General features: G+C 42.9%; 1 protein-coding gene and 2 pseudogenes across 1 annotated transcript; 1 reads left to right on the forward strand and 2 right to left on the reverse strand.

Moving 5' to 3' along the window:
* The first annotated feature begins 14,866 nt into the window (after nucleotides 1–14,866).
* Nucleotides 14,867–27,741, forward strand: LOC104862501 (annotated as a pseudogene).
* Nucleotides 27,742–29,811: 2,070 nt separating this feature from the next.
* On the reverse strand, nucleotides 29,812–30,589 carry LOC104862502 (annotated as a pseudogene).
* Nucleotides 30,590–56,740: 26,151 nt separating this feature from the next.
* Nucleotides 56,741–59,856, reverse strand: LOC104862328 (transmembrane epididymal protein 1A-like). Its single transcript, XM_010624241.2, is given in 2 exon segments — nucleotides 56,741–59,400; nucleotides 59,402–59,856. Coding segments are annotated over 2 exon segments (888 nt in total). The 5' UTR covers nucleotides 59,777–59,856; the 3' UTR covers nucleotides 56,741–58,887.
* Between the last annotated feature and the right edge of the window lie 12,233 nt (nucleotides 59,857–72,089).

Below are 72,089 nucleotides of genomic sequence, written 5' to 3' on the forward strand. Positions count from 1 at the left end.
AGTGCTCTACTAACTGAACTACATCCTTATCTCCTCAGCACTTGGTGGGATGCTGGGGATTCAACCCAGGGCTTTTTTACTGAGCTACATCCTAACCCTTCAATCTCTCTCTCTCTTTTTTTTTTTTTTTTTTTTTTTTTTTGACAGGGTTTCCCTAAGTCACTGGTTTGCATAGGCGGGGTTCAAATTTGTGATCCTTCTGATGTATTCCCCCAAATAGCTGGGATTACAGGCACCCCCACACCTGACTCCCTTGACAGCATTTTGTTTTTTTCCAGTACTAGAGATCGAATTCAGGACATTGCACTTGTGAGGCAGGCACGGTGCCACTGAGCTAAATCCCCTGCCCCTTGACACCATTTATTGATTGTTTTATTTTTGTATTTTTTGAGACAGGGTCTCACTATGTAGTTGAGACTGACCTGGAACTCACTGTGTAGCCCAGGCTGGACTCAAACTCACAGCGATCCTCCTGCCGCAGCCTCCCAAATGCTGGGATTACAAGTGTGCGCCACCACGCCCAGCTTGACACCATTTATTGAAAAGTCTGTTCATTTTTTTTTTCATTAAGTTTATTGGTATGTTTTAGGTACACAATATGATGACATTCATCATTGGGAGCAGCCTCCCAAATGCTGGGATTACAAGTGTGCGCCACCACACCCAGCTTGACACCATTTATTGAAAAGTCTGTTCATTTTTTTTTCATTAAGTTTATTGGTATGTTTTAGGTACACAATATGATGACATTCATCATTGGGAATTTGTACTTTTATATGATGTATCTTGGTTCTTTTTTTCCCCCCATTTGCCTGCCCTCACTTCAACCCCTCTACCCCTCCCTATTTACAAAGATTTTGTTTCCATTTTTTTCCTTTTCTCATATTTTTCCTTTCCCTTCTTTCCTTTCCCCTACCCCTCCCAGTTCCCCTTCTGCTTTAGATCTTTTCTTCCTATTTCATATTATCTATTAAACATTATGATCCTTATTTACACTTTCAGTTTCTCATACCAGAGAAACTATTCAGTATTTACATGTGTGTCCTATTTGTTTCACTGAAGAGTATGGCCTCAGTGTGCATCCATTAAACTATAGATGTCTTGGGGCCCAGGATTTAGCTCAGTGGTTCTGCTGTCTGCCTTGCAAGTACAAAGTCCTGAGTTCAATCCCTGATACAAAAAAAAAAGGTAGCTATAAATGTCTCTAGTTTCTAATTCTTTATGGCTGAGTAGTACTCCATTTTTATTAAACACACACACACACACACACACACACACACACACACACACATCTTCTTTATCCAGTCTCCAGTTGATGGGCAATTGTTTCCAAGTTTTAGCTATTACAAACTATGCTGCTGTAAATGATGAGTGCACATATATCGCTGTGTTATGACTCTTTTAATTCTTTTGGGAAGATATTCAGCAGGTGGATAGTTAGGACAAATGGGCACTCTGGTCCTAGTTTTTTGAGCTATGTGCATATTGATTTCCACAGTGGTTGTACCAGTCTGCACTCCACCAACAATAGAGAAGGGTTCCTTTCTCCCCACAACCCTGCCAGCATTTGTTTTTGGTTGATTTCTTGATAGCAGCCATTCTTTCTGGAGTGAGGTAGAATCTCAGTGTTGTTTTCATCTGCATCTCTTGAATGACCAGTGATGTTGACCATTTTTTTCATATACTTATTTGCTGCTTTTACTTGTTTGTCTGAGAAATGTCTGTTCATTTCAGATGCCCATTTTTGAATTGGATCTTTAAATTTGGGGGGGGTCTGATTTTTCTGAGTTCTTTGTGTATTCTAGATAGTAGTCCTTTGTCTGAGGAACAGCTGTATGTTTTCCCCACACTGTATGTTGTTTCTTAGCTCTGTGGGTGATTTCTCTTGCAGTGCAGAGGCTTCTTAATAAAAAGAGATCCCAGTTGTTGATTCTTTGTGCTAGTTCATGTGCTGCTGAGGTTCTGTTCATAAAGTCTTTTCCTATTCCAATGTCTTCAAGAGTTCTACCTAACTTGTCTTCCACAAGTTTAGTGTTTCTGTTTTAATATTTAGATCTTTGATCCACTTTGTGAGTTTAGTGCATGGTGAAAGATATGGGTCTAGTTTAATCTTTGGCAGGTTGAAATCCAGTTTGAAAAGTCTGTTCTTTATCAATATATGTTCTTAGAGTCTTGGTTTTTAAAAGGGGGGGGTCAATTGACTATAAATACATAGGGTTCTGGATTCTCTCTTCTGTTCCATTGATTTATGTGTCTATTTTTATGCCAGCACTGTGCTCTGTTGCTAGAGCTTTGGAGTCAGATAGTGTGATGCCTCTAGCTTAGCCCTTTTTGTTCAGGACTGCTTTGGCTGTTACAAGTCTTCTGTGGTTCCATATATATTTTTTAAGAATGTTTTTTGTGAAGAATACCATTGGTATTTTAATAGGATTGCATTGAATCTGTAGATCACTTTGGGTAGTACAAACATTTTAACAATATTTCTTCTAATCCATGAACATGGAATATCTTTCTGGTTTTTGTATTCTCCTCAATTCTTTTACTAGTGTTTTATAGTTTTCATTATAGATATCTTTCACTTCCTTGGTTAAATTTATTCCCAGATTTTTGTTTTGTTTTTTTGTTTGTTTGTTTTTTTGGAAGCTCTTGAAAAATGGGATTGCTGCTGGGCTTGGTAGCACATGCCTGTAATCCCAGCATTTGGGAGGCTGAGGCAGAAGGATTGCTGTGAGTTCAAGGCCAGCCTGGGCTACATAGTGAGTTCAAGGCAAGCCTAAACTACACAAAGAGACCTTGTCAAAAAAAAAAAAAAAAAAAAAAAAAAAAAAAAAAAAAAAAAAAAAAAAAAAAGGAAGAAAGAAAGAAAAAAAAAAAGGAAACTTTCTTGAGTTTGGCTAATTTATTATTAATGTATTAATGTATAGAAACTCTAGTTGATCTTCTACCCTGCAACTCTATTGAATTTATTTATCAGTTCTAACATTTTTTATTGAGCCTTTAGGTATTTTTATATATAAGATTATATCACCTGTAAACAGAAATAGTTTAACTTTTTTCTTCCCAGGTCAGATACTATCTCTCTCTCTTTCTTTCTTTCTTTTCTTTTTTTCTTTTTTTTTTTTTTTTTGGCTCATTGCTCTGGCTAGGACTTCCTGAAGGACTGTTAAGGACAGAAACAGCTAGTACTTAATATGCGATTTTTGTTTTGGCATGATGTATGACCTAATCATTACTCTTAACCTTAAAACAAAGTTGCTGTGCAAACAAATGCCTTTTGTAAATGGTTTGGTTTGGTTTTCCAGATGGTAGGGGTGAACTGAATGGAAAAAGGCTGTATTCTGGGTCAGTGCGAAAATGGAGCAAACAGAGATTGGGTAAAATGTGCTTGTAAATGAGGAACCACTGAGGCACACTCAGACACCCTCAAGCCAAGTGGGAGGGGAAACTCCAAGGCCATGGTGTGTTCAGAAACATAGGACAGAGTATTTGGACTTTCCTCAGCATGTGGGGCTGGGGCTGAGACCACTACATGTACTTTCATAATCTTTTTTTTTTGTACTGGGGGTTGAACTCAGGACCTTGCACTTGTGAGGTAGGCGGCAGAACCATTGAGCTAAATCCCCAGCTGAACTGCACATACTTTCAAGAAATGGGGTGACCTCTGCTAATGTCTGATTACAAAGCAGATAAGCATATGATTTCACTAAAGAAGATCAAAGAACTGGCCATCCCCATGGACATGTGGTCACCCTTATTTGATGTTAACTGGCTGGTCATTGCTGCGTGATTTATGCCTTTGTGAGTCAGATTTGGGGACTGAATTCATGGAGCCTGTATACCTGACAGGAAAGAAAGAGAAAGGAGAGAGAGGGCTCCAGCCATGCCTGTCAGTAGGGAGCAGTGGGTAAAATCTCTTCCGGCAGCCTTTGTCCTTCAGCCACCTATGCTGAAATGTTGCTGCCAGATGCAGGGCTGCTGCAAGAGAGCATGGAGACAGTTTTCGGAACGGATCCCGGGGAGGACACAGGTAAATCTTGAAGAAAAAAATCATCTGCTTTGCTCCCCAGTAGCAACAAAAGCTGCAACAAGCGGGCCGGGGATTTAGCTCAGTGGTTCTGCCGCCTGCCTCACAAGTGCAAGGACCCGAGTTCCATCACGGTACCAAAAAAAAAAAAAAACAAACCTGCAACAAGAACAACACCCAGCTGAGCTTTCCAGGGGAGTAGGGAGCCGGCTCAAACTAGAGGGTGGGGCCCCTCCCTCCCAACACCAGCTGAGCTACCGGAAGGGGATTCTCAACGCAGCGGCCCGTTAGAGTCACGGCGGGGGAGGGGATTCCCTTTTTTACTGTGGTAAATACACATATGCAACGTGAAGTATACTGGGACGGAACCCAGCGCCACGACGCTGATCTACATCCCCAACCCTTTTCTTACTTTTTATTTTGCAGCAGTCTCATCAGGTTGCTAAATTGCCCAGGCCAAACCCCTTGGGAAGGGAGCCTCATCGCTTGCCCAAGGGAGATTTCATGGCCCGAACACCGTAAATGCTATCACTGGGAATAAAACCCAGAGCTAAGCTAAGCACTGAGCTAAGTACTAGCCCTTTATTTATTTACTTTTTATTTCAAGACAGGATTTCACTAAGTCATGAAGTTGCCTGGACTGGTCTCGAACTCATAATTGTCCTATTTCAGCTTCCCAAACTGCTAGGATTACAGTATGTGCTACCATGCTGGGTATGATTAGTAATATTTGTAATTGGAAACTCTCTCAAAACTTGTAATCAATTATACAGTCATTTAATGTATGGAAAAAAGGCTTGAATATACCAAGACATCAAAATGTAATGATTTTATGGAAAACGTTAGTTTGTGTCTTCATATTTTAGTGTTTTTTCGAATATCCTATGCTCATTTTGCTTCATGGTAAAAGTATTAACATGAAACACTCTGTAAGGTCTCTCCTCAGAATTTCTTTGTACGTGTATATTTATGTATTATTTATATACCTATGTAGATGATATTGACAATTTTTAAAGATGCCAAAAAGCACAAAGACAAGCGAAAAGGGTAATAATACACAGAAAATGCCAATTAAGAATGAACAAGTGTTAATATTTTGATCTGCTTGTTTCTAGAGTTCAAAAAAAAAGAAGCATTCAATTTTTTTCAATCCATTCCCCTTCTTCCATGGAGTAAGCCAATCATGGTTGAGTGTGAAGCCCATATATGTATATGCATGTAATCTATCACCTACCTGTCTGTATAACATCTATCTGCCTACCTGTCCATCCAGTCACTTGTATTTGTTGCTTCTGAAGAGACAAGGACCCAAAGGAGGTCTTCCTTGAGTGAGGCATTGGTTATGCCTCAGTTAGAGCCCATGCTAGTGAAGTTCCTTTGGAGTGAAGTCAGTGTAGTTAAATAAAAAAGGGGGGGATTCAAGAACCCTACAAAAATACAGTTGATGGGAACCATATGTCTGAGTGGCCATGTTCCAATAAACTAGGCAAGTGCACAGATGTTCTGGCCTTAAATTCCTAACTCCTTTTTTTTTTTTCATAGAGTAACTAAAGGTAAACAGGATTAACTTTCTTCAGTCTCCAAAAAAAGTGATCATGGGTCCCTACTGTGTCTCTCCCCATGTCCCAAATGGGCAATTCATTGGTCACTAGTTATCTTCTGGCTCTCAAAAGGAGATCCTGTCTGATAGTAATCACTTGTGTCTGATAATAACTTACATTTGTTGACTGATGGATTAATCTTTAGCAGATGACTTTCAGTCAGTTTGATATTTCAATCAGTCATTGTAAGGCTTTCATCTCTAGTTAAAGAAGAAAAGCCTTAGCTTTACCCATGAACAAAGGAATTTTATGTATTAGCCAGGAGATGCTCAGGAGTGTTTGTTATGGGGAGGGATTCCTCCGAGTAAATCTGTATAGACCATCTATCTAATCCAGTTGTTTCTAAAGCTGCCTATTATAATCACTGGGAACTTTTAAAATACCAGTTGTTTCTAAAGCTGCCTATTATAATCACTGGGAACTTTTAAAAGTAGTGCCATTATGTGGGCCTTGCCCTCCAAAATTCTGATTTAATCAGAGGCTGAGGCAGAAGGATCACAATTAATTACAGGCTCTCAACATAAGAATATAAATAAAAAACTGACAAACTATAAATGAAAAATTGACAGAAGCCGGGCATGGTGGCACACGCCTGTAATCCCAGCACTTGGGAGGCTGAGGCAGGAGGATCGCTGTGAGTTCGAGACCAGCCATTTTCATAGAGTAACTAAAGGTAAACAGGATTAACTTTTTTCAGTCTCCAAAAAAAGTGATCATGGGTCCCTACTGTGTCTCTCCCCATGTCCCAAATGGGCAATTCATTGGTCACTAGTTATCTTCTGGCTCTCAAAAGGAGATCCTGTCTGATAGTAATCACTTGTGTCTGATAATAACTTACATTTGTTGACTGATGGATTAATCTTTAGCAGATGACTTTCAGTCAGTTTGATATTTCAATCAGTCATTGTAAGGCTTTCATCTCTAGTTAAAGAAGAAAAGCCTTAGCTTTACCCATGAACAAAGGAATTTTATGTATCAGCCAGGAGATGCTCAGGAGTGTTTGTTATGGGGAGGGATTCCTCCGAGTAAATCTATATAGACCATCTATCTAATCCAGTTGTTTCTAAAGCTGCCTATTATAATCACTGGGAACTTTTAAAAGTAGTGCCATTATGTGGGCCTTGCCCTCCAAAATTCTGATTTAATCAGAGGCTGAGGCAGAAGGATCACAATTAATTACAGGCTCTCAACATAAGAATATAAATAAAAAACTGACAAACTATAAATGAAAAATTGACAGAAGCCGGGCATGGTGGCACACGCCTGTAATCCCAGCACTTGGGAGGCTGAGGCAGGAGGATCGCTGTGAGTTCGAGACCAGCCTGGGCTACATAGTGAGTTCCAGGTCAGTTTCAACTACATAGTGAGACCCTGTCTCAAAACAAAACAAAGCAAAGCAAAAAAAAAACAAATTGACAGAAGTAAAAAGAGAAATAGTTCTACAATAATAGTTGGAGACTTCAATATCCTACTCTCAATAATGGATAGAACAACCAGACAGAAGGTAAGTAAGAAAATAGAAGACTCAACACAACAAAACAACTAGATCCTGCAGACATGTAGAACATTAGCCAACAAGAACAGAATACTTTCAAGTGTATGTAGCTCACTCTCCAGGACAGATCACATGTTAGGACTCCAAATACTTTAAAAGATCAATGTCATCCATGTCCTCTCTAACTACGAGGAAATGAAATTAGAAACCAATAACAGAAGGAAAACTGGAAAATTCACAAATTTGTGGAAATTAAGTTACATACTCTTAATTGATGGGTCAATGTATTTGTCACCTCAGGCTGCCGTAACTAAATACTCATAGACTTGATGGCTTAAGCAACAAATATTTATTTATTTCTCATTTCTAACAGTTCTGGAGGCTGCAAAATCCAAAATCAAGTTGCTGACAGAGTTGGTTGCTGGTGAGGGCCCTCTCCCTGGCTTGGAGACAGCTGTCTTCCCACTGTGCCCACACGGAGTGAGCCCTGGTCTCTCCTCTTCTAATAAAGATACTAGTGGTAGAATGGGGCTACATCCTGGTGACCTTATCTAACACAATGACTTCTCACAAGCCTCACCCTCCAGATACATTCATATTCGAGGACAGAGAGCTTCAACATATGAATGGGGTGGGGGGATAGGACCCAAGCATTCCATTCATAACAGTTCAGCCTTGGCCCCTCTAACCCAGTTAAGATAGCTCACATCCCTCTCATGAGAAAAATGCATTCATTCCACTCCAACAGCCAGCAAAGTCTTAATCATTTCAGCATCAACTCTAAAATCAGGACAGGAATGGTGCCACTCCCCAGTCTCCAAGTGGCCACATCCCCATGGCTCTTTTCTCTGGCCTGTTAAATCTGAGGTGAGGTGAGGTGAAGGCCTTCCCCTCTGAAATCAAGAAGACAACACTGATGATTTTTTGAGTCACCTAGTGGAGTCATTCTGCCCTTGCCTTAAAAAATAGTTCTCACTTGCACTTCTCAGGAGATGTAGTACAGTTAGAAACAAAGAAACTGTGAACCACTCCCTCCGCTCAACTGATTACACATGCTTTCATAATCCCAAAAGAAGTAGTACAATTAGAAGCAGTGAAGTTGAGTGGGTCACTCCCTTCCCTCCAGTCAACTGTAAAATGCCATCCTGATGATTAACTGCATTTCCATTGTCCTAAAAGAGGGACAAAATAAAATAACAATAGCCTAGGAGGTCACCTTCCCAAAGCAACAGTGGCCATTGTGTCTGACTCTAAATATTGGAAGTATAAGTTACTGACCCCTCTTTATCCTTTTCCTTTCCCTGATTCTTGCTGCTATCATCCTGCAATCGTTAACAATTGTAGCTCCTTACTATATACTACAAGGTGTACACTTGACAATTCTTTCCTCATAGTGCCCAAGAACCTGGTCTATTGTTGGCCCATTTGAATGTGACATCTGGTGAGCCAGCCAAAAGAACTTTACCAAACCTCTGGAAACCTCGCCAGACAAGGAACCAAGGGACTTATTGCACAGCAGCCTGGAGACCTCATCAGACATTGAAGGTGTCAGCAACCTAGAGATCTTTGGAGACCTCAGCAGAAGTGGGCAACCAAGAAAGGTAGCTCCCTACTCCATCCAGAGAGTCTTTCTCTTACCCCTCTTCTAGATGATAAAATAGTTTCTTTGGAGGAGAGGCAGGCCAATCACTGAATGCAAAAAAATAGACTGGGACAAAGTGCCATTAGGGGCAAAATAAGCCTTCAAGGTCTCCAGAGTCACAGTTGGGCTACACACAGCATGGAAAGGGGAGTTACTCGATCATAACAAGTCACCAGGTAGGCTGCATTTCCATAAACCTCAACAGTTGTCAAGGGGGGCTTCAGAGAGGTGCACACTAAGGCAGTACTTAAGGCTTTGATTGGGCCCAACGCTCCCATGCCCACATTAATAAGGAGGCTTTGCTTTTAGACAGAGCTAGGACTGGTTGAGTTAGGTTTAACAAACATAGTATGGATGTCTCCCAGCATGGTGAATACGGAGAGAGGCAGTATGTGTGAGTGGTCTGCTTTATTGGTAGCTAAGAGAGGACACTTTGAGGGAAAGATAATAGGGTGAGGCTCAAGTGAAGGGTCCTTTACTGTAATTAAGAGTCCTATTGGCTTGGTGCCTGGCTTAGCAACTGGGTCTGAAAGATAATGATTTCCACTGGGTCAGGAATTAGTCCTCCGGGGAGCCAGAAGCAGAATCCCCAGTTCCATCCTGTGGCCCATTTAGAGTCCTGGGGCCTTTGTATCAGAATCATGACTCAGCACCCTTGTTTCCAAACTATGACATTAGTAACATTTGGTCCCCCACTATAGAAGGCAATCTTTACAAGCCCCAATTAGGGCCGTAGAAATCAGTAGGGACAAAATCAGTTGTGTCCCTCAAAACCCTGCTGTCCAAATTTTGACTCCTGGACACGCATAAAAGTCACGGCTTCCCAGGTTTACGAACTGATAATAGTAGCTTCCCCAGTCTCTCCTAATTTAGACCTTGGGCAATCTGAGAGGTTACCAGGGGCAGATGGTACTAAAAGTAACATTACCTCCTGAGCTAAAGGAGGTGAGGAGAAAAGAGTACAATTCACCTCATTGCATTCCCCAGAGTTCAGCTTTGTCAGCCCAAAGACAGTAAGTAAAAGTGTCACAATCATGATCGGACTAGCCTTAGCTTCAAAGGATCAGGTCCCAGCTCAGCAGTCCACTGTTTTGCATGACTGACTCTCGAATGGTGAACCCACACTGAGATTCCGTCAACCTTGAGAGCCAAGGGCATCGTGAGGACAACAGTGTAGGGTCCCTTCCAGGCTGAAGTCAGTCCTTTGGTCCAAGCTTTGGGGTTAGTAGGCACAGTGAAGTTTCTAATTTATACCCAGTACACTACTGACTAACTGAGTTACAGAGGATACACAGGCAGGGCCATTGTCAGATCCAGTGGAAACCAGTAGTTTGAATCTTGGAATTAATTCCTGAAGAAGTTTCTTTGCCACCACAGTGGCAGTCTCCCACCGAGTAAGTAGCATAGGCCTCTGTCCAACCTGAGAAGGCATCTGTGAAAACCAGGAGGTACTGATAGCCACCAGGAGGGAGTGTTAGTGGTTTGATCTCCGTGAAATCTACTTCCCAGTGTTCTCCAGGATTCCTACCCCGGAATCTGACTTCAAGGGGTGCATTGGTGGGGATTTACTTGTACTCAGGTTGGGCACCTAAGAGAGGCCTGGTGGGCCAACTCCTGCAGCTTTGTAAAATAGTATCTTGGAGCTAGAAGCTCAGCCATCTTGGGACCTTCCAGGTACATGACCAAATGCAACTGCTGGATGAGCTGTCGTCCTAATGCCTGGGGGAGGTGGATGGGACCATCTGGACATTTCCACTATCCTTGGGGATCTTTCTTTGCTTGTACCCAGCTTGTTTCTTTATCTTCCTCTTCATTGTAAGTGGGGCTAGTGGGGAGCAAAGGGGGAGGAGGACTCACAGTAGGCAGGATGAGGAGGTTCAGCTGGCCTCAGGGTTGCCCCTCTGGCTGCGGGGTCTGCAAGATGATTTCCTTTAGCCTCGGGTGTATTGTCCTTTCGGTGACCCTGAACATGAATGGCAGCCACCTTTTTGGGAAGCCATACCACCTCTAGGAGAGACAATATATCTTCTTTGTTTTTGACAGTCTTTCAGAAGCACTCACTCCTTGTAGATACACATGTGGATGTGTAGAGTAGCAAAGGCATACCCACTGTCAGTACATACATTTATCTTCTTTTCCTTTCCTCATCTCAAGGCCTGGGCCAAGGCAATCAGTTCTGCCTTTTGGGCCAAGGTCCCATTGAGCAGAAGCTGGGCCCAAATGACTTGATTGACTGTAATCACTGCAGCCCCTGTGCTCCACAGCGCACTGACCACCATGCTGCTTCGATCTGTGAAGAGGGTGGCATCTGCCTCAGCCAAGAGAGTGTCTGTTAAGTCCGATTGGCCCCCCGGGTCTGGCCCAGCACCTCCCTGCAGTTGTGAATTGGGATGTCAGGGTCATCATCTGGCCTCAGTGGAGCCGGACTGAGAATCTGTCCTGCTGAGACTATGCAAGGCTGGTCGAGCAAGAGGCTTTGATTCTGAGTGAGGCGGACATTTAACATCCGTTCATTAATAGCCCCCTGAGCAGAGTCTTTACTGAGTGAGGGGCAGTTAGGACTCGGTCCTGTCAAGGACCTCGTTGACCAATAAAGCTGTGGTAGCCACCGCCCAAAGACATGAAGGCCATCCTGAGGCCACAGGATCTAATTTTTTAGAGAGATAGGCCACAGGGCACTTCCAGGGTCCCAAGGACTGCATTAGGTCCCCCATAGCAGTCCTTCTTACCTCATGGATGAACAGATGAAAGGACTTAATAACATCAGGAAGGCCAGAGCCAGAGCTCTTTTCAGATTCTGTAAGGCTTTTTTTTTTTTTTTTTTCATCTATTCCTCGCGCTAGGGGTTGATTTCCTCCCGTGGCAGAATGGAGGGGCCACACTATCTCAGCAAACCCAGGTATCCACAGGCAACAGTATCCAGCCAAACCTAGGAATTCTTGTACCTGTTTCTTGGTAGTTGGTGTGGGTATCTGGAGGATGGACCCTTTTCCTGGCCTGGGATAAAGCTCTTCTTCCTTCTGAGATTTTATGCCCCAGGTGCAATATTTTAGGGGCACAGAGTTGTGCCTTCTTGGCCAAGATGTAGTAGCCCAACTCCTCTACTAGCTGAAGTAGCTCTCGTGTCCCTGCAGGCATTCTGAACAGCCAGTAGCAGCTAATAACAAACTATCCACATATTGAAGAAGGGTGAGTTCAGGGTGGTGGGATCAAAAACTCACCAGATCCTTCTGGAGGGCCTCACCAAACAGGGTGGGTGCATTTTTGAATCCTTGAGGCAGCTGGGTCCAGGCCAGTTTGCAGGAGTTTCTGGAAACTGGATCAGTCCACTCTAATGTGAAGATAGGCTGGCTAGCTGGGGCAAGGGGCACACTGAAAAAAGCATCCTTTAAATATAGCACAATATACAATTGGTGCTCAGGAGACAGCAAACTCAAGAGGGTATACAGGTTGGGGACAGTAGGACACAGAGTTACTACTCACTGGTTAACTTCTCTCAAGTCCTGAACCAGCCTGTAGTCTGATGTCCCTGGTTTCTGTACCTGCCAGAACGGGGTGTTCTATGGAGACTTGCAGTGAGTTAATATTCCAAAGTCCAGCAACCTCTTGATATAAGGGGCTATCCCCGGCCTGGCCTTCTGAGAGCTGGGGTATTGTCCAGCTCACATAGGTGTAGCTGAAAACAAGAGCTCAACTGTGACTGCGGCATGGTGGGCAGCCAAGCCCAGTGGGTTAATTTTTGCCCACACCTTTGGGAACTCTGCCTGAAGTCCGTCTAGTAAGCCCCTGGGGCTTGTTTCCTCCGGCTCTTCCTCCTACCCCTTACTCCTCAGGCGGGGCAGTGGTCAAAGACAGTTGGTATGAAGGGAGTAGCATCTGAGCCTCGGTCGGAGTGAAAGAAATGGTGGCCTTTAGCTTCTGAAGAAGATCTCACCCCAGCAAGGGGAATGGGCAGTCTGGTATTATCAGAAAAGAGTGAGTACCTTGTTCTGAGCCCGGGCTCACCAGTAGCTCATTCATGAGTGGGCAGTTTTGGAGTCCAAATTCCCCATGATGAATGATATCTCCGTGTATATCTAAAATGTACCAATAAAATTAATTTTTAAGAAATGCCTAGGAAGTCGCCGTGCCTGAGGCTACAGATCACTGTTTCTGACCCTGTGAATACTGAAAGGCTGTATTATGGAACCCTCTTTTCTTTTTTCCTTTCCCTGTTCCTGCTGCTGCTGTCCTGTGCTCTTCAGTAAACACAGTTACTTACTACATACTGTAAGGTGTACGCTTAGCGATTCTTTCCTCATCTTACACAAGAACCTGGACTGCATTTGTCCCATTCAACTGTAACACAAGTACAAAGGGCCAATGAATACACGAAAACATGTTCAACATCACTGACCATCACAGAAATATAAATTAAAACAACACTGAGATCCCATCTCACTCTAGAAAAAATGGCCAGTGTCAAGAAATCAAATAATAACAAATGTTGGTGAGACTTTGGAGATAAAGGAATCCTTCTATATTGTGGGTGAGAATATAAACTAGTTAAACCACTATGAAAGCCGAATAGATTACTTAAAAACTAAAAGACCATTTAATGTGGTTACTCCCCTTCCAGGTATGTTCCAGAGAGAGCTAAAGATATTCATTTACGGTGATCTGAGCACACTCATGTTTGTAGCAGCACAATTCATAATAGCTACATCTTCGAAGTGGCCTATAGGCCTAGCAATAGATGAATGGATAAAGAAAATGTGGTAGTTATACATAGTGGACTACTATTCTGCCATAAAGAAGGATAAACTTGAGTCATTTTAGAAAAACAAATGCAACTTCAGATCAATATGTTAAGTGAAATAAATCAGACACAAGCTTGAATAGTGCATGGTTTCTGTTATATAAGAATCCCAAAGTATAAGTAAATTCAATAGGAAAATTAAAGATAGATAATAGGAAACAGGAAGCTAGAACTTTTGCAGTGGGGAAAGAGGCCAGGAGAAGGAGCAGGGAGGGAAGACAGGAAGAAGAGAGGATACAAAGGAATTAAGATGTGTTATGTACACATGTCAACTTCCCACAAGGAAAGTAATCTTTACGCTCAGGAGAACAGCTTGAAACTGCACTGCGCAGGCTTTAAATGCCATTGAATTGGCTTATAAATCGGCTATTGGTTAAAGTATGAGTCAACCCAAGGGCTGTGTGTGATTTTCCAGATGAGCCTCTGGCCAGCATGTGGAAACAGGATTCCCTACGCCATCGGCCACAGTGGAGGCCTTGATGGCCGTTGATACTGTAACACCTCTGAAAGCAAGATTACACCAAAGCTGAGGGTTTATGACTTTTATGAAGCTGCTCTCACACATCAAATGTTAGCCAAAGGTGACACGGGTGGCTTGCTAACTGCAACCTGTCCTTCAGATGAATGTGGTGGCTCCTCCCTTTGACAAGTCTGGTTCCTTACAGTCTTAGTCCACTGTTCCCTGCATCCGCCCTTGCACCTCCTGCTACGCTCTATAAACAATAAGTGCTGACAAATCCAGAAATCATGATCCTAGACCAGAAGATCAGTTCGTGGCCTCCCAAAGAATTAAGTATTTATTCTTTGTCTATAATTCTTTCATCCTGCACTCAAACCCTCAGTCCAGTGGTCAGGCGTCCCCCAATAATTATGAGCTGCCAATATGTACTGGTAAAAAAAGAAAACAACTTTTAAAATAAAAAATGAAATCAAAGCCCATGAAGACAAAGCTGCTTGCCTGTAGTCACGTGGTGGCCACGCCCTAGAAGTGGCTCCTTCCTTTGTGTGGGAGATGGGGCGCAGCTCCCGGGACAATCTCTCTGGAGCTCAGAAGCTTGGGAAGACAGTCAACTATAGCTCTGCTCATCTGCCGGTTCCCTCCAATCCTGCCAGTCTCGAAACAAACCCCAACCGTGGAAACCATGAGGGATACTTGCTACCAGCAATAGGTTTTCTTCTCTTTTCACTGTACTATGCAGTGTTGCTGTCTCTGGCCCTACTGTGGGGCCACAGGGTTCTCAAACCCCCTCTGCAATCAAGAGAGAGGCGAGGACGCAGTCTGTGGCACTGGGTACCACTGGAGGGAATGTTGAAGGTGTTTTTCACTTTTACTGGCATCTTAGGTGAGCTCTTCTACCCCCCAGGGGCAAACCGGACGAGGCTGGTAGACTGGGGCGACCCTCAGCGGCCGTTTTTGTTCAAGGACAGCTGGCAGCACATCACCATGTACTCCTTCTTTATGTTCAGTGGGGTGGTGGACATCGTCAGCCAGAGGTTATCTGGCCCGGCAGAATGTGAAGTTGGAGCGGGCAGCCGAGGCCCTGGCCTTCTACGTGGTGGTGCTGCTGATGGCTGCCCACGTTGAGAACAGGAGCACCCTGGAGATCCGAGTGCACGTCCTGTTCATGGTGCCCACCTTCCTGGTAGCCCTGAAGCTCAACATCGAAGTCTGGGTGTTCAAGACCTGTTTCCCAAACAAACCTCCCAGGTGCAAGGACGCCTTTTACCTGTCACTCTGTTGTCCTTGCCTGTTTCATCGCTCGCAGGGTTCCTGGCCACGCGCGTGCGGGAAGGCAGAGCAAGGAGGAATGCTGTGGGGGCCCAGAGGAAGGAGTGAGGGGATGGAGGAGGAAGTGGGCGGGCACCCAGGAGGACTGGATCTGCTCCGGGTCAGTGCGTGCCTGAGCCTGCGGTGGGAGTGGTGCGAGCTGGGAAAGACAAAGGGCTCCTTGGTGCACAGTGGTGAGAGCCTCTCTTCCTCTCTTTATTTTAGATCCGCATCAAGCGTAGCAGGATCACTTCTCTGGCTTTTTTTCTTTTTAGAAAACGGAGACAACAAGGTTCTGGGTTCAATCCCCAGTACAAAGCAAAACAACCAAAACAGAAGGAAGCTACTTCCGTCTCTGAGAAAATAAGAGGTTGCTGGTGGGGTGGGAGGCAGGATGGGGCCATCGGTCTCACCAGGGCTTAAGTCCAGAGGAAAAGGGCCAGGGAGGAGTTCCCAAGGTAGTTGTGAGACGCGAACATTACTGAAATATGACTTTCAGGGGTCTGGGTTTTGCTGTGGTGACAACCACTGCATCCTTCCACTCCTGTGGTGACATCCACTGCATCGATGACGTCCTGTGTGCACGATTCTCTCAGGAACCAAGGCCGAGGTGCACATCTTCGTCGGGGGCCGCAGGGGAGCAACTGCCACGAAATCGGTGGTAGCTGGGAGAGGTGCCAGTGACTCCTCTATTCGCTTTTATTTTGCTTTTCCTCACTGGGACGGGACCTGGTGCCTCACACGTGCTATGCAAGGTATGGACCACTGAGTTACATCCCCAGCCCTTGTTTCTCTCTGTGCTTGGTCAGTGCTGGGGTCGAAGGCGGTGCCTGGGGCGTGCTGGGCAAATGCGCTACCACTGAGCCTCCCCAGCCCTGCACGCTTCTGGAGACTGGAGCCCTCAGTGAGAGAGGACCCGAGGGCGTCAGAGACCCAGCCATCTGCAAGAGCTGTGAGCCAGTCAATGTCAGAGACCCAGCCATCTGCAAGAGCTGTCAGCCAGTCAGAAAGCCGTTTCTTCTGAGGGCAGGAGCAGGCTGAAGCGAGATGGAGACACCAGCGTTTGGAAGGGTAAAGAGGCAGCAGAAGGGAGCCCACGCTGGCCAGGGACGTAGACAGAGAGCCCCGGAGAGAGGATCCCACCACGAAGCTGTTGCACTCACACTGCTCCCCGGGCAGCCGGAAACCCTCTCCTTGGAGAAGGGAAAGTTTCGGGGAGCACAGAGGTGGACAGGGTGGCCGGTGAGACGGCTGCACACTGTAGTCTGAGGATGCCACTGACGCCCTGTGGACAAACACACAGGGCACAGCCTTGGGCAAGGGGTCCCTGAGAGAAGGGGCCGAGGGGTGAGAAAGAAGGGCTGGGGTCTGGCGCCTCACTCTGACCAGCTTAACACGGGGAACTCGGGATCTCAAAGGAGGCGAAAGGTGTCTCCTCATCAGCTGGAACCGGGCCAGTGCCAGCTTCCCTCCCCAGAAGAGCAGGAAGCAACTCAGGGAGAGGCCGTGCTCTTCCTCTGTCCCCACCCCAGACCCACCCTGAGATTAAGAAAGCGTGTGCTTCTAGGAACCTCACTTTATGTGTCCTGTTCAGGGCCCTGGAAGGTTCCCACGATCACATCTCACTGCAAGTTGGCGTCTCACCGAAGATCTGCAGAAGTGAGGCTTTTGTCGTTGTTGTATTCATTGTCCTAAAGGGGGTCCTCCAAAATCTGTCAGCTTTAGGCTCCACAAAACCTGGCTTTGGGACCAATACTATCCTAACACATTATGGTTAACACAGAGCTTTGCTTGTTGGTGGAAGGTCCTCCTTGGGAAACAATGTTAGGCCTCTACCTCCTCAGACCTTAGAACTAGCTAAAACGTTAATGGCATTGTTGTTTGGAATGTCAACTAGTACAACCACTATAGAAATCAGCATGCAAAAAAAAAAAAAAAAACTGCCAGGGATTTAGCTCAGTGGTTCTGCTGCCTGCCTTGCAAGCACAAGGTCCCAAGTTTGATCCTGGTACAAAAAAAATAAAATCAGTATGAAGATTCTTCAATAAATTAAAAATTAGAAATTCCCTTTGATCCAGCTTTCCCCTTGTAGTGTCTTCCAGAAAGAATGAAAGACATTATATTACAGTGATCCACGCATACCCATGTTTATAGCAGGTCAACTCACTGGCTAAATTTTGCACTTGGCTCATATGTTCATCAACAGGTGAATGGAAAGGAAAATGTGGTATTTATATAGAGTGGAGTACTACTTGGCCGTAAAGGAGGATAAGTTTAAATCATTTATAGGAAAACAGGTGTTCCTTGAGACCATGGTGTTAAATGAAATAAATCAGACTCATAAACCTAAATATCACATGGTTTCTCTTATATGAGAAATCTAAATTAGAAAGAAAGAAGAAGGAAAGAAAGAAAGAAGAAAGAAAGGAAGGAAGGACAACAGGAAGTAGGGAGATAGATCTTGCTCAAATGGTCAGGGAATCAAGAGATGGAGGAATGAGGAGAGGGAAAGGGGAGAAAAAAAGACTTAGGAGTGTTTGTACGTGTGCCAACTCTGCACTAGGAACGTAAATACCATGTTCTGCAAACATGTACTAATAAAATTAATGACGTCACAGCATTCAGGGCTGCAAACCACTGGCTAAAGCATAATCCTTCTGTCACAAATGTAAATGAAGTGCTGGGGTGTAGCTCAGTCACAAAGGCCCTGCGTGGGTGCCACACCCAGAACCAGGCCCTGGGTCCCACTCACAGCACTACAAAAACCAACAAATGGGCCGGGGATGTAGCTCAGGAGCACCCTATAAATGAGCGTTCACAGGTCCTAGTCCAATTTTGAGAAAGAGGACTTAGAGGCACAGAACACTGGTGGCTCAGGGAGGAGGTGGCAGTGATTTACATGGGTAGCCCCTCCTGTTTCCTTCTCTCAAGCAGTGGGCAGAGGTTGTCATCTGGACACCTAGCTCTTGCTTAGCGTATTAGTCAGGGTTCTCCAGAGAAAATAAAATGTCTGGATGGATGGATGGATGGGTGGGTAGATGGATGTGTCATCAGGTAGCTTGTTTCCAAAAAAGTGACTCACCGGGGCCAGGGATTTAGCTCAGCGGTTCGGTGGCCTGCCTTGCAAGCACAAGGACCCGAGTTCAATCCTCGGTAACAAAAAAAAAACAAAAGACAAAAAAGTGACTCACCAACTACACATTACTAGATTCCATACCAGAGAACTTGCCTCTCCTGGAATTAGATTCCAGGTTCTTCTCATCTTGAACATTGGACGAAACAGGTAAAAAGCAGTGGCAAATTTTACTCCAGAAAGTAAAAGTGAAGAGTGGGAGAGAAACTGGCTCTGCAGAGCAAGCTTGTGCCAAGGAAAGAGAAAAAGAGGGTAAGAGCAAAGATAAAAGTACAGGCTGTGTCTGGGAAACAGTGTGATTTGTCATGAGAAGTTATGACAGCAAAGTCTTCGTGGCATGGATGTGTCCTTTAATGCTATCTAAATCTTGAGGAAACCTGCAAGACCTCCTACATGCAGGTCTGGAGAGGCAGTGTTTGGACCCCACACTTCAGGCTGAAGTCAAGTCTAGGCCATCCTATTGAAATCCTGCTTGAGTTCTCAGGAGAAGTCCATGAGCAGGGCGTTGGGAACTTTCCTGCACATGTGTCCTGGATCTTGTAATTAACAGGTCAAGCCTACTTTCCCAGCCAGCTTTTGCCAAGCCATATTCTCCTATCTCAGATGGATAGATAGATGGATGGAGGCAGATTCTTAAGAACTGTCTCATGAGATTGTAAAAGGTAGCACATCTAAAATCTGCAGAGCAGGCTCAGAGGACATAACATTGGGTTACAACAACCCACCACCATACTTTTCTACTATAAATTTGTACTTTAGCATAAAGATGGGCATGCATCTCAGTAGCTGTGGCTTGAGGGTACAAGAAGCAATCTTTCTGTTTACCCACTTTGTATGATGCATGGCAAGGTGTGTGCATGTGTGCAAGTGTCAAACTGGGATTTTTACCCATACAACGTTCCATCTAACAAGTTCCGCCTTACATATGTTTACCAGAGTGTCTCAGGGAGTAAAATACACCCACACCACTCTTCAGTTATGAAAACATGTATTTTATCAAGTGGAATATCGGTGTGACTTACAGTAGCTGCACCTGGAGAAAACAAAAACCCATCTGTGCATTCACTCACTTGGCAGACAAATGGCAAGGTGTGTGTAGGAGTTCTGAATCAGCCATAAGTGTGTTTTACCAATGAAATGCTCATTGTTAAATTTCTGTACGTTTAGGATTTGTTTGGTTTTTTTTTAAGTTTTCTTTTTATTTTTGTGGTAGAAGTAACCCAATTCAGTATAATGGCACACGAAAAAACAGATTGCAAGTTTTAGAGGTCAAAAGTAACCATCAGATTACTCATTCATGAATGATGATAATGACTTTGGTGTTGGTCATGTGAGCCAAATCCTGACAGTGAAATGGAGCAAGAATCAACTGATACAGATACCGGGAATGCAGACAAAAGAGGTGACAAGAGTGGCCTGCCACACAGGGAAGGAAAGCTAAACATTACGTGCTGTCAAGGTGAGATGTGTGCATGGAACATGCAGTTGTCATTTGTGAACACTGCCTCAGGTCCAAAAATTGAAGCAAAGATTATTTTGTTACAGAGTTCTATTGGTATTTTCATTGTAGATCATACAGAAATTTATTTCTGCTATTTTTTTTTTAGAGTTTGTAAGCAAGTACGCAGCTAACGTGAAAAGTTCAGTCCAAATGCTCAATATATATTGAGCATTCTTAATACTTTATTTTATTGATATTTTATGTTCCTTGTATATATTATATAATGTATTACACTGTATAATATAATAAGAACTCCCTGACAAAACAGCAAGACCAATGAGAAGTCAAGTATGTCCTACAAAAAAGCCAGGAAACCAAGACGCATGTGCTGTCAGTGTTAGCAAACACGTATATGGACTGTGTTGTCAGGAGTAAAGACTGCGTTAGGTGTTGTTATGGTTTATGTTTAGATGTCCCCCCAGAGCCTCCTGTGGGTGAAGTGGGGCTTTCTTTTTCAGAGGTGCATGAATCTAGAGTGTATGATGCTGGAATTAAACTCATGTGATTACTAAACCACTGCACAGGAGTGACTGGTTTGGCACTGTCCTAATCCCAGTAGGCTGGATGGGATGAAAGGCACAGAAAGATGCTGTTAAGGCCCCTCCTGTTGCTTTTGCTACTGTGTGGGCAGCATGAACTCTTTCTCCCCTGTGCCTCCCTGCCTTGGAGCCAGCTGGATGTAGACTGAAACATTCATAAATAGTGAGCTAAATAAACCTTTCCCTTTTTAACTTTAAGTGTTGGGTATTTTGTCTCAGCAACAAGAGAAAAGTCACTAAGACAGGTGTGATAACTGAAGTAAAGATTCTTCTGGTAGAGTTCTATTGGTACTTTCATTATAGTTCACATAGGAATGTATTTCTGTTATTTTTTAGACTTTGTGCACCAAAAAATAGTTGATGTTGAAAATTTTGATGCTTTTTTATGAACACAATAGATATTAAAAATTCAATACTTTATATTTTTAATTTTTTCCTGTTAAGTACCCATTGTTTAATTTAATAAAACTCATACAGTTAAAATTAATAATTCAATAGAAATATTCTAAATAATAGACGTGGATATTACACACCCACATTTCTTTCTTTCTTTTTTTTTTTTTTTTTTTTTAATACCAGGGATCAAACTCAGTACCTTGCACTTGCCAGGCAGGCAGGGCACCACTGAGCTAAACCTTGGCCCTACACCCACATTTCTGCACCTTTATGACAAAATTGGCCTTATGCCTAGTGTAGATTTGAGTCCCAAAATATTCTGGAAGCAGAAATCTTTCCTTAGGAAACTCCAGTCTTTTAAGACCTTCACCTGCCTGTATGAAGTTCATGAACAGGAACCAATTTAAATGTTAATTGATTTAAATGTTAGCAGTCACCAATTTAAATGTTAATGGCTTCTAAATAAATATTTTCACATCGACATCTAGACTGATGTGGGGCCCAAGAACTGGTAACCAAACGTAGAGAAGCTGACATAAAATTACCCACCATACCCTGCGTACAGGAACGTGGCCACTCAGACAGGAATGACTGATTGATTGGGTATCAGGGATCAAACTTGGGTCCCTGCGCTTGTGAGGCAGGCAGTGGAACCACTGAGCTAAATCCCCGGCCCAAGACATGGTTTACATCAACTGCATTTGTTGTGATCTTTGGACACTTTCCAAAACAACAATAATAATTTTATATTTAAAAAATTTCATCAAGGCACTGCTTGCCATCTGACTACATAATCCTAGCTGGACTTCTCCCTTTCCATGTTCTATCTGGAGGGACAGAGTGGTGGGTGTATAGGTAGGTGACAGTTCTTATTGATTTTTGTGGTGCTGGACCTTCAGTTGAATCTTGTGCACACCTGTAGTCTCAGAACTCTGGCAAGCTGGAGCAGGAAGATGGCAAGTTTGAGCCCAGCCTGAGCAACTGAATGACTTTGAGAGACCCTGTCTCAAAATAAAAAGCAAAAAATGGCTAGAGATACAGCTCAGTAAAAAGGCCCTGGGCTCAATTCCCAGAATGACAAAAACAAAACAACTGGGATCTTGTACATGCTAAGTAATTGTTCCACCATTAAGCTCCATCTCCCACAGAAGTTATTTTTCAAAATTAAAAAAATGTTTTCAGGAATTTCACAGTTGTTATTATTAATGTTTCATCTTTATTGTTATTATTAATGCCTTTTTGGCACCTTGAAAAATATTGGAAAGTGTTTAAAATCCACCAAATGCTGCCATCCAGAACTAATTACTGTCTGGGAAAGCTGAAGAAGCAGGGAATGATTTCAATCACAGAGTTGATGATAAGCTTTATATCTCAAAGGTGAGGCCTGTGCTGGCAGTGACAAGCCCAGGATGTACTTGGTGACTAAGGAGTGGATGAGTCAAGAGGTTTAAAGGTGAAAATCCTGGAGATAAAGAAATCAAGAACTGGGAGTCTAATGCTGTGGGAAAAGACAGAGGAAGCACAATCACATGCCAGGAAGATGATGACCTTTGACTACAGGAAAACCTAAGAGGCCCAGGGTTCGTGAAGTTTCAGAAGTAACCTAAAGCCATCAGAAAGGGCCAGATGACGGAACCACTTGACTCTCAAAGTTGGAAATGGTCGGGGTTAAGCAGGACTTTTTTTCTTTACTGTTAAAAAACAGAAACCAGTTAAACATAACAAACTTTACTTGAGAAAGAAAAAGAGGTTCTAGAATCAGGCAGCACCCCAGATCAAAGAGGGTTCAAAATTCCCCCCTCCCTCCCTGCAGGCACACACACAGAGCATGTGCGGGTGATAGGTACAGACAGAGAAAAGGAAGTGAATAGAAATGACTTGATCAGCTACAGCTGGCATTTGTCTTATGTTCTGGCAGTTTGCTGCCTCTGATTGGCTGAAGTTCAGCTGCTATTATGGTCTAGTTACGTATTAAGACTCAGTTACATTTTTCAAGGGTGCACTGTTACCGTACTGCCATGATCGGCACAGCCTAGTGTCCGAAGCCAGGCAGAGCAGTGGGAGACGAAGAAAAGTGGAAAACACCAATATTATGCTTGAAAGCTGGGTCCAGGGGGAACGATAGCCTGTTGGGAGCTACTGGCTGCCTGGAGTCCAGCGCACTCTTTATTTACAGTGTAAGACAAACAGGAAGAGAAAGCGGGTAACGAGTGCTACCTGGCCTAGGCTGAATGTGGCGTGATTATCTCATGATCGCGGCATGTACGGAAAAGGAACAAGGAAGAAGGACACATAAATAACTGTCTCTTGGGGCTGTGCCATCAGGGTCTACAGTCTTAGTCACAGACTCTCTAGTCTTTGGAGGAGAAAGGGAATAGGGAGTAAGCGAAAGGCCATCTTCAGGCTCAGCCCGCGGCAATTATAATTTATTTGCACATCAAGCTAAATTATAGTTCACATGGGAGGTGATTTTATAACAAATGTATCATTCAAGTACAAAAGCTTGCTTTGTTTTTCTTTGAGACACAGTTTCACTATATAGTTCGGGCTGGCCTTGAACTCACTAGGTGGCCCAGACTGGCCTCAAACTTGTGGCAATCCTCCTGCCTCAGCCTTCCAAGTGCTGGAATTACAGGTATGTGCCAAAGGCTTGCTTATGATACCTTTATTTTCATGCATCAACACCTACTTCATGAGGTATCATGACATATAAATGAAGTACAGCATGTACAGCACTTGATACTGAGCATAATGTACAGTAAGATGTTCAATAAATAATAGGTTAAAAGGCTGAATATATAGACAATAGCCAGATCCTATATAAAACTCTGACCCACAATTTACAGCCATCAACCAGAAAACCTCCCACTATGTACGGTAGCCTGTCCAGGAAGCCAGCCTACTATCTAAAACTAATACATACACAAATTATAGACCTGTACAAAGTCAGTTAGCTGGCGGCCTGTGCCTGTAATCCTCTCTGGGAGGCTGAAGCAGGAAGATAGCAAGATTGAACCCAATCTGGGCAATGTAGAAACTTAGCAGGACTCCAAAATTTTAAAAAAGGATGGGGATATTGCTCAATGTGAAGGTCTTAGATTCACTCCCCAGTACCATCATCAAAAAAAAAAGAGCAGCGGAAAGAGAGAGAGGATAAGAATGAGGAGGAGAAGGAGGAGGAGGAGGAGGAGGAGGAAGAGGAGAAAGTGAATCATTTAGCAACCAGTCCTGGAAGCCAAACAATAATCTCTGCAATAATTTGCCCAAAATAACAAGGACTTGATTAATAATAACTAACAGCTTCTCTAATTTTTGTCCTATTTCCAACTTAGGACCAACCAAACACACACCCTAACTAAACACACAAGATGCCCATCCTAGTTAGCATGTGTATTACTTCCCCATGTCACGAGCCTCCAGTCAGGATGTAATGGGGTTCTTGAGACAGGAGAGGGTTCTATTAGGCGAAAGGAGATGGCCCCAAAATGGAGTCTTCTGAGTTAGGACCTTCCAGGGATCTTACAAATATCTTCCAGGTGTCCTTTTGCTGCCTGGAACCTCGCCAGAGCGTGATCAGGCAGGGCACTGGCTCAAGGGAACAACGGACTCTGCATAGACACTGTGTGAACACTACATAGATTAGACCCTGAAAGATATGCAGTTTCCTACAGGGTAGAGATTATATTGCTCATACAACAGCCTGAGCTCCCTGCTAAATCCGTTAACAACCTTTAGACAAAGAGCCCTCAAGGACATACTGCGCAGAACCCCTTCCTGGCTAGTGGGAGCTTCACCTCCTTGCCTTTATATCTGTTACTAATGCCTTTACATCTTTTAATCAATTTGTTTGGACCCTCCATCCTCAGTTCCATTCTTTGTCACCCAGCATTCGGGTAACATATTCTGGTAACATTTGGGATTCCAAGAGACAATAAACAGAGTCGATGCTTTTTTGCACCCTTTTCTTTCACTTCGCAGCTTTTCTGCTCAAAACAGTGTCAGGACCCCATCGATAAGAATCATTTAAAGGTGATTACCATGGTTACCAACCTTAAAGGCTCGGGGGACAGATGTGGCTGAGCTGATCCCCCTCTAACATGAGTTGAGGGAATGTTGGCCCAGTCTCACCTCAGTTTTATTTTCTGATTTGATCACGAGGGAATGATCTCTGCCCTAGGTGCTCTCGGCTCACAGTGGTCAATACTTTTTGGATCTATCACTCCTGTAACTCACTGCAGAACTAAGAATGAATCACCTTTCTCTCTCATGACTCCCTTTCTTGGCAAGCTGAGCAGGGACATACAAAGGACTCCGTATCTTCTTGTTTCATCTTAACTGTTGTACTCTTGCAGGAATGGGTCAGATAGCTAAAAGCCATTAGGGCATTTGCCGTTTCCAAAGACTCCCATGAAGGATAACTTGGTCACGGGGTGGAGCATTGTAGGCTCCACTGAGCTCGAGACAACTCTTAAACATCTTCTAGGTTTATGTTTCATGTTTATACAACATAAAGATAAAATGTCTTTGTCATATCATCTTTTCTTGTACCCTAAATGTTTTGCCCTGATTGCTTCTGAGTTCTGGGGCTCTCGCCATACTTCTTTGTCATGGGACAATCACTTCTCAGATATCTAGGAGGCCTGTGTGGACTATTCTGAGCTGACAGAGAAAGACTTTACACAAAGACTTTACAAAAGACCTTACAATAGTTTTTTTTGGCAAATCACATTTGGTGTTTGCACACAAGAGAGTTCTAGAACCTGAAAAACAAGTCCTTGTTATGTAAAATAAATATAGGGAAGAATATAGGAAGGGTGCAGGTTATATGGACGGCTTATTGGGGTTTCTCAACATCCACTATACTAAAAGGAATAAGTTGACTGAAGCTGACATTCAGTACGCTGACGGTGGTGTAGATAGGAACAAGCCACTCATGGAAATAGGAGAGCTGGCACTAGATTTGTGGAGGGAATTGGTGGTGCAGATCATCCTTATCTGAACGCTGCTCTGAGAAGTCAAAAATGGTCGTGACGAAGACCCAAACCAGAAAGTAATCCATGAGATTATTAATGTATTTGTTCATATAAGAAAAAATTCCCTCGAAAGTTTTATTAAGAAATCTTTGAGTCTCCCTTCCTGACTGAAACAGGACAGTCTTACAAAGAAGAAGCTTCAAATTTATTACAAGAGCCGGGGATTTAGCTCAGTGGTTCTGGCGAGCACAAGGACCAGAGTTCGATCCCCAGTACCAAAAAAAAAAAAAAAATTATTACAAGAATCAAATGGCTCCCAGTATATGGAAAAGGTTCTAGGTAGATTAAAAGATGAAGAAATTTGATGTCAAACATACTTTCGTCCAAGTTCATATAGTAAAGTAGTTCGTGAATGTCAGTAACAAATGGTAGCAGGCCATTTACAATTCTTACATGCAAAATGTCTATTACTATTTGACAAGAGAAAAAAAATGACATGGCTAATAGGTATGTCTTAGTCTTCATATGATTCAGGAGCTACAAAATCATATCCACAACGAGGGCCTTGGAGCAGCCAGTAACCTTACTCAGGAAAACACGCCAACACCATTTGTGGAGTCAGTTTCGGAAGAAAATGGAAAACCTGTTCGGCTTATCAGCACTGTTTTGAAGGGTGATCGGTACTTTATGAGCACACCCTTCCGTCGGTGGTAAATCACAGAGAACCCCAGTCTGTCTGCAAAGTGCCTGAACTGCTTGCTAAGCACTGTGCGGCCTCGCTGAAGCAGTCTGCAAAAGGGGTGACAGACAAGGAAGTAAAAGACAAGTTGATGAGCTTTATTGCCGTTTTTCAAAAATTCGATGCGAGAATGTTGGCAAAACGCTTAATGCATGGATTATCTACGTCTGGGGATTCTGCAGTAGCTGTGATCAATAAAGCAAGCCTGTGCTTTCGCGTTTACCAGCAAGCTTCGTCGGATGCCCACGGATAGGAACGTCAGCCCTGATCCCAGCAACAAGGTTCAACAATTTATCAGAAACCAGGACACAGTAATAGATTCGGGAATTCGTTTTCAAATACATGTTCCACAGGCTGGAGCGCGGCCTCTCGCTCAGGCCCCTCCCTCTATGTTCCCAAGTCCCTAGGACTTAGAAAAGAAGTGTCTAGATGGTTAATTACTTTAAAGCCAGCATTTTAGTGGACAGAAACCGACATGGTTACATTATCTTTACACAGATGAAGTTAAAATGAACAATACGGGCAAACCATCGGTAACCAAGGTCGCGACGTACCCAGTGGCAGTTCTTCTTGCCTTTAACAACAGTGAAAAGGTCGGCTATAAAGAGCTTCAAGATAGCACTCAGATGAATGAAAAGGAACCGACAAAAACAATCAAATCATTATTCGATGTGAAAATGATTAACCACGATTCAGAAAAGGAAGACATTGATGCATTTTCAATAAATATGAACTTCAGCGGTAAAAGAATAAAATTTAAAATTACTACATCTATGCAAAAAAACACACCACAGGGAATGGAGCAGACTACAGGTGCTGTAGATGAGAACCAGAAAATACATCTGCAAGCTACCATAGTTGGTGTCAGGAAAGCATGAAAACTGCTTTGGCACAACGCTCTTATTCAAGAGGTGATCAACCAGTGAGATTTAATCTCAGCATCAGCATAATGGACGAGCAGTACATTGAGTGCAGCCAAACGGCTGCGGAAGAGGTCGCCACATCACATGACTTCACCTGTCCCGGGCGGTGCGAGATCTTTGCGTCACTTCCGGTGTGTGGCTGTGGGGAGAAGCCCGCTTGTGCCTCCGTGATTGAGTCATTTGGCAGTGCCTGCTTTTCTGCTGTTTAGAGTATCACCAGTGCCGTGTCATGAGCGTCAAAGAAAATATCTAGAGATACTTTAAGCTCATGTCATCATGATATTTCTTAAGCCTTATCAGAAAGTGAATGAAGTATTTCTGGAATCTGGAAATTCAGTTGAGTACCATGCTTTTCTCCCGTTCATGTTTGCAGTTGATGTGTGCGCGCGCGCTCACGTGTGTGTGTGTGTGTGTGTGTGTGTGTGTGTGTGTGTGTGTTAATGTACTATCTTAAAGGACATAAAATTAAAACTTAAATACTGCAAGTAAATAAATACTATAGCGGTTGATACCCTTCTGTCCTCAGGCTGCCTTTTCTTTCAGGTGGCAGTTACACATTGCAGAGGCCGCAAGAAGGGAACAAAGGAGATCCCTCAAGAGAACCAACTGGCTGATAAGCAGCGAAAGCAGCAGCTCAAAAACCCTTCCACCTGGAGCCTGCACAGGCACCCTTATTCTGGGAAGATCCTCTTGGAAATGCCAGACCTGTTTACAACAAAGCAGAGACAGAGCAGGCCCTGCACAAGGATGTCAGCTTGTCCCTTCCACGTGGTTCTAGGAAGGGGGTAAACTGCTAATATCCACAGCCAATCAATGGAAAATCCTTAAAAACCTCCACCAAGTCTTTCACATATCAAATGACCCTGAGGCTATTTAAAAGGGTTTAGTCAAACAGTTCATCAAGTTGGAAGTGTACATGAGCTTTACTAACAGTGTAACTCTCCTGCCAGGCACGGTGGCACAGGCTTGTAATCCTAGCCATCAGGAGACTGAGACAGGAGGATCACCATGAATTTGAGGCCAGCCTGGGCCTTATAGTGAGCTCAAGACCAACCTGAACTACATAGGAACACCTTGCCTCAAAAAAAACTCTAAACAAAAAAGATTTCACCCCTGAAAACTAATGAAATGGGGCATACCTTGGAAAAGATTGACAGATTTCCCCATACATCCCAGATTGGGGAACCCAGCTATTCTTAGGATGAGTAGACACTTTCCCTGATTGGGTAGAGGCCTTCCCATCTAAGACAGAGATGACTGTAGAGGTGATAAAGACTTTTATCCTCAGAAATTATTTCAAGGTTTGGGCTCCCTCAAAGCTTTCCTGTAAGGCTGCTGTCACCCAGGAAATATCTCAATCCCTGGGAATTCAATACTATCTACATTGTGCCTGGAGGCCACAGTCCTCAGAAAAAGTAAAAAAAAAATGACATCTGAGAAAGCTCACCCAGGAGATTCACTTTCCTTGGCCTAGCCTACTTCCTTTGGCCCTGATACGTATCAGAATCCTGGGACTCAATCACTTTAAAATGTTGTATGGGTCCCCCTTTCTCATCAACAATTTCTTAGTAGATCAAAAAATTATAGCTCGCATCAGAGACATACAGTGACAGCCCTAGCTAAGTTTCAGTATATTCTCCAACAACTGTCTAAGGCCTGTCCTGGGAAACCAGAACCCCTTACGGTCTATCCCAGAGATCTAGTCCTGGTGAAGTCTCCCCCAATTTGTCTCCTTCTCTAGAGCCAACCTGGGAGGAATTACAAACAGTGATGCTATCCACCCCAACAGCTGTCAAGGTGACAAGAATCAAGTCCTAGATATACCATTCTCGACTCAAAGCCCGGATGTCATCACCACCCAGAGATGAACAGACTGACCGTTACACCAGGAGCAACTTCAAGACCTCAAACTCCTCCTCAAGAACAAAAAAAAGTCACCTGACTCTGTAAAAGATAAGGAGGTATTTATATCATACTCTGCCTTTCTCAGAGAGGGCAAGATGCACCTTCACCAGTGCCCTCTCTGACATCCAATTCTTGAACCAATCCATCGTCCCAATGCATAGAACCAGCTCTAATCTGGGCCCCTTCCTAGAATAGTCTCTCATTCTAGGTTCAAGAGCTCCTCCTAAATCCCTTTGGCAGTGGGTTTGTAAGACCCTTCCTACCAATACTGATACTTGCTATTCCTTTACAGATTTGGGCCCTGCTTAAAAGCCCCTTAAAAACTCCTAGACAGAGTCCTGTGGGTGTCCAACCCCCACCTGGCTAGCAGGAGCTTAACTTTTGCAACACTGACTCCTGGTTGGTTGTGTAGGTTCAGTGAGGTCTGCTCCTCTTCCTCTAGCAGACTTTGCTCCTGGATTCTGTGGTTCATTCTTTGGCAGTTTTTCAGCTGTTGCCATGAATATTTCATTTACATTCGTTAATGTTTTAGCTGATGTTTCCGTGAATAATAAGCTGTTGTCATCTGCATAGGCCTGTGCTTCCTGGAAATCTACAGCTCTTGTGTTTGCTAGATCAGCCTTGTTTCCTGATAAAGCTATTACAGAATTAGGACTTGCTTGCCTCTGAAGTTCTTTAACCCAGCTTTTTGCTCTTTCATAAGATTTCTCATTTGTGATATCATTTCATATACAACTATGGCTGCTTGTGCTCTTCTGTAGTACATTGGTGCTAGGCTATGGTGTCGTTCTTTTTTGTTGTTGGTGGCAGTGGTGTTTTTGCTTGTTTGTTTTTTGGTACCAGAGATCGAACTCGGGACCTTGTGCTTGCGAGGCAGGCGGCGGAACCACTGAGCTAAATCTATGGTATTGTTCTTGACCAGATGCATCCTGTATTTCAAACTTAACTGTTGTGTCATCAAGACCACACAATCTGGGTTAGAAAAGCAGCCCCCACAGTACTCTCTGGAAATTCACAAAGCTGGCCTTTCACAAAACGAGGCACTAGGCTTGATTTGCCAACAGCAGACCCTCCCAGAAGCGCTAGTTTAAACTGGCGTATTTTATTTCCAGTATCTGGCCCATTAGGTCTTGTTGCTCCTCGATTAGCCATATCCAAATTTGAAAATAGTACCTTAATTTCAGGCTCCCAGACAAACTTCCAGGATGCAAGGTGTCAATTCCCGCCCCCGCTTTCTGGAAGTATAGAAATCTGAGTCCACACCACACCAAATTGCAGGCCGTAGCTTCCAGGCAGCAAGGCCCAGGTGTGGTCGGAAGGAGCCAGGCCTGCAGCTGTGGCGGGGTCTCCTCCTCCCACTGCTCCCCTCACCCTGGACACAAATTAATTAAAGCTTTGTCTCAGAGGCCCCTGGTGTGCTTTCCATCCTCTCCCACTAGCAGTAACGAGCTAATTCAACTGAACAGAGTTTTACTGTTTTAGTCTGACGGTGTATGCCTATAATCCAGGGCTCTGGGAGACTGAGGCAGGAGAACCCCAAGTTCCAGCCCAGGAAGGACAAATTATTAACTTGGTGAGACCCTGACTCAAAAATAAAAAATTAAAAATGGCTGGGTACGTAGCTAAGTACATAGGCCCCGGGCTCAATCCCCAGTACCACAAAAAAAATAAATAAATAGATTGTAGTTCAATGGGAAGAGAAAGGCCAACAACAGTGAACTAAATGTTAGGGACCTGACGCTGCCATCACAGGCTGCATTTTCCTGGTGCTTCTCGGCTCTTAAAAGATCTCAGGCTCTTATCTTTAGTTTCCCTTTCCCTCAAGGCCACAGCAGTCCGGAGAGGTTAAACCTGTTTCTCCAGGACCAAACCCATCAAGGGCAACCTGGCCTGTGATAGGTTAAAGGTAGCCCACTCCTCATAAATAAGCAATAGCCCAGCCCAAAATCAAGAAAAGGGCCTTCCTTTCTTTGTTCCTCTCTCTCCTTCCTTCTCTCCTTCTCTCTCCTGCCTCTCTCTCCTGTCTCTCTTCTCTCTCTTCCCTCTCTCCTCTCTCCCTAACCTGCCTTCTGTAATAAAATCTCCTGTTGGACCTCCAGGTGTGTGGCCTAGTTGTTGAGCGTTGCTGTGCCTCTATACTAAGTCCAACCACAAAGAACTATAATGGCAGGTAGCAAAGCCAGAGGATCAGGGAAAGCTTCCAGAGATGTTTTCTCAGGGACTAAAGAGAAAGAGGGATGAAGAAATGTTCAGATGACATGAAAGAGAAATCTCCCAGCCATAGAATGTGTCATCATTCAAGGAACTGAACCAGGGTGAAATAACTGGGCTTATGTTTCAGCCGGACGTTGCAGGCCACAAAGCAGAAAGGCAGACAATGGTCACGTCCTTCTCTGCTACTGAAGAAAGGAGCCTTTGTATTAAGGTAATTGCCACGTGTTTGGACTGTGGCTCCTTGGAGCAGCAAGGTCAGGGAGGACACTCACAGGCAACGGAGTCTAGGTTGGGGGAAGAAGGAAGGTGTGCAGACCGGAAAGCCAATGCACTTGGCTCCCGACAGGGCCTGTGGCTCCAGACCAGTAGGGTGAACAGGCAGGAAAAGGAGCCAAAGCTTGGGCAAGCTGGGAGGAAAGTGGGCACCGCTGCAGAGATCATGAGAAGCAGAGAGGAAGAGATAAGTTCTGCATGGAGAGAGGACAGTGACATGTTCCAGAAGCAGCCAGCTGTGCACATCTGGAGCTCAAGAGAAGGGGGCAAGAGGTAGGCCTGGGGGTCCTGAGCAAGTACATGGTCCTCAAAGCCAGGAACATAGGTAAAGTCCCACGGCAGAGGGTGGCGCAAAACAAGGCTCCGAACAGCACTCTGGGAAAAGGAAGAGAGGCACATGTAAAGCAGAACAAAAAGAGCAGCCAGGGAGGAGGAAGGGGACCCGGGAGCAGGTCTTAATGCAGACCTAAACATTGCCCTTGTTCCGAGAAAGGGAGTAGCCAATAAAGCCTCCTGTCCTCCGTCCTCCAGTTCCTTCCCCTCCCAGAGAAAGGTGTCCCTAGGAAGGAGTAGCTCTCGGGACTAGTAGAACTGGTCCTGTGTTGCTCCACCGTGTCCCCACCGCTGCACCAACGAGGCCACAGAGTAGACTGGATGATGAAAGCGAAGGGAAATCCCGGCGTGGTGGCGCAAGTCTGTGATCCCACCTACTCTGGAGGCTGAGGCACAAGGACTGCAAGTTTGAGGCCAGGCTGTGCAACATAGCAAGACCCTGTCTCAAAATAAAATTTTAAAAGGGCTGGCATATGGCTCAGTGCTCTCTGAGTTCTAACCCAGGACTGCAAAAGTAAAATTACAACTGCCAGGCCTGGCCTAAACCAACAGAACAAAGCAAACAGGCTGCTTTCAGTGAACAACAGCAGCTTCTCAGCAAATAGGACAAATGGACTCAAAACAAAGTGTACAACGCCCCTGGCAAGGAGAAGTCCAGCGATTACCTGCACAATTGAGTGGACCGTCCTTGGGCATCCAAGTCATAAACACTCCTTATGATTACAGCCTCTTCCCCAAAATCTATACACATATACTCTTCCTTCCAGCTAAAAGTCTCCCTCAGTATAGTCCCTGTTCCCTGGAATAAACTTCGCTTTTTCTCACAACAAAAAAGCCTATTTTGACAAGTGGATCCATGTGCACCACCTGTAACAACAAGAAATGGAGAAATGAGCCTTCTGTGGACAAAGACTTTCACTAAGGACTTTCTCAATACCTTAAAAGGGCAGGAGTGAAAGTGAATCCCCAGGCCACACGGAGCAACACTTCTGTCTGAGTGTACATTAGATAGCTAGCTATTTAACTCGTTAGCCCCGGTCACCAAGGACATCCTTACACCAGGAGGGGAGCCAAAATCACATTCTCTCTCCTCTCTGGCCTGTGCATGCAGAAGGGGACACAGACAGAATTGCCCATCCATACCCATGGCCCTCCGCCCCTCAAACCCTCACCAGGCACCTGTCTAAATCCCTCGGGTCTCCCTCATCGCCCCCTTTCTCCCTTCTTCTCCTGCCCCTCCTCTCTCCTTCCCCTGCTACCTCCAAGCTGTGGACCCTGCAGAGGTCACCTCCTCCCCTTTCACTGCAGCAGGCATTCTAAGTAACCAGCCTGCCTTTTCCTAAACTTGCAGCTCTTTGATGACAAGGAACCAGGCACCAGTGCCAGGAAGAACACCCTTCTCACAGCCCAACCTGTAAACCTCATCTTCAAGGACACAGAACCCAGGGTAAATCTGTAATCCTAACACTCTGGGAGCCTGAGGCAGGAGGATCATAATTTATAGCCCAGCCTGTGCCATTTAGGGAGACCCTGTCTTAAAATGAGCAGCCACAACAACAACAAAGCCACCTCTGGGAACCCAAGCAGTCTCAGAGAAATACTCTCCACATTGCAGCAAATCATCCAGTCTGGGTGCCCAACAGACCCCAGTGGAAGAGCAAAGGGTCCACAGGGACTGTGAGACTTAAGTGGGAAATGCTTGGCTTTCACCTTTTCAATAAGAGTGGAAAAGACCTCAGTTCCACCAGCTGTCCCAGGTTACATCCCTATGCTCCACAGTGGTCTTCTCCGTAAAATGGGCTTCTGGCCTGAGGCTGCCCTGGTGATATAGGGCAGATGGCCTATGGATGATATAGGACCTGCAAATAATATAAGGGAAATAAACTCCCAACCTGCTAGATGTCCGGACATGCCAAGTTCATGTTCTCTAAAATCAAAGAATGAATTTTAGGAAACAATAGAGGCTAAATGTAGGAAGAATTCATTGAGAGAAAGATAGCTTTTATCTAAGTGAGAGAGAAAGGGGTCTGAAAAGTGGGTAACCCACCCACTACGCCTCTCAAAGGTGTTTTGTTGAGCAAAACAATGAGGTGAGGAGCGTTCAAGGTCAACTAAGAAGTGTCAAATTTAGTCGCTTAGGTAATATCGGTCCAATGGGAAACCACAAAGTGGGTATGAGGTAGCACAAAACTATGGTCAACAGGTATAAGTCGCTTAGGTAACATTGATTAAATGGGGATAAAATGGAGAAGCTAGTCACGTAGCAAGTGTACAAGGAAAGGAATGGGCTAGGCAGGTTTTGGTCCCCACCCAAAGTGATGATATCTGTTTAGAATATCAGTCACTGCTGCTCATCCCTGGGGAAAGTATTCGAGAGGCTGGCCTGCAGGGAATGAGCTTCTGGCCACCGTGGTCATTTGTGCTGAGGGCCCTGCCTTGCCTAACTGCCTTAGGGTATTTTCTAATGAGCTTAGCTCTCTACAGTTCGGGACCTGCCAGGCCTGACCCTTGCCAGCCCCACTCTGTGCAAGCGTCCACCGCCCTGACTGCTCTGCCCAGGACGTGCTGAGCCCTGTGTTCACCCACTGTCCCCGCACCTAGGAGTGGGACAGCCCTTCCTTGGTCCACACCTGCAGCCCCGGGGAAGGCGCCAGGGCCCTTCGAAGAGCAAAGGTTCACACCCTGTGAGGATGAGGATGAAAGTCTCACTGATTCCATCAGCAGAGATTTATCTCCTAAATTCTGGGGAGGCTTCAGCGAACAAAACAGGTCCCCTGCCCTCCAGGACCTGGAGCTGGGGAATGGTTGGACATAAAATGCAGAATGCATTTATTAAATCGTATATTGATGTTTATCTCTAAGTAACCTAGACTACTTCCTCCCAGCTGTTACAAGCAAAGTTTGACAGATTGCTTTTTACCCATCTCAGGTGACAGCAAGTGGTAGAGTGACGTGGAACTAGGAGGATAAGAATGGGAAGACTAAGCTGCTGGGAAACAACACCCACACAAGCAACTTCATTGTTTTCATTCATCAAGCATCATTTATCTTAATCATTGAGACGTCTCAGAATTTCCTGAGTGCCCCATCTCTCCAGGTTAGCAAAGTTTTGAAAAGTAAGAAAAGATAGCAATTTCATTCTGCAAGATCATAAACCACTTCTGTCTTTTTTTTTTTTTTTCTTTTAACCGAAGAGTGAACCCAGGGTCTTCTCACTGAGCTAACTCCCCAGCCCCTTTTTTGATTTTGAGGCAGCACCTAGCTAAGGCACAAAGTTGCCCAGACCAGGTTCAAATCTACAATCCTCTGCCTCAGCCTCCACCTGGCTCCACTCATTTAATTCAACAGCTCCTAGCAGCGTGGTTGAGGCGTAGTTGAGCCAGAGCACTGGCAGAAAGTGCACATCTGAGAAGCAAATCCATAGTGACAGGTGAGTGTCCTAAAAGAACAATACGATTTAATACCCAGATAACACTGCCCGGTGTGACAAAAGGGATCAAGTAGCGGGCCCTGCCACACACTTGTCTTAACCTGAAAAGTAGTTTATTCTGCAGTTTGTGGTCAATTTTTTTTTGGGGGGTGGGGGTAGTGGATAATGGACACTAAGCAATCATTTAAATGATACCCACATGCGAATCCTATATTCCCATGTGGAATTTATATGCAAACGTGGCAACACAGCATAACTGACCCATCGTCAGGGCTGGAGGTAGCTCAGTGGTGGAGAGCTTGCCTGGTCTACAGAAGGCTCTGGGTTCTATCCTTGGAATTGTTGGAGGGGGTACCCTTCGGCTGCCTCATGATCAGAAAATTTTTATCAATGATCCTAACCAACTTAATACTTCCTTTTTATGACCAATACTCTGGTAAGCCAATTCGCTCTCTTTTGCAGGTAGGGGGTGATGGTACAGCCTGGCCTTGAACTCATTCTGTAGCCCAAACTGGCCTCAAACTCGCAGTGACCCTCCTGTCTCAGCCTCTCTGCAAGTGCTGGGTTTATAGGCATGCGCCGGCACATCCAGCCAATTTACTATGTAGAAATGGACTTCATACACACTGTAACCCACTCGCACGCATAACCACAGAAACACTACTCTATCTGGGTCAATAACTCCCAGCCAAAGACGCTCAGGAACACCCTTCTAGTTGAAAAGTTCGTTGTTCGTTGCAAGGAGGGAGCGTGCGCACCATAGGGAAATGTGGGGTATGCGGGTATTAGGAAAGAGCAATTATGGGATTTAGAGTTTCATTAGCCAATTTTCAGAAGGTTCATGTAAACAGTGCTTTGGATTAGACTGATGTCTGGGTATCCTCATACATTTTATCTAGACAGGAGATAAGAGGGAGGCTGAAGCAACCGTGGGGTGGGAGGAACCACAGTCACTCACATTAGCCAGGGTGGGCGAGCTTTAGCCATCTCTGATTTGGAGAAGATGCATATTTCGTTTGTGTTCAGGCAGCATTGCAGAATGCCCTTGGGTTTGTCTAGAAGCCTCACCTTCACAGAGCAGCCTGATCCTGGTGCCCTTTGCTCTTCCTTCTTTGAGCTGCGACAGGAAGTACCACGGTCTCCCTGCGTCAGGCCGGCTTCCAGGTGTCAGGGCCTGCAGCCTTTCATGTCCTAACTGTGTGGAAAGGAAATGGTGGGTAATAAAATAACACGCATTTCCCTATGTAACTGGCCCAGCACAACTTTACTGGAATACATAAAAGAGTCACATGGCTGCATGAGTCACTTTGGATTTAAAAGTAATAATACTGGAGGCCAGGGATTTAGCTCAGTGGCGCCGCGCCTGTCTCGCAAGTGCAAGGTCCTGAGTTCAATTCCCGGTACTACTACTACTACTACTAATGGTAATAATAACATCGGAAGTGTTTCCTTACGAAACAACAGAAGATGAAAGATAAATGTTCTGAATAAGAGCAGAGTTTAAATTTCCGTAGTGTTAAAATACATAATACCCCACGCTCATTAGCGCCTCCTAAAAGTGGCTCACCAACTGAACCCTACTGGGTTCTGGGCTGCTCACCTCTCCCTCTCGAGTTAGACTGCAGGCTCTTCTCATCTCACACAAAGAATCGAACAAAAGGAGCCAAAAGAAGTGGCAAAGTTTACTCAAGAAGGTAAAGGTGAAGAGTGAGGGAGAAACGGGCTGTGCAGAGTGACCCTGGGCCAAGTAAAAGGAGAAATAGCAATAAAAAGACAACCTGGAAAAAGCAGGATGGGCCACCATGAAGAAAGCCACAATCACAAGCTCTTCTCGAGGAAACCCATGAGAATTTCTACATCCAGGTCCTGAGAGGCAGCGCTGTGACCCCTCATCTCAGGCTGATGTCAGGTCTAGGCCAGTCTTTGAATACTCTGCTGGAGTTCTTGCCGGAAGCTCACATGCAGGGCTTTGGGAACTGTTCTGCGTGCTTGTTTCGGCATCTTTGTAATTAACAGGTCATGCCTACTTCCCCAGCCAGCTTTGCCACACCCTAATCTCAGCATGTAATAAGAGAAAACATGAATAACCTTAGTGGAAATAAAAATAACATGCTAAGTACATTGCAGGCTATCAACAAGGAAAAATAAGAAAGAGTAATATTTTCAGAACAGCACTGTCCTCATTTACAAGACTGGGGTTAAAAACTTCCCTCTTCAGGACAGAACAAAGCAGTGATGAAATACCTCTGAAATCAACTCTCCTGTTTGAAATGCCAATATTCATTCATGGTATGCATTGTGGTACTAAGAAAGGCCTTCAAGATCATACTTAATACATCCTAAAACAATGCATATTTTAATCCAATGGAGTTGACTCTGGGCCACTGTCCAGCCTCAGTTCTTAAACCTGATTATCAAACTGAGACAGAAGGGATGATAACATTAATCTGACAAGATGGTGCTGAGATTACAGGTAATGCTTGGGATGCGCTGGCTCACAGAGCTCTGTGAGCTGGCTGTTGTCATTTTCCTGCACACACACACACACACACACACACACACACACACACACACACCCCACAGGCGGGAAGAGAGTCAGGGTTGCATGAAGGTGTTGGATGGAGTGAGCGGTGGCATTTGTAGGAGAATATCCCAAGCAATGCTGTTGAAGGTGTCACCCAGAGGTAGGTACTGGGAGAAATGGGGAACCCAGGGCACAGACTTGGAAGTAACCAAATTAGGACTTGCTCAGTTGGATCTATGGATAGTTGTATGTAACAGGCTTCAAAATGTTTATCTTTGTGCCTTTTTGTTTTGATATACAGCTGGGGATTTAGCTCAGTGGTTCCGCTGCCTGCCTCACAAGCTCAAGGTCCCGAGTTTGATCCCCGGTACAAAAACAAAACAAACAAAAACAACAACAACAACCAAAAAAAAAAAAAAACCTGGATATACAGAACTTCTGTAATATCACAATAATAATGTACAATACATTTACATGATTGCATTTCAGACCCTGTCTGTTTCATTATGGCCTGTTTATTTCATTTGTTCCATCAGGCAGAGTACAGAAGCTACATTTAAAGCAAAATAAGAGAATAAAAGAGGTCTCAGAGAAGTTGGGCCCTTGAAGGTATCTTGGGATTGCATCAAGAGTGAGAAATTGTATCAAGAGTGAGAAATTCTGAACAGGGCCGGAGATTTAGCTCAGTGGTTCCACTGCCTGCCTTGCAAACACAGGGGCCCAAGTTCAATCCCCAGTACCCAAAAAGAAAGAAAGAAAGAAAGAAATTCTGAACAACAGCAAAAAAATGGAGTAAATAAGATAATATGATTTTTCACAAAATGTTTTTCTTTGCATGGTCTTAAACATCTGGTGCTAATTTTTTTAACAGCCTACAAACCCATGTTGCCAACAAATTGTAGTTGAAACTCAGTATGTGGCACAGACCCTATAATGACATTGGTAAAAGGAAGTATTATTTCTGTGACTTAGGTTTAAGGGTTTTGAGTGCTGTCAACACCTTTATGTACATTGTCAGTAATTTTGAAAATAAATTTTCACTGTGGTTTTCTTCACTTCTTAACTTTGTCCATGACAGCAGGACAACCCACTGAGGTCTTCCATCCTCCAGTGATGAAAAATCACTTCCTTGGTCTCATCGCACAATGACATTACAGTGACACTGAATAAATATCTTTTACCAGCTCTTCAATTTTTCTTAGAACAATACCATCAGAATTCACACCAGGTGTGGTAGCACACGCCTGTAATCCCAGCACTCGGGAGGCTGAGGCAGGAGGATCGCTGTGAGTTTGAGACCAGCCTGGACTACATAGTGAGTTTCAGGTCAGTCTCAACTACATGTGAGACTCTGTCTCAAAAACCAAAAAAAAAAAAAAAAAAGAATTCAGTGGAAAACAATATATATTTTAGGTAGATTTTTTTTCTAATACTCTATCATTCCCTGGCAATGTGAGCTATTTTCTTACAATTGCTCCTCACCGTAGTTTGTAATCATTTATATTATTCTAAAAGAAAGCAACAACTCTATCTTTTACTGAAAGTTGCTGGATTTCCGGGGGGATTTTTTTTTTTCTTTTTTACCATCCAATGACAATTCTAGTTTTCAAACTTCTCTTTTAAATCTCTGACATACAAAATGTTGTCAACTCAATAAATCTTTCTTTGTAAAACTTTCCCTTATCTTGACAGTGGTCACTGTTTACTAAATAAGAGCAGGTGTGAGGACAAACTGTTCATATGTGGAGAGTTATAAACACAAGTTTGCAGCAGTCAACTGAGTACTGCTCCCCTTCTGCGCTACATCTGACATCTTGTCACAGAAGCTAAATCACTATGTTTACGTGTAAATGTAAATGAAGATGATGGTTACCATGAAAATGGATTTGATAATGCCAATAATACCAGAATGATTTCCACTAGTGATTTTTCAAAATTGGGAACTTGTGGTAAAGTTTCAAATAAAAACATGATGTGATCTTTTCTTGAAGTTGGCAGTTTTTTTTTTTCCTAAGAAATTTGATGCTTACTAAATCTTTCAAGCAAACTAACATTAAAAAAGAAAGAAAGAAAGAAAAGAAAAGAAAGAAAGAAAACTCTGTGTTCATTTGTAAAAAGAAATTAGCTCTAGGCACAGGTAATTATAAGGTTTTTTTTGCCCATAAAATTCTAGATTTAGAAGCAGATCATCATGATCAGGTTTGTCATTATACTTAAAAATTCTGAAAGACACAGAAGAAATCTTTGTTGTACCAATCCAGCCCCACTAAATGCCAGAAGTACCCTTAATTATGACCACAATAAAGGAGCCATACAAATTTCCAAAATTTCCCTGGAACCAGATTCACCCTGCAGAGAACCATTAATTTTTATGAAGATATAATCACAACTCTGTGGTTTATAATCTGAGCTATACCTGATTTGCATAAAAATCCAGAGTCACACAAGCATGAGCAGGGCTTTTTTTTAAAAAAAGAATTTTATGAGTCTCCACCTCTTGCTATGGCCCTACCATAATTATATCAAGCATACTAAAAAGTACCATCATCCTATGGTAAATATAATAACAGCCAACTTTGTTACATGCCAGGCAGCATTCTAAGTATTTTACAACCCTCTGAAGTAGGTATTATTACTATTCCCATTTTACAGTGGAGGAAACAGGCACAGAGAGGTTCAGTGGCTTGCCCACAACACATAGTTAGTGATGGGCCAAAATACAAAGCTTAGATACTCTGAGGCCAAAGTAATATGGCCTGTATAACTTTTTTTTTTTTTGAGACAGGGTCTCACTATGTAGTTGAGACAGACCTGGAACCCACTATGTAGCCCAGGCTGGTCTCAAACTCACAGCAATCCTCCTGCCTCAGCCTCCCAAGTGCTGAGATTACAGGCATGTGCCACCATGCCCAGCAGGCCTGTATAACTCTTGTAGAGTTTAGATTTAAAAAATATTAATACATTATGAGTTGAGTTGCAAATGACTTTTAACTAGCCCTTTTTTAAGTTCCAAAGTTGTAGAGTGTCTACTTTGTATTTTGAGTCCATCATCTAAATTGGGATCTCAAACATTACTATAAGCCTCTTGAAAGACTCTCAAGCCCCCAGAACCAGACCAGCGCTGTCCATTACCGCCAACCGCATTGCCTGGACTTCTCCCACAAATGTAATCACACTTATTCAATCCAACACCTTCGCACAGTCTAGGGAACCCACATAGGCTTTTACCCTGCATCTCTGTCTGTGTGTGTGTGCTGATAAAGCTAACCACAACAGCTAGCTTTTAGGTCACCATGATCCACACAAACATTATCTCTAAATTTAGCATCTACCTTCTCCGTCAATTTGTACATGAAGACCTGCCCAGTGTTTATACATGAAGTATCCTGCCCAATGTTTCATGCCTGGGAGATGACAGAACTGAAAATTCAATCCTGATCTTTATGGCTCCAAAGCTTCTGCCCGTCCTGGCCCCAGTTCTGAACCTTGGGTCTCCCCAGCTATTTGCTAACACATGTTTCTTGTAATGGAATCTCTGCAGGTTTCCACTTGTCCTTCCTCTCACTTTCCACTCAGCAGAGAACTGCAGATTCTCATTCTTCCTCTATGCTCTCTGCCATTGTGTTCCACAGCCAGTTTAAGCCCTCAGCCTTGCCCTGGAGAACAGCCAACTTTAGGCAGTTCTTCTGGATGTGGAGCAGGCAGGATGGTTTTCTCAGTGGCCAGCTCCACTTGCTCTTCTTTGTGCTGGCACTGAAACCACCAATTGCTTCTCTCAACCGTACCCTCTTAGTGATGCCTCCATCCATAATGCTTGGGCTATGACCAAGTTGTTCCTCCTCCTGGCTCCCCGGACCCCAGGAGGTCCAAGGCTTGAGAGATGGATGCTACCACTTGCTTCCCTCTCTTGAGACTTAAGACAGAATCCACAGGTTCCTTCACCTGGGATCTCAAAGAAAAGGGCTGAGACAAATCTTTAGGCAGAGATAAGAATATCAGAGATTCCTTAGAGTTAGGCAATGTTAGGAAAAAGGAAAAGAAACAGAGATACAAGCTTAACAGGACAGGTTTCAGAACAAACCTGAGCGGGACTGCTCTGGCACTAGAGACCAGAAGAGTTGCTTTCATACAGGCTATGGGGTATTTTGTAGGGATATGGGGAGGGGGGAGTTCAGTGAAAGAAAGTTGTGGCTACTTGCCAAGGACAAGGCTTGAGAGAGCACAAGTAGTAATGGTTGCCCAAAGATGAGGCCTGGGAAAGCACAGGGAGTAGGGGCTGCTATCAGTAGCTGGGCTGATAATGTTGAGTCCCCAGGTGCAGCTATGGTTGGAGGGAGCAGTTAAGAGGCATCTCTGATCAGAATGGCAGTCTTAATTCCAGAATCTATGGTTAGATAAGAAAAACAGGCACCATACCTTTTCTTTAACTACTTCTTGTTGATTAGTGGCAGCTATTATTGTGGTTTCAGCTGAACTGAAGAAGAAGAGCTGTAGTGACGTGATCTTCAGCTACTGCCTGTGAAATGGATGCAATCCTGTTAGTGAGAAATCTTTGAAACATATTGAGTAGTCATGGCAATAACAAACAGGTGAATAGAAAGGGAAGAATCCAAGATAGAATAGTGGACTGCCACGAATCCCATGGACCCTTGGGGATCCGGAGACATTTGTCATCTTGCCTGAATCTTGGTGTCAATTTCCTGCAGAGCTGCAGTGATAGATGATCTGAGAGTCAGAGCCCTCATCTTTTTTTTTTTTTAACAAGGTGCTTTTAGAAGGAACAGCCTAGACTCCACCAAACCAACAAGCAAACACACATATTTCTTTCTTTAAACTCCATCCCTCACAAGCTTTTCTTTGATATACTTGAACCTTCTAGTTCTGTCACTATCAGAAAAATAACGCCTTATCATACGAAATCCACTCACATCAAAATATATCTTTATTTTAAAGCTTTCTCCTTTTCTACTATGTCCTAATTACTATAATTTTTTTATAATATACTTGGCTGTCACCACTTGGATTTTTTAAATGTCTCTTGTTGTTTCAGTGAAATTTGACAGGCTGCCAACTGACTTTCAAGTAACCTTGAATAGTAAAAGTTGTCTTAGTACCTTGAATAGTAAAAATCATCTTAGTACCAGCAGAAAGGAGAAAAAGTTAATCTGTAATTATAGTCTGAGAATTTACAATGTACAAGAAATATTTTAAGCATATCAATTAAATGAAAATACCCACTCAAATTGGAAGCCTGAAGTAAATGTATCAATTTTTGTTTCCCTCACCCTAAAATTATTTCTTTTTTTTTTAGGCTGGTTCTTGTAATTGAGTTTCCAATTGATAGAAATGAGTTTACTTGTTTAGACCAAATGGGATTCCAGAGGCAGCAAAAGTGAGGCTGGTTATCCTGTAAATGCATATAAACATCTTTCCATGGAAATCTCAAAAAGAGTAAAAAAAATAAAGAAAAATGTTGAGCTCAAACAAAGCAGCTGTAGGTGTTGTAACATTACTAGTACAGACTGAACATATAGACAAACAATGCAGAAGATAACTGCATCTGAATCAGAGTACACTTTTAGATATATCAATATTGAGTGCCCTTGAGCCCTTGCAAAAACACTGATATAGGTTTCTTCCTTTCCTTTCCTTTCCTTTCCTTTCCTTTCCTGATTAACCTGTCCCAGTTTGGCATAATTTACTGGCTTGACTTTTTCTGCCTTTAGCCCTTCTTTTTTGCTAAACAGAACCAATTAAAATATAATGTTGAAATTTAGAACCCCCTTGTAGGACCTCATCTACAAGGTGGGCAGAGCAATTTGGGGAGGAGGAGGGAAGGGGAAGCACATGTGAGTGGAGAGTAAAGAAAGCTTGGCATGAGGAACCCAACCATGACAAAGGAAGTATGAAATGGACGTATGACCCCAGGATCTACTGATCCTCCTATGGTCAGCAGCACCAGAGACCAACAGCCCAAGAATGCTCCAAAGCAATGTTAAAGTCAATCCCGGGGTGGACGGCAAGCCACTGCTTTGTTGAAACTCATAGTTCCCAGGGACCCAAAACCCGGCATCAGTAAAGAACTAGAGAACCGAGTTTAAAAGAAAAGAAGACAATTTATTTGAAGGTGGGGAAAGGCGGGAAGAGAGAGAAAGAGATGATAAGACAGCTGCTCTGGACCAGTAGGGAGCATTCGAAGGTGAAATATTCATGGGTCTTCATCTTTGCCTTTGGGTTCTGAGACAGTGATGTGTGGCACATCGTGCTAGGAGAGGACTTTTGTAAGTTCTGTGGGCAGGGGGAATTAAACCAAGGAAAATCTACTGCCCTTTCAAATGGAAGAACAGTCAAGAAGAAAACCAGAATGATTATTCTGAGCCCCGGGAAGATACTTCATACCTCTAGAGATTTTAGCAGCTTCATTCTGCTGAGTAGTTCACAGCGCTAACATCCTTTTGGAAATAGAAGAAAATATGTGGATTTGTTCTCTGTTTTCCTCCAGGAGAAACAAGTTACAAAGGAAAAGTGACTCACCCAGGTTCACATGGCTATTTGGTAGCAGACCATAGTAGGATGGCTACCTTTATTAGCAAACCTCACATCCTCACACTCCACAAGGAGACTATGTCAGTCAGGGCCCAACCAGGAGACAGAAATCACACAGCACCTTGAACAGGAAGCATTCAGAACATAAAGAAGTACTAGCCTGATGTGGTGGCATGTGCATGAAATAGCAGCACTCTGGGATGTCGAGGTAGGAGGTGTACAAGTTTGAACCTAGACTGGGCAACTCAGCTAGAAATTGTCTCCAAAAAACTTAAAATTAAATTGAAAAAGGGCTGAATGTGAAGGCCCTAGGATCAGTCCCTTGTACTTGGTGTGTGTGGGGGTCACTGTCAGAAGGGGAGAGGCTAAAGGAAATCTGGTTAGTGACTGAGCAGCAACTAGCCAGGGGCTGAAATAGAGCACTCAGAGAAGGGACATATGTGGAAGAGGGCTTTCTCCAAGGGCAGAGAGACTGATCTACTGCAAAAGGCATATGGGGAGCTCACCAGGCAGCAGCAAGCCCCTCTGCAGTGCTTTGCCACCAGGACTGTCTGAGAAGCAGCTCTCCAAGGTGCCTGGCTGTGTGCCCATGGAGAGGTGCTGCACACTGCTGGCTGCTGCTGCTGTGCACTGCAGAAACTCTGCATACAGCGGGAAACTGGGGTGGGGGAGACCTAGAAAGTGGAAGGGAGACCCCTTCCCCACCAGTCCCTTCCAGAACCTGCCCCTGAGAAAGTTTAGCACTGGGCCTGCTGGCAAGGGAGGTGTTCAGGGCCCAGCTCCACTATCACAACTTGATCACTGGCACTGGAACAGAGAACCAGAGTCGTTTACTTAAGAATATTTTAATAATACTTGGTTGCCCTCAGTTCCAAACCAAGCTACCAGAAGGGAAACTCTCCAGGCACAGGAAGAAGGCCAAGGGACCAGGAATTCAGTAAGGTGACCATGAAGGTGACTAGTGTTCTCATCCAGGGAACCTGAAACAACTTTGTTTTCTTTCCAGTATTGGGGTAGAACCCAGGGAATGCTGAGCTACATTCCAGCCTTTCTTATTTTTAAATTTTGTAGGACAGGTTCTGGCTGAGTTTGCAGGCTATCTTTGAACTTGCAATTCTCTTTTCTCCCAAGTAGCTGAGATTGCAGGCATGTACCACCATGCTGGGGCATTCTTCTTTGTACTTAACTGAAGAATAATTTAAGAATAGTGCAATAAGGAGTACTAATTTAAGGGTGAATTTAAATTTTTTTGCTTATTTATCAACCCATGTGAGAAACCCTGAGATCAAGAAAGGACATTCTAGCACCCCAGGACCCCCTCCCAATCAGGACAGAATTTACTGTTATTCCAACTATTGTAGCTTAGTTTGCCTGATTCTGAATTTCATATATGAGGAGTTTTATAGAATCTACTCTTCTGTGTCTGAGTTTGTTGCTGTTCATTGTTATTTCTATGAGATCCACTCATGTTATAGGAAGAGTAGGACCAGAATTGTGTTTAAGCACAACAGAAACAGAAAGATAAATCCCCCATGATGCTTGCTAGACTGCTTCCTATGAAGACACATTTGGTTATCGGCACATCTATACACCTACTAGCCATGAAGTAGATTTGGGAATATATTTCTGGACCATCAGATCCATCTATCCCTTTCCTGGCTGTGGGATGATTTACCGTGTAGGCACAGGCACTCATTTAAAGGGAGAAGTCTAAATCATCTGGCAGATTGGGCCAGGCAGGCTGTGAGCCATTTGCGTCACTGCTGAGCCTGGAATCAGCAGAGTGTGGAAAGGTGGACATCAGAGAGCAAACACAGCCATCAATGAACAGGATTTAGCTGGAGCAAAGGGATGTGGGGTCTGCTATGGGCTTGTCCTATGCAGAGACTAGGCAAGGCCTTTGTGCAGACTGGAGGGGCAGGGGGGCAAGGCCCATACCTAGGTAAGGCTTTGGGGGCAGGCAGGGGGCTGTGATCATGTGACAGAGATGATCATGTGACAGACCCTCAAGCAACTCACTTGTGTCAAGAATCACCCAGTAGGTGAAGTGGATAGGCACTTAGCATCTAAAGCTGCAGTGCGCCAGCAGGTGATGCAGAGAACTTTGCTGTGATTTTTTTTAAAGAGTTAAAGGGGACCTGCATTCCACAAGGTGGACAGAGACGTTCTGTAGAGGAGGTAACATTGACCATCACCTAAAGGTGAGAAAGAGCCAGCCATGTTAGAGTGGGGATTTAGGAAATAACTTTCAAGGCACAGGGACCAGCACAAGCAAAAGGCTCTAAAGCAAAGAGAGTGTGATATTCTGAGCATCTCAAAGCTTTAGGTGGAGACAGGGGAAGGAGGAAGCCTGAGGTTAGGCTGACAGAATTCCAAGGAAGGAAAGAAGGAAGGAGGGAGGGAGGGGAGGGAGCACTTTGTTGTGAATTACTGAAAGGATTTTGGCAGACTGCGTGGAACCTAAGGCAAGGAAGGGTAGATGACTTCAGGAGCATTTTCAGACATTTTCAGAAGTATTAAGCTTCTTTCTCTTGGTTGTTTTCTTTTTTTGTTTTTTGTGTATATATGCATTCTTTCTCTCCCCTACCTCCCTCTTTCCTTAGATGAAGGAATCTGACTTAGCCATCCTAATCAGAGACCGCTCTAAACTGCTGCACCGAGGACTCCTAACATTATCAGCCCTGCTACTGATAGCAGCTGCTACTCCCTGTGCTTTCCCAAGCTTTATCTTTGGGCAACCATTACTGCTCGTGCTCTCTCAGGCCTTGTCCTTGGCAGGTCACCACAAACCCTTTTCACTGAACTCACCCCTCTCTATGACCCTGCAAAAGATCCCATAGCCTGTATGAGAGCAGCTAGTGTGATCTCTAGTGCCAGAGCAGTCCCTCTTGGTTTTGTTCTGAAATAAACCTGTCCTGTTGAGCTTGTACTTTTGTTTCTTCTTCCTTTTTTCCTAGCTTTTCATGGTCCACATGGGGAGGGGTCATCTTTGCCTCCCTTTTATTTAGAACTAGTATCCTCCCATCCCCCAAGTGGACATCTGGAAGTTGTCATTATCTGATTTGCTCTCGTGGCTGTCTTTGATCCTTACCTAGGCATATCTGCCTACTTTCCTTCTGGCATTTGATTTCTTCCCACCCCTCTATGATACATAAATTGGGGAGGGGAGCCTCCTAGAAAGGTATCTTGCAGTTAAAGATTAAGTAAAAGGGACATGTCAATAATACAGTGATGTCAAAGTGGGAACATACATGCATGGGTGTACATGTAGGGGTATGTGTGTATTGTGTGCATCTTACATACTAAATATGAATCTTTAGTTGGCTATGCCTTAACACCTTGCACTGTATCAGGTGGGTGAGGGGAGCTGGTTTTCCTGGTCTTTCATGCTTTGGCTTCCTCCTTGCTTTGCTAATTCTTTTTTATAAATTTCCATGGTAACTGTGCTACCTGGTGTTTCTCTCAGTCTAGCTTCTCTCTCCCTCCTTTGTCTTTCTTTTCTCCAGACAGGGTCTCACTATGTAGTTGAGACTGACCTGGAACTCACTATGTAGCCCAGGCTGGTCTCGAACTCACAGTGATCCTCCTGCCTCAGCCTCCCGAGTGCTGGGATTACAGGTGTGCACCACCACACCAGACTCCTTTGTCTTTCTAATTGCTCTAAACACAGAGTCTACCTGCAGAAGCAGAAACTGCCTTTAGCAACATTTCCTATCAATTTCTTTAATAAAGCTTAATGAAAGCCTATGTTATCATTTTTTTGCCTATGACTCCCCTCTGAGACATCATCCAACTGCTGTTGGGTACATAGGCGATCCATCTGGCTTCTCCAAGTTGAGTGGGGTCATTGTTAGGAGGCGGTGGGTGGAAATCTTTAGCAGGAAGAGTTGTCTGATGGGCCTCAGAGGAAGAAGGAGTCTGGCACTGTATGATCCCTTGGGGTTTGGCAGCCTCTAGGTGAGAATAAACAAACTTCACCAAGAGAGTAAGGGACACGTGACCAAAGCATGAGCACTAGAACAGAAAGGCAGACTGGGGAAGGAGCCACCTCAGATACTGTTCTTAAGGGACTGGACTAGCAGTAGTAGCCAGCTAGCTCCCAAACCTCTTTACAAGTGTAGCTGGAAACTGGCAGCAGAAGACAATGATTTAAGCCCCTTTCTCTGTTTAGTCTATATTGTTATTACTCTTATACGTCTTTGGTTATTCTCTTCTGCTGGGTGTTCAAGATCAAGTTAAAGTGAAACTTGTGTCAACTAAAAATTTTACCTCCTACTATCTATCAAGGCCAATTAAGGCTCTGTAGGCATTGCTTTTGGAACCATGATCAGATCTTCTTAGCTCCTCTGTCAGTGTCAGCCAACAGCATGGGTCATGGTCTGTGCTAAACCGCCCGGCTTTTCTTGGAAGCATGGCGACTTTTTTTTTCCTTTAGTGACCCTCCTTTTGGCACACCATATATTGGTTGATTTCCATCCTCTGGGGTCAATAATCTCCTTGTTCAGGAGGTTGGGTGACTCACCAAAGATGTATGATTCTGTGGAGAGATTCTCATAGGTTCAGGGTCCTTGTTGACATTGGAGGGTCAGGGCCAAAATACTGGCTGTCCTTTAATCCCAGTTACCTTTTTAACTTTTGTCTCTAAGCTTTAGTTGTTGAATACCCAGGTCAGTTGCACCAGTAGTAGGAGTACTGAGTTTAACTATTACCATGTCATCTGGATATCAAGCATTTTGAAATATAAATATAGCCAGAGGACTGTTATTTTCTTACCAATCATAGTTGTCTTAGAAATTGAATCCCTGCAGAATGTTAACAGGTAGCAATGGTAGAGTTTCACAGAGAAAATTTGAGATCAGTGGCCACATAGTATTTTAGCATGACAATCATGATGACATTATTATCTTTGAAACATATTTAAATGTCCATCTTAGCATACAAAAAAAGCTCTTTAGTCAGTTATTTTATTTAATTACAAGATATTGAATGACATAAAGAAACTTCTCTATAATTTATTATCCTTTAATAGGGTGCCATCAAAGAAGAATGCACCTGTCTACAGATGCCCCTTATAATTTATTAACATCCAACCTTTAATTTGTAGTGTGACATTGTCTGGACTGCTCAGAGCCTGAGCCTCTTGGGAGTGTAATGACACATATATAACATGTGCTTACTTTGGCAACACATACACTAAAACTGGAACAATAGACGCATAACATACACATCACATAAACTTTGAAAAAATTATCATTTGACTGGAGGTCCCATGCTGCCTTGACACACACCTCTTATCACAAACAGTTAGAACACAAGTAAGAGAAACGCAGGTATCTGAGTCTAAAAGAAAAGTTTACCACCATAAACAATCCTAGCCTGGAGACTCAGTATAATGAGCCATCTTTGCAGTTGTACAGCTTTGAAGACTTGTACACCTGGAAAGCGGAAAGGGAAGGAGGTGGGAAATATCAACTTCAACTTTGGGACCAGCTGTACCAGTGGGACCAGAGCTTGCTTGCCTAACATTCCTGCATTAAGTTCTTACAGAAACTGCAGCTCATTACCTTCTTACCAGAAACTCTTTCAGTGGGTTGGCGTTGATGTAATACAAGAACGGAGCTGAATAATAAGGGAGTTGACCACTTTGGAGTCCACCTGCGAACCACTTCAAATTCTCTTGGCCTTAACTCTTATTCCAGTCACTGAGGTGGTTTTATACAAATGTCAATCAATTGTTGCCTATGCAGTCTTGACTGAGCCTTTCCTTAGGCCCAGTGCTACACACTTCCAGATCTATCCCTGACGCTGTTTAACACTCAAATGTGCAACCTGAAATACAGGGAGATTGAAAGCTCAACCACCTATTTCTTAAATCCAAGGCTCAGAATAATGGGAGATGGACAGCAATAAATAAATTTTTCCTCTTTCATCCCCCAAGTAGATATCTTTGAGATGCACTTGGTGAGACTCATTATAAAGCCCCCTAGTTTAAGCACTAATCACCCAGAAAAGTGGCCAACTCACTGACACATCTTTCCTTCCCTTCTTTGTTTCTTTTTCTTCACTTTGGCCCCTTGGGATCATATACTCAAATAATTTGTTCACATGAAAGCATTTATTTCAGACTCGACTTGTGGAGAAATTCAGGCTGTGTGAGATGCATGGCAAGTGATATCTAAAGTACCAGAGGTAGCTGCCTCGTCTTTCTTTGGGGTTTGAGGCATTGGCATTAGTGGACTTGCTTCCTGAATTTGGAGCATTGGCCCACAAGCCCAACAATTGCTCTGGCTTCTCGTTATAGCATAAGCCTTTCCTATATCCATCCATAGTTTATGGTCCTATGAATTTCCCTGCAAGAAATATGACAGCTGGGTGTGGTGGCACACACCTATAATCCCAGCACTTGGGAAGCTGAGGCAGGAGGGTCCCTGTGAGTTCAAGACCAGCCTGGGCTACATAGTGAGTTCCGGGACAGTCTCAACTACATAGTGAGACCCTGCCTCAAAAAAACAAAAAGAAATAAATAAAAAGAAATATGACAGCAAGAAACAGGGTGGAAGGAAAAAAGAGAAGACTTTCATGATGGCAGAGAGGTTTTGATCCACAATCCACGTCTAGGGGGTTATCTGCTGCTTAGAGAAAGCTTCCCTGACCAGCTTTACCTCAAGATCTCCAATGGTATACATTTCCAGGGGCCCCTTCTGCATTAAGACACATGGATCCAAGACAAGATTCTGACATTTTGCTGCAAAGAAGAGCTTGGTATGGTCCCTTCCAATGGAGTTCAAAGACTTTCACGAAAGACACGATATCTGGATTCTACATCATGAAATATCTGGTTGTCATCAGCTGGTGGGTCATGAAGGGTTTCTTTTACCTACTGAAAGTTTGCTTTTCTTTTTTTGGTACCGGGGATTGAGCTCAGGTCCTTGCATTTGCAAGGCAGGTGGCAGAACCAATGAGCTAAATCCCCAGTCCGAAAGTCGGCTTTGTGATGGTGCATTAAACCCTTGCACTACTGAGTCAGAGTTTACAAGAGTGGTGAATACATGAGGTTCTAATATCAGAGGACTGGCCCTCCAGTAACCATTTCATCAGGAGTTATTCTATGTTTCCAAGTGGAAATGAACCTGACTGCCATCAACTGGTAATACTTTTGGCCAAGGTTCTCCAATTTAGTTAGTTAATTTTGCTTAATGCTACCGTGTTTATAATACTTTAACTATTTTACAATCTGTCCAATCAAATACTTATTTCTATCACTGAGATTTCTCTAGGAATGCCCCATAAGGGACATATATATTCTAATAGCCTTTTAGCTACTGTTATAGCACCAGCCTTCCTGTGCATGGGGAAATTTCTATACAACCTGAAAACATGCATTAAAGGTATGAGTCTGTTCAGATGATTCAGCAGGTGCCAAAAGAGTATTGTGTGGCATTTTATTTTCTTAATTAGAATTATGAATTTTAAAAACCAAACATTGGTTATAAAACTATTAGTGATTTTATTTTAACATAAATTAATCAATATTTGCAATACTAGGATTGAACCCAGAACCTTCACAGTGAGCTAGATCTCCAGCCGTGTGTGTGTGTGTGTGTGTGTGTGTGTGTGTGTGTGTCTGTGTGTGTGTTTTGATTGTTGTTATTGTTTTGGGGGATTTTTGTTGGTGGTGGTGGTGGTTGTGGTCATTTGTTTTGAGACAGGGTCTTGCTGAGTCACTAAATTGCCCAGGCTAGGCTCAAATTTGCAATTCTCCTGCCTCATCTTCCCAGATGTAGCAATTTTAGAGACTCGCTTTGTCAATATTTTAGATCATTTTGCACCTTCCATGACTCACCACAGAGTGCAGATCCCTTAGTGTGTAAGCAGTAAAGACTCCGGAAGGGTTAGGTGGCTGTCCTCATGTTCTGTGAGTCCTTGTTTAGCTCCAGATTTACATCCTCTTAAATACCAATTTTGTTTTTCCAATATCATTTCTTATCATAGGTGATTTGATTTGGATCTATTACAATAGAGTTCACCCACATTGCACACCTTAACATTTCAATATTGGCTCAGATAGCATGAAAATCAGCCAAGTCATTTCCTTGATATTTAATTAATTGCTCCTGTGATTGATGTTGTGTTGCCAGTTTTGAGTCATTTTCTTCACTAGATCTCTGGGAATTCCTACCCAGCCCAATGATATGATCTTAGAGCTATCAGAAACCTGTACTTATCAGAGTCTTTTGCATGACTCTCCTTGAAGACAAAAGACTTTAGGTTCAGGAAAGTCCCAGAATAAACAACACTCTGTGAATGACAAGATTTAAAGTGGTCATGACTCAATAACTGACGAGAGTTCATTTCAACAGGTTGTTGTAATCAACAAGGGAAATTTGTTCATTCTGTTGCCTACAACACTTGTGTGGACAAGATGATAATTCCAAGATTTCCAAGGCAAAAATAAAAAGTTACACAGTTGTAGAAAATCTTAGCTCTTTTAATACAGAAGAATTAGTTTTGGGTGATTTTTTTAAAGCCTAATAAAAACAACACAAGGACCAGGGATTTAGCTCAGTGGCACTGTGCCTGCCTTGCAAGCACAAGGTCATGAGTTCAATCACCAGTACCACACAAAAAAAAAAAAGCACAGGAAATTATCTTAGTAAAGTACAAGAACTTTTTTCATAGGCCAATTACTAAGAAGTAAAACAACAACAACAACAACAAAACCTTTTTACAACTTCCTATTAAGAGCAGACCAAGCCGGGTATGGTGATGCACACCTATAAGCCCAATCATTCTGGGAGGCTGAGGCCGAGGGATCACAAATTTGAGTCCAGCGTGGGATACTTGGCAATTTAGCAAGACCCTGTCTCAAAATAAAGAGTAAAAAGGGACCGGGATGGGGCTGTAGCTAAGTGTAAAGGCCCTGGATTCAAACCCCAGAGCTGAGAGAAAGAGAGAGAGAAGCAGACCAATATTCCAAGAAAATCTTGTGGTTTAAAGAGAACACCAAATTCCAGTTTGCATCAAACTTTTGATATTAATATTCAGTTTTTAGGAAATGTATAATTTCCTCTCATCTTAGCCAGCTTGACCACACATAAAATTCATCTCACAAGATCCTTCTTGCACAAACTTCCTACGCTTTACCATCCATTTGGGTTTTGTCCTGTATTTTTCCTCTTCTCCTTTTACAACAAACAACCATTCTGCTTTAAGGCAAAAATTACTCTTTTTTTTCTAACAAAACAAAATATCCTTACAACTCATTGCTCTTCTTTACTGAAGCCATGTCTTACCTTCCTTGTATACTTGTATGCAGTTTTCCCTGATTATTTCTAATGATCTTAATTGCATACACATATTAATTAGATTTCTTACCTTTAATTTCATGACTTTAGATTCCAGAAAGCAAATGTGAACTGTCACACCCACAATTCACAAGTCACCAATCTATGAATCATAATTTCTAGAAGCAGGTGCTTTCTTACAGTTTAACTTATAAGTGTGACACACGATATGCTTACTAAGAGTCTCAGATAGCTTTTAGAATCTCTGTAACAAGACTGTGAGTTAGACAAAATCGTACCTATCTTCTTAGGGGTCTTGCTTATTGTGTTCTTTCATAGTATTTTGTTTTGTTTTGGCAAAGCCTGAAAACTAAATTGTTGTTTATATAGATTTCCGCCAGCCTTAATTTTCCATTCTTGATTATAAGAACATTAAAACCTTGTGGCATACAGGCGTGGCGCATGCCTATAATTCCAGCACTCAGGAGGTTGAAGGAAGAGGATCACTTCGAGTTCAAGACCAGCCTGGGCTGCACAGTGAGTTTTAGAACAGTCTAAACTACACAGTGAGACCCTGTCTCCAAAACAAAACAAAAACAAAACTTTCTAGCATATAGAAAGGACATCTTTTACACTGGAATTTTCTCTTACATCTGTTTAAGGCACTTATTTATTTGTTTATTTTTCTATTTAGAAACAGAATCTCACTATATTGCTTAGGCTGGTCTTAAACTCCTGGATTCAAGCAATCCTCCTGCCTCAGCATCCCAAGCAGCTGGGACTATCAGCATGTGCCACTGTGCTCAGCTTCACTTATTTTTAACAATTCTGCTTGGCTTGCTTATAAAAATGAGGCATTAAATACCTAGTCACCATTTTATTTTTTATTTTTGACACATTTTGTAATATACAGGTAACATAAGCTTATTTTATCAGTTAACTTAGGTAGGAAAAGTCATACATCTATATTTTATTTAACACTAAAAACTCTGAATATACACTTGTTTTAATAAAGTAATATTCTTAACCTACCAAAAATTTCCCAAGTCATAAGTACTAAAAATACTTTCAGGTGAGCTCCCATTTTTTTGAAAGAATACTTCATTTATATAACCATTTATTTTACTTAAAGCCAATTAAATCAAGGTCTTTTATAATTTAATTTTATGATATTATGGATAAAACAGAAAATATCACATATATTATTTAAACATACACAAATATACTGTCAGAAACAGATTTTATAGCTCTCATTCTAAAATGTTAGCCATATGTCAGTTGCAATAATACAAGTTCACTAATTTATTAAAGAATAAAAAAAAAGAATTAAGATGTGTTATGTGCACATACAAATCCCCCACCATGAGTACGATCATTATGTACTGCAAACATGTACTAATAAAAAATGTTAAGTTAAAAAATATATTAGGGTCTGAATTGTATTTCTGGCCAATGGAACAATATTTCTTGCCCATATGGCAAATGTGTTTAGTATTATTTATGAAAAATACTCTAACAATTTTTCTAACAATGTTTTGCCTTCTCTGAGGAACCTCTTGTCGAGACCGTCTTTGATTCACTTCATCCTTTAGATGCCTCTGAAAACCAGTTAAAGAATTCATCTCATGCTTTCATGATGTCTTGGACACTTTCATGTCTAAAACATTTCCTAGGTGTGGTGACATTTGATGGATGTTCCTTCTAAAGAGGTAAAAATAAATAAAAATTTGATGCCTAAAAAGGGGTAAACACTGCCACCTGCCTCACAAGCACAAGGTGCTGAGTTCGATCCTTGGTACCAAAAAAAGTGGGGGTGGGGGGAGTACACAGTAGAACTAAGATGACTCCTAAAAGGAGATGATCTTCCCTTCGCTGTGCCTACCATGGTAGATAAAAAAGAAAAGAATTCCAAAGAACAGATGGCTAGAATGTGACCACACTTAGTGAATGGGAAGAAAAGTACAAGTCATGAAAGGGTAAAAACTTACCAGACCTAAAAATCTTGGAGAGGAGGGGAAATTGAGCAAAATGAGGGCTATCAATATCATCAATATGAGAGAACTGATCTGCCTAAAACTTTCCCTATTTTGACTCAGGAGGTCTGGTTTTATTTCTCCTTACTTTAAAAAAATTTGGGTTTGGGGGTTTTTGCTTATATTTAATTTTTATTTCTATTAGTACATTTTGTAGCACAAGATGCTTACATTCATCGTGGGGAGTTAGTACATGTACATTACACATCTTTTTTTTTTTTTAATCGAACTCAGGATCTTGTACTTGTGAGGTAGGCACAGTACCACTGAGCTAAATAAATCCCCTGCCTTACCTTACACATTGTAAATCTTTTTACATCCCTTTCCTTCCCCTCCCTCTCACTTTTTTCCACCTCTTGATTCCTTTCACATTTAAGAAAGATCTATCTTCCTACTTCCTATTATCTATCTTTCATTTGGTTCTTTAATTATAATTTGGGTTTCTCATATAAGAGAAGCCATATGATATCCAAGCTTGCACGACTAATTTATTTCCCTCAATATCATGGTCTTAACATGCATCTATTTTACTACAAATGACTCAAGTTTATCCTCCCTTGTGGCTGAGTAGTACTCCATTGTGTGTAAATACCACATTTCCTTCCAAATTTAGCTATTATGAGTTGTGCTGCTATAAACGTGGACCTGAATGGATCACTGTAGTATGATGTCTTAACTGTTTCTAGAAGATACCTAGAAGGAGAATATCTGCATCCAAGAGAATATCTAGTTTTAGTTTGTGGAAGAAACTCCATACTGATTTCCATAGGGGTTGTAAAAATTTACATTCCCACCGACAAAGTAATTAAGGTTTTAAGCCTCTTCTTCTAAGGTTGGAGGAGGAAGACGCTTAGCATTGTTCTCCAATGAAGAATGTTCCAACAACTGCAGTTCTGTGTTAATCATAAGGCATCCTGAAAGTAACCTGTAAGGTCCCAGAGCCAGGGCACAGCCAAGTTTTGCAGAGCCTAAAGCTGACAGATTTTGGAGGACCCCCTTTAGGACAATGAATACAACAACGACAAAAGCCTCACTTCTGCAGATCTTCGGTGAGACGCCAACTTGCAGTGAGATGTGATCGTGGGAACCTTCCAGGGCCCTGAACAGGACACATAAAGTGAGGTTCCTAGAAGCACACGCTTTCTTAATCTCAGGGTGGGTCTGGGGTGGGGACAGAGGAAGAGCACGGCCTCTCCCTGAGTTGCTTCCTGCTCTTCTGGGGAGGGAAGCTGGCACTGGCCCGGTTCCAGCTGATGAGGAGACACCTTTCGCCTCCTTTGAGGTCCCGAGTCCCCGTGTTAAGCTGGTCAGAGTGAGGCGCCAGACCCCAGCCCTTCTTACCCTCGCCCCCTTCTCTCAGGGATCCCTTGCCCAAGTCTGTGCCCTGTGTGTTTGTCCACAGGGCGTCAGCTGCATCCTCAGACTACAGTGTGCAGCCGTCTCACCTGCCACCCTGTCCACCTCTGTGCTCCCCGAAACTTTCCCTTCTCCAAGGAGAGGGTTTCCGGCTGCCCGGGGAGCAGTGTGAGTGCAACAGCTTCGTGGTGGGATCCTCTCTCCGGGGCTCTCTGTCTACGTCCCTGGCCAGCGTGGGCTCCCTTCTGCTGCCTCTTTACCCTTCCAAACGCTGGTGTCTCCATCTCGCTTCGGCCTGCTCCTGCCCTCAGAAGAAACGGCTTTCTGACTGGCTCACAGCTCTTGCAGATGGCTGGGTCTCTGACGCCCTCGGGTCCTCTCTCACTGAGTGCTCCAGTCTCCAGAAGCGTGCAGGGCTGGGGAGGCTCAGTGGTAGCGCATTTGCCCAGCACGCCCCAGGCACCGCCTTCGACCCCAGCACTGACCAAGCACAGAGAGAAACAAGGGCTGGGGATGTAACTCAGTGGTCCATACCTTGCATAGCACGTGTGAGGCACCAGGTCCCGTCCCAGTGAGGAAAAGCAAAATAAAAGCGAATAGAGAGTCACTGGCACCTCTCCCAGCTACCACCGATTTCGTGGCAGTTGCTCCCCTGCGGCCCCCGACGAAGATGTGCACCTCGGCCTTGGTTCCTGAGAGAATCGTGCACACAGGACGTCATCGATGCAGTGGACGTCACCACAGGAGTGGAAGGATGCAGTGGTTGTCACCACAGCAAAACCCAGACCCCTGAAAGTCATATTTCAGTAATGTTCGCGTCTCACAACTACCTTGGGAACTCCTCCCTGGCCCTTTTCCTCTGGACTTAAGCCCTGGTGAGACCGATGGCCCCATCCTGCCTCCCACCCCACCAGCAACCTCTTATTTTCTCAGGAGACGGAAGTAGCTTCCTTCTGTTTTGGTTGTTTTGCTTTGTACTGGGGATTGAACCCAGAACCTTGTTGTCTCCGTTTTCTAAAAAGAAAAAAAGCCAGAGAAGTGATCCTGCTACGCTTGATGCGGATCTAAACTAAAGAGGAAGAGAGGCTCTCACCACTGTGCACCAAGGAGCCCTCTGTCTTTCCCAGCTCGCACCACTCCCACCGCAGGCTCAGGCGCGCACTGACCCGGAGCAGATCCAGTCCTCCTGGGTGCCCGCCCACTTCCTCCTCCATCCCCTCACTCCTTCCTCTGGGCCCCCACAGCGTTCCTCCTTGCTCTGCCTTCCCGCACGCGCGTGGCCAGGAACGCTGCGAGCGATGAAACAGGCAAGGACAACAGAGTGACAGATAAAAGGCGTCCTTGCACCTGGGAGGTTTATTTGGGAACACCGGACAGAAAGCCACACTCTGGATTCCAGAACATTTCAAGCGCCTGAAACTCATCCCAGAGGACAAAGCACAAAGAAGCCTCTGTACCTAGACACCTCCATTCTGCAGCTCATCCTCCTCCCTGAGCCTCTCCAGCTCTTCACTGCTGGCTTCGGTGGGACACGTCTTGTACGTGGCCCCTGCGCAGCCCATCCAGGAAGGGTAGTGACGAAACCAGAGGCTGCAGAGGCCATAGATAGCAGCCAGCAGGACAGCCATTAAGCCCAGGTGCCAGCAGAAGAAGGTGGTCAGGAAGGCCATGTCCGTGGGGTTGTTGGTCCGCCAGGGCTGTCCGGAGGGAGGAGTGTACAACACCACACACAGCTGCAGCAGCCAGCTGCTGAGCACCAGCCCCATCCAGGTCTTGAACACCCAGACTGGGGGCTGGTCTGGGACCCAGACTTCGATGTTGAGCATCAGGGCTACCAGGAAGGTGGGCACCATGAACAGGATGTGCACTCGGATCTCCAGGGTGCTCCTGTTCTCAATGTGGGCAGCCATCAGCAGCACCACCACGTAGAAGGCCAGGGCCTCGGCTGCCCGCTCCAACTTCACATTCTGCCGGGCCAGATAACCTCTGGCTGACGATGTCCACCACCCCACTGAACATAAAGAAGGAGTACATGGTGATGTGCTGCCAGCTGTCCTTGAACAAAAACGGCCGCTGAGGGTCGCCCCAGTCTACCAGCCTCGTCCGGTTTGCCCCTGGGGGGTAGAAGAGCTCACCTAAGATGCCAGTAAAAGTGAAAAACACCTTCAACATTCCCTCCAGTGGTACCCAGTGCCACAGACTGCGTCCTCGCTTCTCCCTTGGGGGCAGAGTGGGTTTGAAGGACCTCTGTCCCCATAGCAGGGCCAGGGATAGTAACACTGAATAGTACAGTGCCAAGAGGAGTAAGAACACTTCTGGAAGCAAGTGTCCAGCGAGAGTTCCCATGGCTGGTACGGGTGGAGACCGGCAGGAGCAGAGGGAACTGGCAGATGAGCAGGGCCACACCGGACTGTCTTCCTCCCAAGCCTCTGAGAGGCAGAGATAGCCCTGAAAGCCACGCCCCCACCTCCCACACAAAGGAAGGAGGATCTGCCTGCCTCTCCCAGGGTGCGGTCTCCACGCATGCCAGAGCTCCTGCTCCTCCTTACTAAGATTGGCTGGGCCTGGGTTAGAGTTTTCTCACAGCTGCCTCCACACTGGGTGAGCAGGATAAAGAGGGCTGTGGTAGAGCTGGACAGCTAGCCAACCCTCTCAGAAGGACTGGTGAAAGGCATATTACATACGATTTTCTCATTTCAGTTCTTCAACTGAGGGATTGAGGGAAGTCATTACACAGATTTTACAGGTGAAAGCCCTAAGGCTCAGAGGGGTGACAGGTCATGCATGTGGTGGCACAGCTAGCTGCTCGCCCAGTAGAGTCAGGGTGTGGACCCAGATCTACTCATTTTCAAAGTCCAGGGTTTAGTTAGGCATGGTAGCACACACCTGCAACCCCAGCACTCCAGAGGCTGAGGCCGGAGGAACCGAGTTCAAGGCCAGCCTGAATTACATGTCAAAACAAACAAACAGACACAAATAATTATAAAGGTCCAGAGTTTACAGCAAAACAACTGAAATTCATCTGTAACACTAGCAGTTCATGGGACTACAGGCAAGCCAGACACTTGCTTCTAGGAGTGTTCTTCCTCCTCTTCTAGAGCCTCACTTTCTTATCTTGTTAATTGGGAATAATTATTTGATAGGTTTGTCATAAAGGTTAAATAGTATAATGTATGCTAAGTGTCTGATGCATAGTAAATACTCAATAAGTGGTGATGATTATTAATACTTTTACGTTTGTTACTACTATCATTCCTTGCTAAATTCTCCAAAGTTGTTTAAATATTTCTCTGAGTGATTCCAAAACAAGAATCATAAAGACCAAAAAGCAAAATAATTAAATCTTAAATAATATTAATGAAATTGAAATATTACATCTATTTATTTATTAGAGTTATGCCTGTGCTGAAAGCATGGACCCTGCTACATGCAAGCAAGCAGCCCCACCCCCCACCCCAGCAAGGGCAAGAACATCCACCAACTCTGAGCCAGCTCTATACTTCCCTTCCCCTTGGCACAGGGCAGCAGAGGCAAGGAATAACCAAGCAAGCCAATCCTGGACAAGGACAACACCTGGGGATAGAAGGGAGCCACCAGACCCTGGAACTGTCCATATTAAGCCAAACCTCTGCCCCACAGCCTACATCCAGCCAAGACCAGAGGGCAGAACGAATTTCCCATCTACCAGTGGTTACCTTGACTTGGACGGTAACCATAGTCTGGAGTGAATAGACAGAGGAGCCTCTGGGCAGGGAGGGTGTCTCAAAAACCCACAACCCTAATGCTAGGCAGGGAAAATTGTGACTGGCTGGATCTCAAGACTGTAGATCTTGGAACAAAACAACACATTCAAAAAAGAGAGATTTTTTTCTTTGATGCATTCTTTTTTTTATTTTTTTCCATTTTTTAAAAAATTATTTTTATCTTTCCTTCTTTGGATTTTGGAGGCTTTTGGGTTGTTTCTCTGTTGTAGATCAGCCATAAGTATAGACTGGTGGGAGCCAAACTCTAGGCCCCACAGTCACAAGGTGGATGTTGGTTGCTTCAGAAATAGGGAAGTTTTGGGGGAAGGCTGCAAACTTCCTGGCTGGGTGGGATGTAATCCCATAACCCCAGCACTCCTGAGACAAGACAACATCTGCTAAGGACAGCAAAGAAAAAGCAAGTACACAGATGCAGGGAACTTGTTTCTTTTGTGATGCTAAATTTGTTCTTCATACTACTACCTTATGCTTACTGCAGATCACTGTTCCAGGAAAAGTACACTACCCCTCCCCTGTGCTTCTCACTGGCTAATAACAGTGAGCCACACCTCTTTGGCACAGAGCAAAAGAGGGGCAAAGAAGCAGCATGAGACCCTCTGGTAGACCCTCTCTGGTAGGTCCACCTCTTCGGCCCAGCAAGGCAGAGGAGACTAGCGCCAGCACAACAGTGTGTGTGTGTGTGTGTGTGTCCCCACTCCCTATGAACAAGAGAAAGAGGGCCTCTCTGAGGCTCCTAGATGAAAATTTAAGCTCACTGGAAAAGTGAAGAAAATCTAAGATAAAAGCACACCACACCACCATAGCTGATAAATCAAATGGACCAGTACCTCACATAAGAACCTGGTCTAACTTCAGGGAAAGACAGCCAGAACCTACAGTAGAACCTTGCAGAGTTCAACCCAGCAGGTGGTCAGAGATCTCAACTTGGTCCTTGCAGACGGAAGTCAGCCTGAACCTCAGGGGACAGCTGCTGACTTGCTGACACTAATTAACTCAGACCTGCACACTCCTGCCCACACTGTCTATTGTGTCAGCAGAGGCATACCCTGAAGGAGGCCCTCCGTTTCAACTTGTATTTTTTTATTTTCACAGCAATATTTTTCTCATCTTTAATCATTTAAAAAAATTATCTATCTTCTTCTTTTCTCAAATGTTTTACTTATCTTCTTTTTCTTACCTTCTTTTCTTTCTCTCTCTCTGTTTCACTCTCCCACCTTGATCTTCATTTCTCTCCCTTTTTGTTCCTATTCCTATCCTAATTCAAATTAATTTTTTCTTTTCCTTTTCTTCTCTTTTTTCTTTTCTCAATTGCCATTAGTTTTAAAAGAAAGTGATTACAGCCTCTAGCCTCCCTGTTGCTGTTAGTTTGTTCTGTTCTTGGGTACATTTTGATCTATCTTCTCCTCTTCTCTTCAACAGCTTTCTAGAGTTAGTGTGATTTTCCTGTGTCCTCTGACCTCACTTCTAACCTTTCTCTATCCTATCTATCTACCCCTCCCTCCCCAACTCCTTCTAAATCCCCATCCTGAAGGGTAAAGTTGCTATATTGAAGAATTTATTCACTATAAATGTATTTTGGGCTGGTACTTGATTTTTATTTAATTCACACAGTTAAAGGTGATAGATTAATAACTACCACACAATGTCATTTTCTAAGCTGTGCTTGATGCTATTGTGTTGCTGATTGTATCACTTGGGCTAAGGTGCTATGATTGATCTAATCAGTTGTCCTCCCTGGTATAAATGAAAATAAGATTGCCTCAGAGTCATTACAGACTCAAAACCTACAGACCAGCTATATCTGGAAGATTGAAGTACTAACCCAGGAATTAAGCTAAGGACAGTACAACAATAAAAATAGAAATAAGAAGACATCTAAACAAGGCACAAATACAGACTTCCACCTCACTAAAAGTAAACCTTGGGGTAAATGAGGTGGAAAAGTCTGACAGTCAACTATCTGGAACCCTGAACTGATAGCATAGGAAGTAAAAAAAAAAAAAAAAACACCAGATAAATGAGGCTCTAGAAAAATTCAGAACAGAAATAATTTCCCAGATAACCACAGAGATGGCGAGAAGAATGAAAGACATGTTTAGAGACTCTAGAACAGAAACAGATAATAAAATAAATGAGCTCAGGACCTTGATAGAAACCATGAATAACCAGCATAGGAAAGAAGTGGAAACCTTAAATGCCCAACATAGGAAAGAAATGGAATCCATGAAACAGATTCAGATATCCAGGTAAAAACTCTGTAGAAAGCATTCACAGCAGGATAAATGAATGTGAAGATAGAATTTCAGGTATAGAAGATAAGATTTTGGTCAGTGGCCATGAAAGAGTGATCTCAAAACAATAAGGAACAATGAGAAGTCAATCCAACAATTTTTAGATGATGCAAAGAAGAATAATTTAAGACTGATAGGAATCCATGAGGTAGCAGGAGAAAGTACAAATGACATTAAAAAAACTGTTTACAGAATTAATGACAGAAAACTTCCCAAACGGAGGGGAAGAATTTGACATACAGATAAGTGAGGCACATAGGACTCCAACTAGCCATGCTCAAAAAAAAATCTACCCCTCGATATCTAATAATCAAGATCCTGGAAATATAACAGAAGAACAAAATACTACAAGCAGTTAGAGAAAAGAAACAAATCACATGCAAAGGAAAGCCCATCAAAATCATAGCAGATTTTCAACACAAACCCTCAAGTCAAGGAGAGCCTGGAGTGAGGTATTTGAAGTCCTAAAAGAAAATAAACTCCAACCTAGACTGATGTATCCTACAAAACTCTCTCAAAATTGATGGAGAAATAACATACTTTCACGACAAAGAACATCTGAGAAATTTCATGAACACCAAACTGGCATTTCAAACACTTCTAAACAATATCCTGGAAAAAGAAAATGTACACCACAACTCCATAAGGGCCAACAGAGCTAATATAGGCAAGGCAAGAAATTAAACGGAGAGAGGGAAAAACATTTTTTTTAAAAAAAGAACCAACAACAGGAAAATAACATGATAATGAAGTCAGTACATAACAGTTATAACCATCAATGTTAATGACCTCAATTCACCAATCAAAAGAAATAGGCTGGCAGAATGGACTAAGAAGCAAAATCCAACAATACGCTGTATGCAAGAAACCCACTTAATCCACAAAGAAATTCATAGACTGAGAGTAAAAGGATGGAAAACAGTTCTCCATGTGACAGGAGCCCAGAAAAAAGTGGGGGTAGCTATCTTATTTGCAGACAGAGTAGATTTCAAACCAAAATGAATTAAGAGAGGCAAAGAAGACCCTACATATTTGTAAAAGGAACAAGAGGAAGAAATGAAACTCATATATATACTGAATACTAATGCCCCCAACATTAATGGATATGAAAAATGAAATAAGCACTAATACAATTGTAGTGGAGGACCTCAATACTCCACCGACACAAATAGACAGATCATGTAGACAAAAAACCAAAAACAAGCTGGGCATGGTGGCACACACCTGTGATCCCAGCACTCAGGAGGCTGAGGCAGGAGGATTGCTGCGAGTTCAAGACCAGCCCAGGCTACACAGTGAGTTCCAAAGCAGTCTGAACTACATAGTGAAACCCTGTCTTAAAAAAAAAAACAAACAATGAAATAACAGAACTGAACTAAGTCTTAGAACAAATGGACTTAGTAGATGTCTACAGAGTGTTCCACCCCACAAAATCAGAATATACATTCTTTTCAGCAGCACACAGGTCATTCTCCAAAATGGACCACATGCTAGATCATAGAACAAGCTTCAGTAAATGCAAAGGAATTGAAGTTATCCCCTGTATAGTATCAGACCATAGTGTGGAGATCGATAGCCTAAGAAACCACAAGAACTTCACAAACACATGGAAATTAAATAACACCCTGATGGACAACCATTGGGTCACAGAAGAAAGTAGACAGTTTCTACAATTAAATGATAATGCCAATACAACATACAGGAATCTATGGGACACAGTGAAAGCAGTTCTATGAGGGAAATTCGCAGCAGTAAATGCCCATACTAGGAAAACAAAGTGAGCTCAAATAAACAACCTAATGCTTAACCTTAAGCTTCTGGAAAAAGAAGAACAAGGGAGGAAATTATAAAGATCAGAGTATAAATTAATGCAATGGAGACTAAGAGAATGATACAAAAAAATCAATGAATCAAAGTGTTGGTTTTCTGAAAGAATAAAATTGATAAACCCCTAGCCAACCTTATCAAAAAAAGGAAAGGAAAGGTTCAAGTTCATGCAATTAGGAGTGAAAAAGGTGAAGTCACAACAGATCCAGCAGAAATCCAGAGGATCATCAATACCTACTTTGAAAACCTGTACTCTAATAAAATGGAAAATACAGAAGAATTGGACAGATTCCTAGATACATATGAACTTCCAAAGTTGAATGAAGAAGATATAAAAAGCCTAAACACCCCAATTACATTCAGTGAAATTGAAAATATAATTAAAACATTACCAACAAAGAAAAGCCCAGGTCCTAATGCCTTCACTCCTGAATTCCATAAGACATTTAGAGAAGAACTCTCACCACTACTTTTTAAATTCTTCAATGAAATTGAAAGGGAAATAATATTTCCAAATTCATTCCTGGAAGCAAGTATTACTTTTATTCCAAAACCAGGGAAAGACTCAACCAAAAAAAGAGAACTACAGGCCAATCTCCCTAATGAACATAGAGGCAAAAATCCTCAATAAGATACTGGCAAACAAAATACAGAAGATCATCAAGAAGATCATACACCCTGACAAAATTGGATTTATCCCAGGGATGCAAGGATGTTTCAACATATGTAAATCAATAAATGTAATATACTATATCAACAGAGTCAAGGACAAAAACCATATGATCATCTCAATAGATTTAGAAAAAGCATTTGACAAAATTCAACACCCATTCATGATTTTTTAAAAAACCTGCAGAAAATTGGAATAAAGGGTCTTTATCTCAACTTGATAAAGGCTATCTATGAAAAACCAACAGTCAATATCATACTAAACTATTAAAAACTGAAAAATCTTCACGTTAAAATCAGGAGCAAGACAAGGATGTCCACTATCACCACTCCTGTCCAATATAGTTCTAGAAACATTAGGCACAGCAATTAGACAAGAGAAAGAAGTAAAAGCAATAAAGATAGGAAGAAGTTAAACTATCACTATTTGCTGATGATATGATACTCTACATAGAAGACCCAAAAACCTCTGCCAAAAGACTGCTAGACTTAATTGCCAGATTCAGTAGAGTAGCCGGATACAAAGTCAACACTCAAAAATCAATAGCCTTCTTGTACACAAATAACATATTCACTGAGAAAAAAATTAGGGAAACAATTCCTTTCATGATAACATCCCCAAAAAAATGAAGTATCTAGGAATCAATCTAACAAAGGAGACAAAAGACCTCTACACTGAAAATTATAGCACTCTGAAAAAAGAGATAGAAGAGGATATAAAAAGATGGAAAGACATCTATTGCTCCTGAGTAGGAAGAATCAACATAGTGAAAATGGCCATACTACCAAAACTGCTATACAGACTCAATGCAATCCTGATTGAAATCCCAACAGTGTATTTCACAGAACTTCAGAAAACAATCCAAAAATTCATTTGGAACCAGAAGAGACCTAGAATAGCAAAAAATATTCTAGACAACAGAGACATGGAGGGGGTATCACAATTCCCAACTTGAAACTATACTACAAAGACAGTGTGACAAAAAACAGCATGGTACTGGCAAGGAAACAGACCCAAGGATCAATGGAATAGATTAGAAGACACAGAAACAACACCAGACATACTCAGCTAGCTCATCTTTGCCAAAGGAACCAACCATCCTCACTGGAGGAGATAGCCTCTTTAAAAAATGAGATTGGAAAAACTGGCTTTCAACTTGCCAAAGATTAAAACTGGACCCCTATCTTTCACCATGTACTAAACTAAAATCCAAGTGGATTTAAGATCTAAATATCAAAACAGAAACACTAAACTTACTGGAAACTAAATTAGGTGGAACTGGGCCAGGAATTCTGATGCCTACCTCGCAGGCACAAGGGCCTGATGAGTTTAATCCCCAGTACAAAAAAAAAAAAAAATTAGGTAGGACTCTCGAAGACATTGGCATAGGAGAAGACTTTATGAACAAATCCCCAGCAGCATGAGAACTTGCACAAAGAATCAACAACTGGGATCTCATTGTATTAAAAAGTTTTTGCAGTGCAAGAGAAACCACCAACAGAGCTAAGAGACAACATACAATATGGGAAAAAAAATATTTACCAACTACTCCTCAGACAAAGGACTACTATCTAGAACATATAAAGAATGCAAAAAAAAAAATCAGACCCCCCCCAAATACAAAGACCTGATTCAAAAATGGGCATCTGAAATGAACAGACATTTCTCAGACAGACAAGTAAAAACAGCAAAAAAGTATGTGAAAAGATGTTCAACATCACTGGTCATTTCAGAGATGCATATGAAAACAACACTGAGATTCCACCTTACCCCAAATAGAATGTCAAGAAATCAACCAATAACAAATGCTGGCAGTGCTGTGGGGAGAAAGGAACCCTTCTCCATTGTTAGTGGGAGTGCAGACTGGTGCAACCACTGTGGAAATCAATATGGAGACACCTCAAAGAACTAGGATTAGAGGTCCCATTTGACCCAGCTATCCCTCTGTTGGGTATCTTCCCAAAAGAATTTTAAAAATCATACCACAGTGATATATGTTCACCCATGTTTATAGCAGCACAGTAGTAGCTAAAACTTGGAAACATCCCAAATGCCCCAACTGGAGACTGGATAAAGGAATATGGTTTTTCTATAAAATGGAGTACTACTCAGCCATAAAGAATGAGAAGCTAGAGAAATTTATAGCTAAATTGATAAATAGATGCACACTGAGGCTATACTCGTAAGTGAAATAAATAGGACACACTTGAAGAAATACCAAATAACTTCTCTGGTGTGAAAAACTAAAAGTGTAAACAAGATTCAAATGGTAGAAATGATATATGAAACAGAAAGAAAATGGCTAAAGAGGAAGTGGGAAGGGGAGGGAAAATGAAATAAGGGAAAAGAAAAAATGTGAAAAAAAGAAAAAGTGGAAACAAAGTCCTTGCAAATAGGGAAGGGTGAAGGGGGTGAAGGGAGGGCAAGGGGTATGGGGAAAAAATAAACCAAGACCTATCACGTAAAGGTACAAGATCCCAAAGATAAATACAATTGTACTGTTTGCTTTAAATGTACCAATAAACTTAATGGGGGAAAAAGGTGGGCGAGCAAAAGAAGTCTTATCTTTTGCCCAGTCTGAGGCACTGACCTATGGTCTCCCTATACCTGCAAATTTGTCTCTTTTTTGTCCTTCACCATACCCCTCAGAGTAGGCAACCAAAGGTCTGATCAGAACTTGGTATTTTTCCCTTCTTTTAGTTTCTTTTCTCTTTTTCCTTTTCAATCTTTTCTTCCTTCTTATCCTTCTATTATAGATAGATAGATAGATAGATAGATAGATAGATAGATAGATAGATGATAGATAGATAGATAGATTGATTGATTTTTTGGTCCCAAGGATCGCACTCTGGATCTTCTGCCTGTGAGAGGCAGGTGGCAGCACCACTGAGCTAAATCCCCAGCTCTCTATTTCCTGTATTTTGCTGTTTATCTTTTTTCTTGTTGTATTGGTTTTTCTCTCTTCTGTGACTGTTCTCTAACTCTATTAATTTCTTTTTACTCCTCAATAGGACTCCATCTCACTTTTCTCCCCTCCTACTCATATCCCATTGATTAATTTCTCAAATTTTGCTTTTTCATTCTGTTTTTCCCTGATCTCTCTACCTTTACTAGTATAATTACTAAGCTTTATGAATCACTAGATAGCTAGGTAACTTTCCACTATTGCTATAGAATACTGTCCTATTGTTAGTAGAGGTAAAGTTATTCGATTTAGTAGATATTTATTGTAGGTCAATGGTAGGACAATATTTGGTTTGTCTTTATGTTCATACTATAATTATAGATCTCTTTTCTTTTTTTCTCATTGAGTTTATTGGTACCATTTTTTTTTTTTTTTTTTTTTTTTGTACCAGGGATCGAACTCAGGTCCTTGTACTTGCGAGGCAGCCACCAGAACCACTGAGCTAAATCCCCGGCCTGGTACTTTTTAAGTAAACAGTACAGTTACATTTATCATTGGGATCTTGTACCCTTACATGATCGATCTTGGTTTTTATTTTTTTCCCCTTACCCCTGCCCTCCCTTCACCCTCTCCACCCTCCCCTATTTACAAAGACTTTGTTTCCATCTTTTCCTCTTCTCATATTTTTTATTTTCCCTTATTTCATCTCCCCTCCCCTTCCTACTTCCCCACACCTTTAGCCCTTTTTTCCTATTTGACATTGTCAGTTTATAGGTCTCTTTTCTATGGTTAAGGGTGGTATATTATTTGTCCTCAGGATTTGTCAATATTTAGTTTGTGCTGATTTTATTACTATAGCCAAGTCACATAGCTGTTGCCATTAACTGGTTTTCTTGGGATGCCAATGTCTGGATTGCCTAGGAGTCATCAACTATACAGCAATCCATTCGTGGAAAACTGGGTACTGGGACAAATATGCTGCAACCTCCCATCCTCAGTAAACACAGGTGGCTAGATGTGGGACACAGGCAAAGGCCAATAGTTAGCCACGCCCAGAGGACACCGCTGAAAAGTAGCCATTAACTAACAAGGTCTCCATACTAGCAAAAAATCTTGACTCTATACTTACACACAGGCCTCAGGCCAATAGTTAGCCATGCCCAGAGGACACCGCTGAAAAGTAGCCATTAACTAACAAGGTCTCCATACTAGCAAAAAATCTTGACTCTATACTTACACACAGGCCTCAACACAAAAACAAACAAAAAAATAGAAACACGAGAAGCTAAGCCAACAAAATACCTCCAAAACCTTCCAACTACTCGAAGATCATCCATGAGGCATCAAAGGGGAACAGACCCAAAGCCACCCACCTGAATTATTTGAACTGATATGAGGAGAGATAAAAAAACAGATCAATAAGGCATTTTGCAAGCTCACAGAAGATAGAAGTAATTGCACCTATGATACCAAATAAACAAAATAATCAGCAAGTCTACAGAGTCACTAATAAACAGCTAGCAGAGCTATACAGGATGACACACAACATGAATGACCAGCATAGAAAAGAATTAGCATTCACAGAAAGCTCCAAACAGAAATTCAAGAGATTGAAATTCTATCAAAAGCACAGGCAGAAGTGACCAGTGTGAGGACAGAGTGTCAAAACAACAAGACAGGATGGTTGTTGATGACCAGTTAATGAAAGATACCTTAAAAACAACAAAGTAACATGAAAAATGGATCCAACAGATATCCCACAAGATGCAAAGAAAGCTAATCTAGAATTAAATGGAATTAGTGAAAAATCAGAAGACAGCACAAATGGCATTTAAAAAAACCTATTTACTGAAATAACAGCAGAAAAATTTTCAGACATAGAAAAAGAATTTAACATACAGAGATATGTGAGGCTTATGGTAATTCAATGATCCAAAGAGAACTCTACATGACACATTATAATCAAAGTTCTGGAAGTCCAACACAAAAACAGAATCTTAAAAGCAGTTAGAGAAAAGCAACAAATTGCTTATAAAGGAAACTCACTAGAATACAGCAGATTTTTTAACACAAAACTTAAGGCCCAGACGAGCTTGGAGTGAAGTGTTTCAAACCCTAAAACAAAACAATTTCCAACTCAGGCTGATATATCCTGTAAAACTATATTTCAAAATTGATGGAGAGGGCTGAGGATTTAGCTCAGTGGTTTCGCTGCCTGCCTTGCAAGTGCAAGGGCCCAAGTTTGATCCCCAGTGTCAAAAAAAGTGACGAAATTGATGGAGAAATAAGACACTTTTGTGATAAAGAGCACCATAAAGAAACTCATGACCACCACGCCAGCACTCAAAAAAAATTCTCAAGTTCTCCCTAGAAAGAGACAATGAACCTAACAATGACAAAAGGTCTAATAGAATGTGTATACCCAGTAGGGTGAGTGGTTAAGTAGAAGGGAAAGGGAATCACCAACAGGAAAATAAAGCAATACAGAAATAAGTCAACCCCTGTCATAATAACCCTTAATATGAATGGTCTCAATTTCCCAATCAAAAAACACAGACTGGCAGAATGGATCAAGAAACAAAATCTAATGATATGCTGTATACAAAAACATATTGAAGGGCCAGGGATTTAGCTTAGTGGTTCTGCCTCCTGCTTCACAAGTGCAAGGTCCGGAATTCAATCCCCCATACAAAAAAAAAAAAAATTTAACTCCAAAGATTTCATAGACTAAAAATCAAAGGGTGAAAAACAATATTCCATGGTATGACAATTAACTACCCTACATTCAGACAAAGTAGACTTCAAGCCAAAACTGATCAAAAAAGGCAAAGAAGGTCACTGCATATTAAAGGAACGATCCAACAAGAAGAGAAAACAATTATTAATATATATGCACCAAACAACAGTGCACCCAACTTAATAAAACAAGTACTACTAGACATAAAAAAACAGATATATGTAATTATAGTAGAGTACCTCAATACCCCACTATGACAAAGAGATCAACTAGACAAAAAATTAGCAAAGAAATATCAGAGTTGAACCAAATCTTTGAACAAATGGACTTAATAGATATCTGCAGCGTTCCACCCAACAACAATAGACTACACATAGTGCCAGGCATGGTGGCTCACGCCTATAATCCCAGCACTTGGGAGGCGGAGGCAGGAGGATCGCTGTGAGTTCAAGACCAGCCTGGGCT

Source organism: Fukomys damarensis, unplaced genomic scaffold (assembly GCF_012274545.1).
Source record: "Fukomys damarensis isolate Sample0158 unplaced genomic scaffold, DMR_v1.0_HiC HiC_scaffold_12, whole genome shotgun sequence".
Classification (NCBI taxonomy): domain Eukaryota; kingdom Metazoa; phylum Chordata; class Mammalia; order Rodentia; family Bathyergidae; genus Fukomys; species Fukomys damarensis.